At 41.0% G+C, this 72,089-nt stretch overlaps 2 protein-coding genes and 1 pseudogene across 2 annotated transcripts in view; 1 reads left to right on the top strand and 2 right to left on the bottom strand.

Moving 5' to 3' along the window:
- The first annotated feature begins 38,526 nt into the window (after positions 1-38,526).
- Positions 38,527-43,202, top strand: LOC147905564 (uncharacterized). Its single transcript, XM_087380613.1, has 3 exons — positions 38,527-39,489; positions 40,663-40,892; positions 42,910-43,202. Exons 1-2 carry the CDS (start codon positions 39,150-39,152, stop codon positions 40,770-40,772), a joined length of 450 nt encoding a protein of 149 aa, XP_087236739.1. The 5' UTR covers positions 38,527-39,149; the 3' UTR covers positions 40,773-40,892; positions 42,910-43,202.
- A 9,049-nt stretch (positions 43,203-52,251) lies between these two features.
- Positions 52,252-55,248, bottom strand: LOC147905563 (uncharacterized; annotated as a pseudogene).
- Positions 55,249-70,020: 14,772 nt separating this feature from the next.
- LOC147905562 (11-beta-hydroxysteroid dehydrogenase-like) overlaps positions 70,021-72,089 on the bottom strand; it is a 2,070-nt gene continuing 1 nt past the window's right edge. The window contains exons 1-6 of the mRNA XM_087392722.1: positions 71,908-72,089; positions 71,627-71,819; positions 71,433-71,518; positions 71,159-71,290; positions 70,516-70,680; positions 70,021-70,278 (exon numbers count right to left, since the gene is read on the bottom strand). The exon at positions 71,908-72,089 is cut by the window's right edge and continues 1 nt beyond it. Of these exons, the coding sequence (XP_087248848.1) occupies positions 70,021-70,278; positions 70,516-70,680; positions 71,159-71,290; positions 71,433-71,518; positions 71,627-71,819; positions 71,908-72,089 (1,016 nt within the window). The remainder of the gene's footprint in view (positions 70,279-70,515; positions 70,681-71,158; positions 71,291-71,432; positions 71,519-71,626; positions 71,820-71,907) is intronic.

Genomic DNA, 72,089 nt, shown 5'->3' with positions numbered 1-72,089 from the left:
AGCCACGGGGTGGCTTCTTTAGCCTCCTCTCGAGAACATGTTCTATTGTTGGCTCTCCTAGTGTAGATGGGACCTTGGTGGCTAGAGACCTACACAAAGCCCACATCATGCAGTCTCTCTAGCATGTAGTCTCTCTAGCGAGGAGAAGCAGCTGGCAACAGTGAAGGAAGAGCCTGAGGCACCGATGCTAGCTCTATCTCCAAGCATCCACTCAACCAAAATAGTGAAGGCGGAACCTTGCAAAATGATTAAACAAGAGATAATGGAGGTCAACCAAATGCAACAGGCGATAGAGTTCCCTCAACCAGTGGAGGCTCCTCCAGCAAAGACTCAAAAGGAGATAGAGTCGATTCTAGGCCAACTTTGGGAGACAAGAGGCCACCCACAACCGGCAAGGAAGAAACTGAAGACCTCTTGCCATCGGGCATCATAGAACCATGGCATGATACACAACCAGATGAGGATAGAGCATAACACTCTAATGGAGAGAATCTAGTAGATGGAGAAGGTACGTCAGTAAAGGCTTTCTTGGATGACAATTTGCTTCAAGACTCTCTAGTCTCTGGCTAAGGACTCATGCTTTAGTAGGTTTTCTTCCTGGAGTAAGGCTCCCTCTCACTTTGATTGAGTCCTGGAGAGTGTTGGATCAAGATGAATTGGATTAGGAAAGGTATGAATGTATTGAATGCAAGATTTCTCAAGAAAGGCTTTTTTTGTCTTTCTGTTTGAGAAACCAGAAATGGCATCTAGAACCATGAAAATGGTCTTTGTACTATTGGGAATCAACCCTTGTATCTTGAGTGGTGGTCCAAAGAATTTTCCTGTGATTCTTCTAGGTCAACCAACATTCCTGTTTGGGTGGAGCTCCTAGACTTACCTCTATATTTATGTAACAAGCTTTCCTCCTTATGCAATGGGCCAGGAGAAATCCTTGGAGTAGAGCAAGAAAACTTTATCAATCCTAGAGGAAATCCCCAAATTTGCATCAAAATGGACATAGCAGAAGAGATGCTCGGAACCCTTACCATTCTTAATAGAAATGGTAGTGTGTTTAGGGAGCAACCCCTTTCTTATAAAAATCTCCCCCATTCTTGCTTTTTGTGTGGACTGTCCACACATGTGGTCAAGAACTGTCCTCTAAAGAGACCCAAAGCAAAGGAGTTTAAAGCCAATGCTGCCAAACAACACCCTCTCACTGAAAACTGGGTGCCTAAATCTCAAAACCCTTCTTCTAAAAGCCAATCTACTAGTTAGATTTCCAATAAAAGTAATGAAAAAGACAACAGATAGTCAAAAACAGTCAATAAAAATTTCTTTGATCCTCTCAAGGAATAAGAGGAGAGTTTGGAGCAACCAAGATGATAACATGGTCATAGAGGCTGGTTGGTCCAAAGAATTTGAGGAGGATGTTAATAGGGAAGATGCAATGGAAGAGGCAAAAGCTAGTGAGGAAGACTCAAAGGATGATCCAAGAAAGGCCACTCAAAATATTATACCTTCTCATGAAGACACTAGTCAAGGTAAGGCATTCACAGTAGTTCAGCATAAGAGAAGACAATCCAAAGTAGCCATAGTGCTAGTGAACAACCCAAGCTAAAGGGGTAGAAGAAGAATGTTAGATAAATCAATGACTTTCTTGACTCTCAATGTTAGAGGATTGATAGATCCTGGTAGGAGTGAAGAATTAGCTTTTTGGCTAAGAGCTAACTCACTCTCACCTCTCTTCTTAGCATTGCAAGAAGTCAAGGCAAGTAGGTCTACTCTTGAAGATAGACTAAAAGTAATAGATAGAAGAAGGACTTGGTTTTTTGCTACTCATGAGGATGGCAAAGGGGGCATAGCTCTAGGTATCTTGTCTCACTACAAGGATTGTATTTCTCAAGTTATTAGAGATGCTCACAAAAGATAATTAATGCTGCAGTGTTGTGTGAAAGGAATTGATGTCTTTGTCATTTCTATTTATGCCCCTGGTTTAGCTTCAGAAAGGAGGGGTTTATGGGAATCTACAATACCCAGATGGCGATTGTATAATAATGGGTGACTTCAATATGGTAGAGAGAAAAGTAGACAGATGGAAGGGGATGGGCACATGCATCAGAGGATCTGAATTACTTGCTTGGTAAGGCTGGGAGGCAGCGCCATCTATTGTATTAGTTTTATAGTAATCAAATCTTTTGATTCTTCATACTATCTGCTTTTCTCTCTTGCATACGAGATCCTGTTATCTGTTGAGCACAGACGTCGTATTGTTTTCTTACATGGTATCACAGCTTGGGCTCTAGCAAGAAGATTTGGTAGTGTGTTTCTATTTGCGAGTAGATTGTGAGAGATGCCCAACCCGCAAGACTACGAATCCCACCGTTCGGCAAAAGCAAAAAGTTGGACGGCACTAACTATCCACTCTGGAAGTTCAAGATGAAGACCATCCTAAGCGCATACAAGCTTTGGGATACTTCTACTAGGGTGGATGTGAAGTCAGTTGTGAGACCGAATCCAGCCAATGCAAGACAATAGATAGTACCAACTGCGGATCAGATTCTTGCGTGGACAAGAAGAAATGCAGATGTGCTATGTTCTATTGTCTGCAGTGTAAGTGATTATGTCATGGCATTAATTCAACATGTCACCACAGCGGAGGAGGCATGGATAGTCTTGAAAAATTAGTACGAGACCACGAATCAACGCGGATTCAAAATCTAGAGACTCAACTCACGAAAGAGAAACTATCTGAGTCTGAAACGGTAGAGAAGTTCATAACCTGGGTGAAGAATGTGCGCGATCAGATGGCTACTATTCTTTATGTGCCAGATATCAAGAGGAACTTGTTGTCCATTTCTACGATCACGGATCGGGACCTCAAAGTTCACTTTGATAAGAATGGTGAACAAATTTTGGATCTTCAAGGGAAGGTCATTGGTAAAGGTACACGGCGCAACAACATCTATGAACTCTCAGCTTTTAGTGCTCAAGCGGATGTGAGCAACACTAAGCTGTGGCATGAGAGGTTTGGTCATCTAAACCTTAGTTCTTTAAAGGAGATGCATAAAAGTGGAATGATTGCAGACGTACTAGAAATTACAGATCTTCTTGATGTATGTGAAGCTTGCATGATGGGCAAGTAGCATCGGTAGCCCTTTCCTAAAGAGGCCAGCAGGGCAAAGGCTCCCCTAGAGCTCGTTCACATGGACCTCTGTGAAAAGATGGAGATGGAAGCTTTGGGTGGTTCCTACTACTTCATGATGCTGATCGATGAATACAGTAGAAGGATATGGATATACTTCCTGAAGACTAAAGATGAGGCTTTTAGTAAGTTCAAAGAATGGCATGTAATGGTCGAGAAAGAAATGGGGAGGAAGGTGAAGAAGTTGAGATCAGATAGAGGTGGAGAGTTCACATCAAGTGAATTCAAAAGGTACTGCAAAAGTCACGGGATCAAGAGGCAGAAACCCTTGCCACATACATCATAGCAAAATGGAGTAGCAAAGCGCAAGATGCACGTCATCTGTGAAATGGGCAGGAGTATGATGAAAGGAAAAGATTTGTCAAAGACTTTTTGGGCTGAAGCATGTAACACGATAGTTTACATTATGAATTGTAGCTACACAAAGGCTGTGAATGGATGACTCCACTGCAAGCCTTTTCTGGTAAGAAACCTTCAGCTGCACATTTCAGGGTTTTTGGATGTGACTATTTTGTGCATGTCCCTGATGCTGATAGGACCAAATGGGAACCGAAGAGCCAAAAGTGTATTTTCTTGGGCTACAGTGAACAGGCGAAGGGTTACCATCTCTATAATCCTATTACCAAGAAGGTAATAGTAAGTCACGATGTGGTCTTCTAAGAATAGCTGCATCAATTGGAGGAGAATGCTTCCTTCCCAGACAAGTAGGACCAAAATATCCATCTAGTACAACCACCAATAGCAGACCAAACTCCCCCAACGATGCTTGGCAGGATTCAAGATAAAGAAGAGCCTACAGAACCATAATTACAATGGCCATTCTCGAAGTGGGTAAAGTAGCCTTTGAATGGCAGAGAACCTCTAGCCATTGAGGAGGAACCATCCGAACACTGCCGGTCTAAGAGAGTAGAGGAGCAAAGAAGGGCATAGGAACAATTGGTCACCTACGCTTTGATGACAGAGGTGATCCGTGCTGAAGAACCCAAGTATCTTGAAGAGACACAGGGTGATGATAGGTGGATGGAGGCTATACAGTCAGAGTATGGCTCCATAATGAAGAATAACACTTGGGACCTTGTGGAATGACCACCAAAATGCAAGGTAATCGGCACCAAGTGGGTGTACAAAACCAAGTACAAGTCCAATGGCACATTGGATAAGTACAAGGCTTGGCTCATGGCAAAAGGATTCGCACAAGTAAATGGTTTTGATTATCAGGATACTTTTGCTCCCACAGCTCGACTAACCACAATTCGTAGTGTTTTGGCTTTAGTAGCACAGGAAAGTTGGCTCATGTTTCAGATGGATGTAAAATCCACCTTTCTAAATGGAGATATCAAGGAGGAGGTATACGTGGAACAACCACCAGGTTTTGTGATCCCCGGTTCAGAAGGTAAAGTCTGTAAACTAAAGAAGGCACTTTATGGGCTGAAACAGGCCCCACGAGTGTGGTACCAGTGGATTGATGGCTACTTTCTACAAAACGGGTTTAGGAGGAGCCCATTTGATGCAAATTTGTATATCTACAGAGAAGGAGGCAGGTGTATGATCATGGTCCTTTATGTGGACGACCTTGTCATAATAGGGAACCATGAAGAAAAGATCTCGTAGACAAAGCAGTTGCTAGGAAGAGAGTTTGAAATGATAGACCTTGGACTGATGCATTTCTATTTGGGAATTGAAGTTTGGCAAGAGCCAAAATAGATCTTCATCTCACAGCTGAAGTATGCTGGAGAAATAATGAAGGCATTTGGCATGGCTGAGTGCAAGACAGTTGGCACCCCTATGGAGATTGACGTGAAGCTCTCAAATGAGGATTCATCACCACTAGTGGACAAAGTGAAGTATAGAAGGCTTGTGGGCCGTTTGATTTACTTGTGCAACACGCGGCTGGACATCAGCTTTGCGATTAGTGTACTAAGCAGGTTTTCCAATAAGCCCTGGGAGAACCATTTGAGGGTAGGATGCGGGTGCTGAAATACATCAAAGGCACACTTGATTATGGCATCACCTATACCAAGGGCAACATCTTGACCGGATTCTATGACTCGGATTGGGCAGGAGACATGGATAGCAAGAGATCAGTGATAGGTTACTATTTCTCACTTGGGTCTAGAGCTGTGTCATGGGTCAGCAAGAAGCAACCTACAATTGCTCTTTCTTCTACTGAGGTTGAGTACAAATCAGCATGTTTTGCTTGTTGTGAGGCAGTGTGGTTGAGGAGGATTTTAGGGGACATGGGTGCAGTGCAGAACAAGCCTACGTAGTTATCATGTGACAATTAGAGTTGCATGGCAATTGCAAAGAACCCTATGTTCCACGCTCACACAAAACACATTGAGATTCAATATCACTTTGTACGCGAGCTCAACATGGATGGAGAGGTCGACTTGGTGTACTGTCCAACTACAGAGAATGCTGCGGACATCTTCATGAAGGCTCTTGGAAGAGACTTGCTGGAGAGGCATCTTCATCGACTTGGCATTGGGCCGAAAAAGTAAGTTCACTTGCAGGTGGACATTGAGGGGGGGTCTTAGATATCAATGCTCCACTCTCATGTAAGTACGCAGGAACCAGCTAACTCTACTTGTAAGCCCCCCATATGAGGAGAAGGCATTTGAGTAGCTCGGTTATCCGGTAGGTCCTGGTTTGGACACCAGATGGGGGCCATGTGTGGCCTGATGGCTAGACGGCTTCAGATAGAGTTAGCACACTGCCAACTAGGCTACATGCAAGTGCGAGAAGGCATCCCATGACTGACTGCACTGAGGGTAGATGGAGCATTTCTCGGGGCATCCCATTCTCAGGCTACGAGGCCCATTTGGAGCCCCAGATGATCCCAAATGGCTCTAGGCTGAACGAAGATTGTAGGTTAGTTGCTCTATTCTATGCCATGGTTCTAACATGTGGTCGGTGGCCTATTTCGGGACCAACCTCCAGTCGGCCGTTTTGGGTCGACTGGGTCGGTCACCCAATGGGGTCTAACCGACTATGCCTAATGGCTATATAAGAGCAAGCCCGTGAAGCCCATTATCATCACTAGCTACAACAACCTTGATTCCTTAGCATCCAACCTTTGTCCTCTACTGTCTCTAGCATGCCATCGAAGCTTCTCACACAGGAGTGCATGGCTGGGAGGCAGCGCATCTATTGTATCAGTTTTACAGTAATCAAATCTTTTGATTCTCCATACTATCTACTTTTCTCTCTTGCATATGAGATCCTATTATCTGTTGAGCACAGACGTTGTATTGTTTTCTTACAGACACCTCATAAAGATTTGGCACAAGGTAAAAAACTTTGTGCGGGGTGTCCAAACCTATCCTTGAGTGATGACCTCATTAACAGAATGTGAAAAAGTTTTGACCTTATGGATAAATATTTTTGCATAAAGATGTGGCTACAACATCAAACCTTCTCCATAAATATTTGGCAATAAGTTCAAAACTATGTGGGGAGTGTGGGGAGATTATTGTCCCCAAAAGATTTGTCCACAAGGTGTAAACTTTTTGGCACCTATTGTTGCCCCCCAAAAGATTTGGTGACAACATTAAAACTTTTTCACATCTTTTTGCATGACGGAATCCCTCAAGCCTGATAAGTTTGAACATCTCATAAAGATTCGTCCACCGGAAGGTCAAAACTTTGTGAGGGGGTGTCCAAAAACCTATCCTTAAGGATAACCTCATGAATAGGATGTCCAAATTCTTTTACCTTATTCCCAAATTTTTTTATGGCAATGACCATCATGCCCTCATAAATATTTGGCCACAAGGCCAAAACTTTCCCCACTCCCATCAAGGTTTGGTTTCGACACCATATTGCCCTCATAAATATTTGGCCACATAGTCAAATCTTCTCTAGGTTGCTTGGTTGTTTGGATACCCTACTGAAGTTTTTTTTGTCCCTTGTAAATATTTGGACAAAAGGAAAAACTTCCCCACACTTCCATCAAGCTTTGGTTTGGACACCACCTTGCTCTGATAAAGATTTGGCCACATAGTCAATATTTCTCTAGCCTTTGTGATTGATTGGACATCCTCTTGCCATCATGAAAAGGTGTAGAAAGTAGAACTTCAAGGCCAAAGTAGCACTAGCTATCCAAGATAAGAGAATAAAATGATGTATTTCCTAAGTCCAATGAGTGCAAGGAAAATGTACAAGAATTGATAGGGCGACATTTGTGTTGGGTGTAAAGGCCCTTCGCTTCACTTCCCGTGTATATATTTTACTTGTACATGTGACCGCACCTTTGTGGGTGTAAGTGTACCGTACCGTAAAACATAAATACATTCTTTGATTCTTTGTGTGTACCACACTGGTACACACCCAACTAAGGGCTCTACTCTCTCTCTACACTCTCTACTGCTGCTTTTCCCCCCTCTTTTCCCTCCTCGTTTCCCTCCTCTTTTCCCTCCTCTTTTCCTCCTCTTCTCCTCTTTTCCCTCCTCTTCTCCTCTTTTCCCTCCTCTTTTCCTCTTCTTCCTCTTTTTCGCTTCTTCCTCTTTTCTCTCTTCTTCCTCTTCTTTCCCTCTTCTTCTCTCTTCTTTCCCTCTTCTTCTCTCTTTCCCCTCTTCCAATCTCTTTTCCTTTCCCTCTTCTTCCTCTTCTCCTCTTCTTCCTCTTCTTTCCCTCTTCTTTTCCTCTTCTTCTCTCTTCTTTACCTCTTTTCTTTCCCTCTTCTTCTCTCTTTCCCCTCTTCCAATCTATTTTCCTTTCCCTCTTCTTTCTCTTTTCCTCTTCCTCCTCTTTTCCCTCTTCTTCCTCTTCTTTCCCTCTTCTTTTCCCTCTTCTTCCTTTTTTCCTCTTCTTCTCTCTTTCCCCTCTTCCAATCTCTTTTCCTTTCCCTCTTCTTCCTCTTTTCCTCTTCTTCCTCTTTCCTTTCCCTCTTCTTCTCTCTTTCCCCTCTTCCAATCTCTTTTCCTTTCCCTCTTCTTCCTCTTTTCCTTTGCCTATGCCTATGCCTATGCCTATGCTTATGTTTGTTTTTTGTTTTTTGTTTTTGTATTTGTGTCTATGTTAGACATGGGATCACGTCACACGTTAGATGAGTACGGATAGCCTCGCAGGAGGAGACATCACGATCTATATGCTCTAGAGGACTTTGATTCCTCTCAGGTGACACCTGAGGGGACTACCCCTAGTCTGACTCCTCCCGGACCTAGCACTACGACTACCCCTAGTCTGACTCCTCTTGGACATAGCACTGCAACTACCCCTCGGGGAACTCCTTTGCTAGCCGTGCATGGCTTTGTCAGGAGTCCTGACGAGTTTGTAGTGCAGATGACCGATGAGGAGGCAGCGAGACCGAGGGGTCATCATGTGTGCGTGCCTCTTGTAAGGGAAGGAAGAGTAGGAGGGGCCGCTTATGTTGTGCTGACTTGGGAAGTGTAGACGAGTCAGTACACTCACATCCCTACAGGTCTCCACTTGGTCTGAAGACACAATATCAGTCAGGTCCCTTGCCCTCTCCTACTCCCGCTGCTACTTCTTGCTCCAAAAGTACTCACACAGCTTCCACTCCTTCTGACTCTACTACCATCAGTCCTCCTTACTTAGTCGAGGATCTCTCCTATCAAATCATGGCTGCCAGAGAGATAATAGAAGATAGAAAGGGCAAAGCAGTGATGGCCACCATGAGGCAGTTGATGAGCCATCACTTCAAGAGTGGCATTGCTACCGATTAGCGGTATCAAGATGACCAAAAGAAGCAGGCAATCATCGATGAATTAAAACAAAAATACCATAACCCACCAAATTGGGAGTTTAATGAGAATTATATGCCAGAGCGCATGGGTTTGGTCTTGAAGCATCGTAGATCAATCTTGCATACTTCCATCGCAAAGGGGATGGCTAAACCCAGTTGGGCAGACAAAGCTGATTGAAAGTTCTTCAAGAAGCAAAATAGGGACCATCCCAAAATGTTCGAGGGTCAGAGGAGGGCTGCAAAGAGACGGCTGGACATCATAGGTACTTCACACTTTGGTGTAGGCAGATGGTTGGCATTCGAGGCAACCGTGGTAAGTCTACTTCTTCTCATTTAATGTATTGTTCTATTTGTTTTACTACATATTACATGCACTTTATCTAACTCTAACTCTCGTAAATTGGATCCACAACAAGCTACGATGGGTCATCTTCCTACAGATGTAGAGATGCGACGCGCATTTTGCATAGGAACAAAGCCATGGTTTATTGAGCAAGAGGCAATGGGAGCAACAGTCGATTGGGCAGAGGTGGCTGCTTGCACAGTATAAATCTACTCCTACTTGTAATCTCACTTTTTAAATTGTTTTATTCTTTAAGTTCCAATCTAATTTTCAATTTATATGGTTCACTCTTAGGGTTAAAGCTCGAGCATCCCATCACCGGAGGCGAGCGATCACCAGGGCTAGGGATCAGATGCACGTGACGAGGATCAGGGAGAAGGTGCAGCTCATGAGGATAAAGGATCAGGCCAACAAGATGAGGACGAGGATGAGGACGAGGATGAGGACGATGAGGACGATTCGAATGAGTAGTAGTAGTAGTAGTAGCAGTTTGCATATACTTCACCATGTATGTCATTTTGTATATCCGCTCGTTTGAGCAATTTTGTATCACCCTTTTTGAAAGGGTAATTTTGTAACAAACAATGTTGTATATGTTCGACATGTATATGCTTTTGTTGTTCAATCATTTCATTTGAGCGATTTTGTATCACCTTTTTCGCAAGGGAAATTTTGTAATAAAATACTTTTTTTTGTAATTACAAAAAAAAAAGCATTAATGGGGCAAAACATGGCTTTCTATAACCCTGTTTAGCCCCCTAATGCTTTTTTTTAAGTTCTGTTAATCATCGCTATATAGCAACATTTACTAGTGTCGCTATAAAGCGACGATTATCAGTGTCGCTATATAGCAACGTTCATTAGCATTGCTATATAGCGATGCTTTATAGCGATCGTTCTTTTTTGATGCTTTTAATGACTTTAATAATGACATTTGCACCCATTTTTAAAAAAAAATTAATGTAAAAAGCATTGGTATTTTCGTCGAAAAAGGGCCTATGCCTTGTAGTGAAACTTGCAAAAGCAGTTCAAATTGTATCAAGGAATAGAAAGCATAGTGTTTGGAAAGCATCCATAGGCAGTTGAGGAGTCACACGTTGGTTGCAAGCTAGAGTGAGAGAAGGGAGCAGACAGGTCCAACCAGCAACATAAGCTATGGTGTAATTGTATATAGATATGAAATGAATATCTTGCTTATTTTGACCACAATTTGTGCACTCACTCTTGAATATCTTGTTTATTTTGACACAATTTTTGTACTCTCTTCGAGTCCAAGGTCTGTGTGAGGTAACGAGGCTGGAGAAGGCAGGGACACGGTGGAGGAGGGGGAAGAGAAGGAAGGGGCGCAGGGTGGGGCAAGGGGGGGGTGGAGTGGTAGCAAGGGTGGGGGGAGGGGTAGGATGGGGGGTATGGGGGAGGGCAACAGGTGCAAGTAGGGGGAAAGGTAATGGGGGGGGAGGGTGGCGAGGGTGGGGTGAGTTAGGGCAAGGGCAGGGGTGGGGGCCATGATGACACCCTAAATGTAATTAAAAGGGGTGTAAAAGATGATGGGCCTATATAAAACCCTTTAAAAAACCCTAACTCTCATTATTCAATGTCAATGGCATCTGCGCACATGAACCTATCTGGGTCCGATGGCACCTCATCAATCTCTCATGAGACCTCCCCTGACTCTCGTGAGCCCTCCCCCAAGTCCCATGAGCCCACTCCCCAGTCTCATGAGCTTTCTCCTCCCAAGTCCCGTGAGCCCACTCTCCAGTCTCATGAGCCTACTCCCAAGTCCCAAGAGCATGAGACTTTCCCTCATCATTCCCCTTAGCCTTTCCCTCAAACCTTCCCCTCAATCTTCCCCTCAGCCTTTCCCTCAACCTTCCCCTCAGCCTTTCCCTTAGCCTTCCCTTAGCCTTCCCCTCCCCATGAGAGCACTCCCTGAACCAAGCAAAATGTATTTGAGAACCTCCCTTCCCCTCAGCCTTCCCCTTGCCATGAGAGGACTCCCTCGATCGAGAAAAATGTATTTGATAACCTCCCTGATATAGAGAGGCTTCTGGATAGGGGCCAACAGACTGCTAGAAAGAGCACAATCTTCCCTCTCCCAGTGATAGAGCCCATTGTGGAAATGGTACCTGTGCCCATAAAGAGGGTAAAGCAAATGCCGCGAGGAAGCCCCATCCCAAAGAATGACAAAGCTCAAGACATCCGCAAGAGGGGGATTCAAAGGAAAATCAACGTAGAGAAGAGTAGCGCAAGAAATTCAAGGCAGACAAGGGGTCATGGAACCATGTTCGGGTACTTGTATAGCCTCCACCAAGAGTCAAGAAGCCATATAGAGCAAAGCCAGGAGCAGAGGCCATAAGGGAGATGAGAAAAATGTAGAAGACCATCGACAACCTAATCCCGCATGCTCCCTATCAACGTGTGGTACGGGAGATGGCATAGGGGTACAAGGACGATGTGCAATTCAATAAAGGAGCTATGGGGGCACTCCAAGAGGTTGTGGAGCAAGTGACCACCTCTCTGTTTGAGGATGCCAACTTGTGTGCCATCCACGCAAAGCGCATCATAGTCATGGACAAGGACATGGCTCTGGCAAAGCAGCTACGGGTGGACCCAAGCTTGAAGCCTTAGATTCTCTTGGAGCCTACCCTTAGGACTTGGACTACCCCCTGCCCTTAAAGGCACTATCTTGTATCTAAGGCCCAAGGGTCGATCTTTTTTAATAAAATATATCCACATTCTCTACACTATCGCATTGTTGTAAATTTTCCATGTTTATGATTGAATTACTTACTATTCATTTTAATGTAACTTTTGAATTTTGTCAAATACTGGAGGAATTTCATTGTGGCACAGAAGAAAAAAGTGTCTGGGATGTCGCGAGGAGCCTAGAATTCCTGAAACCTGCCTCGATGAAATTTTGGGCATTTTGGACTTGCTAGAATGCCCCACATTACGCCGAGGTGGGTTTCAGGCATTGTAGGCTCCTCGTGACATCTTGAACACTTTTCCCTTCTGTGCCATAGTGAAATTCCTCTAGGATTTGATAGAATTGAACTTTGGATACCCAGAATTGGTGAAAATCATACTAAATTGGCTAGAAATTCATTAATTAACACAATTAAAAGGATGGAGAAAATATATCATCATCGACTTAAAAAAAAACAATGGAATAAATATTATGAATTCATGACGAGCAATGATGACTTAAACAAATAATAAAGACATGTAGTCATTAAAGGCATGTATCCATTAAAATATATGTTTATATTTACAAAAGGCCTCACAAGCTATCTTTCGTCTTGGCTAGTTTGAATACTGTCTTTGAATCCCCCAGTGGACTCCTAGATATAAACCTTGCCGCAATAGCACTAACATCCTCCTCTCCTACTGCCAAAGACATAGCTGTTACGATCAATGCCTTGTCATGAATGTTCGATCCAAAAGCATTGATAGCAGTAGCTAGGTAGTGTACCAAAATCACTTTGTCAGCATTCCGAGTAATTGTGGAGTATCCAAGAATGTGCGATGATGCCTTGCACTTCAGCAGCTCCAAAGGCTCTTGAGGAGAGAATTTGTTGTGGAAGACCACAAGGTGCTCTGTGACTTTGCGTAGGTAATGGGCCAAAGAATGACCTCACCCAAATGCACTGCGAACATTATCCCATCAAGATGAGAATTCATCAAGCTCAAACACCTCCTGCAACAATTCAACAAACATTAGAAGACCGACAAAAATTATACCGAAAGAACATCAAAATAAAAAATGTTATTCAAACTTACCACTACAGCATCATCGGCTTCTATCCCTTCCTCGTTTGCAATGTTGATGGGACCAGGTGCTGTGTGATGTTCCATTTGGGAGGTGGACGCTTTCTTCTGACCTATCTTGGAGGTGGAAGCTTCTACATGAGAGGGCTACGCACCATATATGGATAGGTCTGCATCCCTCATTGAAACTAGCATCGTCAAGAGAAACTCTTCCATTGTCTTCTCTTTGGAACCTAAAACCCCGAGATCTTTGACACTTGTGTCAACATCGAACCCATATAAGACTTCGAGTGCCTCATCCTCTCGTAGTCCCAAAAAAACCTCTATGTCATGGAGAAATACATTGGATGGACAAAAGCAGTAGAGCCTAATCCGCCTTCACAGCCACTCTCATCCACATTTAAAACAACTGAATAGCACAATCATGAGGTAAAAGGCATTCATACAACTTCCTTGTCGCTACACACCTCTACATTCAACACATTGACTCTGGCCACATTTCCTCTAGAAGCCAAACAACTTTAAAAAAAACCCCAAAGTCTACACAGCTCAAGATAAATGGACTTCTTCGCTTAGTAACTCAGAGAGCAATCAGCTTCAAGATGCATCCAACCCACAACCCACATGAAGACTTACTTGGTGGTAGATGACGTGGTTGATGATGACGTGGTAGTCGGTGATGACGTGTCCTGAATCCACAACATGGCCACACTAAGAAATTTTATTATATCTTCCCCCAATTCATCAACAAACACTAGAAATGATGCAGCCTACCATTCTTGCTCATCTCTATCTACAAGCTATAATAACTACCTCATAGCTATTCTCCTGCTCACTCTATACCCACCTTATATAGTAGTGACACCCATGGCCAGAGAGAACTTCCCACACACTAGCCTCAGCTAATGCCAAAACGTCCATCTCGTAAGGGAGATTAAAGTAGCCACACAACATCTCCACTTGTAGAGCACCCATGCCATCGATCAAGACACTCTCAGTCTGCTACCTAGGAATGCCATAGTCAAGTCTCTACAAGACTCTAGCAAGATCACCTCTCCTTCTTGTCGCTCATAGAGCTCACATGCTGTCGGGGCTCACCAACTACATACAGAGTCACCACCCTTCTTCAAAAACTCATCGCCCTTCTCTTTCACACCTACATAGTCCTTCTGCTCTTGTTCTCAAGAACTTGCAGTGTCGCAGCTCCTCTAGGGACCTGGTTCACATGCTTTCCTCATCCAAAACACCCCATGATCAAATTCTAAAGCTCCCACCAACACAGCCGATCTCCCTTGTTCTCAGAGCTCATGAAGCTTCCGTCTCTTTTTGCGCTCCTCCAGCTTGTGTAGTTCGCTTTAAGATCCTCCTAGCCCATATCATTGCATCACCTCTCCAAAAGCTCTCTCCCCCCGTAGTCCTCCTACTTCTATGAGCCTCCACCTGGCCACGTTCACGCTCTCCACCCCCAGAGCTCATAGTAAAGCAACCACCTGCTATTTATCTGACTCCTGGCCTGAGTAGTCATGACCCCCCCATTGTCTCAGATCCTTCTCCCCTCCTTGCGTGACCCTTGACCTCCTTCATAGCTTTCGGTGTAGGCCTTCCCTCCCCAGTTTCTTGAAGAGTCCCCCCTCCTCTCTCTCTGCGCAATCCTCCACTCGGCCACGTTCAAAGCTCTCCACCTTGCTTTGTAGTAGCGACGCCCTCCTGCAAGCTCCCAGCGCCTGCCTCCCTCTTGCTCATCAAGCCTCCCCGAATCTCTGGCCTTCACGATTCTCCCTCTCTCCACTACGAGCCTCCCGATCCTTCTAATAGTCTCCTTTCACGTAGCATGCCGGTTCCACAATGAGAAGTTTCCTTTCTTTTTACGTAGCATGCATGGCCTCCTTCCTTTAAATTAGCCATGTCATGCTTCTTTTTTACAGCTCTTCCACCTCAAATATTGCACCAAGACCCTTGCTCACACAATTGGGGTCACATTTCACCCACACACAACCATCCTTCAACAAGGTATTCTGATGCATGCCCACACATTTATGACACGTTAAAAAAAAACACAAAAACTTTATATTTGGTATTCAACCATTGACCCTATCACACATGGGTACATTGCTCTCGAGTGCATCCACCTGCTTTTCATCATATCTAAAGAGTCCTCATAGAAGTATCTACCATCTCAAAAAATATATACATAAGTGTAGAATCTTTTATGGGAATGTCCATAGCTCATTTCCACCACCACCTAGCTATGTACATAGCTATGCACCTACCCATCAACATCCAACAAGTGAAAATCATTTTTACACTTTTATCCACACAATGTACTCTTCTCCATCAATGATGAGGGGGGACAAGGACCATAAGTCTGCTTCTAGGTCAGGTTGAGTGGTCTCCGATGCAAATTCTTGCTCTACTAGGGGCTCTTGAAGTAGGCTCAATGCTTGAGCTACTTCCATCTCCTCTCTTGCATGGTCAAGACTCTCTTCCATGTACATGTCAGAGTCTAGTCTAGGGACGAGGATATCAACAGTTCTACTAGAGGGGGTGTTGGACGATGAGGCTTCTTCCTCTAAATTTCCTTCTTGGAGAAGAAAGTGAATGTCATCTCCCATGAAAGGAATTTAGTTCCTGCATTTCCCGTGATCCCTGCTTCTAAGATGTCTTTTACTTCTACCGTCCTAAACCGTTCCTCTGTAATATTATCACAAAAGTGGGCCAAGCACTTTACAAACTTGCGTTCCTCTAGAAACAGATACTTGATGTAATCTATGGGAACCCATCTCTTTAAGGAGTGGTCAAGTGTATAAGCAAAATTTGTGAAATTCTCCTACATGTAGAGGATGAGATCTGAGAAGTCATCCTTGGCTCACATATATGTGCTTAGGACATCTAAAGTGCTATCAAACACTTAAAATAGCTCTTCCTCATGACCTACAAATGTAGTTCGCGAGATGAAATCATAGAACACGGTTCTAGCTGGATCCATGGCAAATAGTGACGACTGATGGAGTGAGTAACTTTTGAGGGTGGGAGTGTCTATGGCTCTCTAAACGTGAAAGTGAGAATGTGATGTAAAAAGGGCTCTTACCCCTTTTTATATATAAAAACCCTAAAAATTAAAACTAATAATAAATCCTCAAATTTTTTGAAACACATTTACCATGAACTGAAAGGAGAAAACATCAAAAGAAATAACATTTCAATTTAATTATCCATCATCTTGTGGAGCAATAACTAGGATTTGACAAAAAATAAATGCTACACTAGTTAAACACATTGTTAGCAATATTCAAAGTTGCAGGAGGAATGAAATTGGTGCTATGCATGCACTTCTCCATACAGCGACTGATATTACCACCATTTAAGGTAAAGTAGAAGGACTCTGACATGCTATCCTCCATGACCAATAGGTGTTCTCACACGTCCCTTAGAGTCCATTACGAACTAACGTTCACATTCTTGACATCTCCCTCTTCAACATCAATAGATAAACTTACCCCCATATTATCTTCATCATTAGAGTCTAGGGGAAGACACCAGGCATTTGTTTTCTTTCAGGGCCTGTACTGAAAAGCTAAATACAACATTTGGCTTAACAAATGGTATCTAATAACCACACTGTATTTACATGCATGACATTGAAACACATCACCCTTTTGGTTGCCTGACCTGGTTCTCCAATTCATCCCATGTAAATCTTCAAGAGCATTTTCATCTACACGCTTGCAGAACCACATAGTTTTTGTTCTATGCATATGTATATTCTAAAACAAAGAAGAAAAAATGTGCAAAGGCATAAACCAAGAGAACCTTGCCCATTTGGATTCAAATGTAAACTTCATGGCTATGCCCACATCCTTTTGCAATCATGTTCTTGTATGATTGCAATGTCCTCGAGTCCACATTGCTGCAATCCATGTCTTGAAGTTGTGGTGGTGCAATGGTTTGCAGACAGCCATAGCTTGATGATGTCCTTGGAGTGATGTATGTTGCATTATACCAATACACATTCTTCATTCACAAGGAGGCCAACTTTTCCCCTGCATGCATTTGCTTACCTAAATCCTCATGAATTGCAATGAACTTGCCTATGAATGATTCAACTAGTTCCCACTCCTCGAAGTCCGAAGAAAAAACATGTGCCACCATGAATAAGAGCTCTTAAGACCAAACACAAAGTTTCCAAATGGACTCATTACACTTACAGGTGAAAAAGGTACATAGAAAGGCTCACAGTGTGATGGTATCCTAGATTGATTGCATGATGGAGGAAGCCACATATGTTTTCCCATGTAAACATGTTGCACTTTTGCAAGCCATCCTTTCTTTCCAAACTTGAACTTCAAGATGTGCCCCTTCCATTTATGCAAGATATCACCTCTCTTGCTCTTGGAAAGCTTATGTGGAACTTTGGCCAATCCTTTCATCACTATCTAGTCATTTAAGCTATAGGTGCAAGGGATCCACTCATCCAATGCATTTTTGATGTAGTGGAAGACACAAGAAGTCACAACATTGCATGGTCTTGCAGCCTTGCTCCTCACCATGCTTGCAAAGGTTGCAATAGAAAGAATGGGACTTCTACATAGGGCAATGCAGCTCCAATAGAGGTGCAAAAGAGGGAGAAGGAGAGGGACAGAGCAGTAGTAATAGAGGTACATGAGGGGGAGAAGGAGAGGGACATAGTAGTTCCAATAGAGGCACAAAAGAGGGAGATGGAGAAGGACAGAGCAACACCAATAGAGGCACAAGAGAGAGAGAGAGGGGAGAGGGAGAGGCAGGGCAGGGGGGAGGTACACATCAAATGGAAGAGAGAGAGAGAGAGAGAGAGAGAGAGAGAGAAAGAGAGAGATAGAGAGAGAGAGAGGAGAGAGAGAGAGGATCTGTAGCAAGTAGACTAGAGCAAGAGGGAGTAGAGAAAGAGGGGGAAGAGGGCAAATGCGTGGGAGGCAATTCAAAAATGGAGGGAATCGGCAGGCTGGACCAGAACAATGGGGGGTAGAGGCCCTAGAAAGAGGGAGGGGAGAAGAAAAATTTGCCACACGGGGCCAACCATCTCATTGAAGGCAGATTTGGGCTCATGTGGGGGAGGTGCACCTGGTAGGAGGATCAAACATGGGTTAAGAGGGGGGGGATGGTTGGGTGGTCCCCAGTGTAAGGGGAACAACCAATAAGGGCTCTTTGTAAGCCTGCCCACCCTCCACCTCAACATACCATTGCCCCACATCTTCTAGAACTCTCATTGGTACACTTAAATCACTCTCTAATCCCTTGAAATCGGGAAACACTAATTGGAGGCCCTTTTGAGACCCCATTTCTCCCCTAATAAAAGTCATCAGCAAAGTTAGAATCAACATTAGCATCATCCTCAGCAACATCAGAATCAGAATCACCAAGTCGACTAAGTAGATCAAGATCCTTGGTACATCAATAGCGTTTGTTCAAGGAATGGCCCGTGAGAAGACCGACAAACCCGATCACCCTACCAAAGAGCACCAGCCTTAACCTGCTTAGCATCGAACAAGGCCAGGTGGCCAAGGAAAGATAAAGTGTCCGTACTGCCAGTCCCTGAGATCCCTCAACATCCCTTGACCCGGTCCAAGAAGGCCATAAGGGTAGGTGCTGAGAGCAGAGAGAGATGAGAGGATGTATATCACAATGGAAGAATGGGAGTATGCTAGAGGATGCATGCAAAAGGTCAGTATATAGAATGTTATGCATAAGTTAGGAGCTTTCAACAATTTAGATTACTTATTCAATTGATTTTGTCTTGGTGTAGTGTACTATGTTCAATGCTATATGGTGTGACGGCAAGCAATTTTGGACACAACGGATTGATGATAGGAGAAACACATAAGATTGCGGCATCATTGCTAGCTTTGAGGGAGCCAATGGAGCCATGGATGATTATTGTGGCATAATCCAAGATATTATTAAGCTTGACTTTTGGCACTTCTTTGTGTATGTTTTGGATGTCAAGTGGTTTAAGGACGTGGTCGAAAGAGGCCCTAATGCAACAATAAAATGCCATGCAAGTGGCTTTGTAACTATTGACTCCACAAAGTTTTGGCAAAAGCAAGGACACACTAGTACTACTGCAACAATGTGAACAGGTACTATACACATATATAAAAATACTCACTTTTTAATATTTGATACCTTCGATGCAAGGAAAATAACATGTTTGTATTTGTGTTTAATTTAGGCTATCTATCAAAACCAATGGTGGATAATAATAGGTGGCATGTCATACCTATTATGCCACGTTCCAAAGTGATCTATAGCACATTTACTAATATGGAGTGTATGGAGGATGATCATGGCCATGGAGGTGATGATGATCATGATACAAGAGAGGAGGAGATAGGAGATACATATATTTAGTACATTACCCATGAGGACGAGCCTACCATTGGTGATGTTGATTTCGATGAACACAGTAGCACAAGTAATAGTGGGTTGAATGTATTTCTAGATCTCCACATTGGTTTGGATATTGAAGTAGATAGTTTGGCAAGGGCTGATCTCATTGAGGATGAGATTGAACCGTAGCCCATCATTGATATTGGCAAAACCATTTTATATTGTCTCATTCTCCTCTCCTCACCTCACTTAATTTTTGTATATGTGCGTTTGACAAAAAGCGTATTATCATGTGTGACATGTGCATAGCATTGATATTTTTTTAAAATTATGTGCTTTGGTAATCATGGGCAATGTTTTGAAAGTAGTGATGCACATTTATCAGCCGGCAGTAAAATTTTACTCTCTGCTGTGTATTTATAAATGCATCAAATTATGCATCTAAAAGACATTGTAGATGTGCTATTAGATGCATTGATAACCATGCTTTTATATTTGCTAATAGACACACCCGTATTTTCTCCACTTGATAGTGCAAAGGTGTGATTATGCTCGTGATTGCATGAAATATGCCATTACGACATGTAATCACAAGAAATTTCACATGATTATGTGAGTATGAAATCCCTACTTTTGAGGATTGGCATTTATGAACAAATTATTCCACAAGAGTGCCATCGATCGACATCAAAAGTTGAAAAGGAGGTCGAGAATAGCTCTTTCTTACCAAACATCACAAATTTAAATTAGAGATTCTATTAGCTAAATGCTTGTCTCCTTGTATCACCATCAAAATTTAATAAAATAAAGTAAAAGTAAAATAAAAGAGATTAATTTAATAAAAAGTTACAACTAATAGGAAAAATATTCAAAAGAGTCTAATATTTTTTATAATTGTTCCACAGGAAGATGGCAACAGATTTCATTCCTGTGATGGAGGTGATATTATGTTGCCAAAGAGAAGTAGTTACATTTGCTACAATCCATGATAGTGATCCAAATTCTCTTTGTCACTTTTGAAGACTTGGCAAAGATAAGGTTGCAGTTATTATATCAAAGATTCTTAGTGCACATGTTGAGTGAAAGCATAAGTGTAGAGATATGGAAGTACTTGGAGTTGTATGCCTTTTAATGTTTTTAATAAACCATTTATTGCATGGGATAGAGATGAGACTTATCCAACACATATCATCGAGAATACAAACTGCAATTCTTTGGATTTCAATGTAGGAGATATTTTGCAAAATGATATCATTTGCAAATAAGAACAAAGCGGAAGGTCAAGTTTTGGGGTTTGAACACTGGGATGAGTGGTCCTTTGCAAAGATAAGGATTGTGAAAGTTACTAATGATGGTATGGATGATAACACATCATTGGATGGTCCATATTATTAGGAAGGAAAAGATTTGAGATGGACCATGCAATTTTTAAAGATTAAAAAGGGACATGTGGTTTTCAATGACAAAGATAGAGTATACTACAACTTCAAAGGACTTAAAGAATATGCCTACAAGCCAAGCTTTATCCCTTCAGACATGGATGATTTCAATAAACTCAAGTATAGAAGTGATATCTTATCAAAAGTGGATGAGTTCATTGATATCAAGAAAGATAAAGAATTCAGAAGTAATGTCTGCTCTAGAGTGGATGAATTCTTGCATATTGAGAAAGGCAAAGGAATCAAAAGTGTTGTCTCTTCAAAATTATATGATTTCAATGCAATCCTCTATAGAAGTGACATTTTATCAGGAGTGGATGAGTTCAGTGGTACTATGAAGACAAAAGACTTTAGAAGCGATGTCTTATCTGGAGTCGATGAATTCGCGCACGTCGATAAAGATAAAGATATCATCGGTGGTGAGTTCAATGGTACTGTGAAGGCAAAAGACTTCAAAAGTGATGTCTTATTTGGAGTCAATGAATACACGCACATCGAGAAAGATAAATATATAATTTGTGTTGTCTCCTCAAACTTGGATGATTTCAATGCACTTAACTATAGAAGTGATATCTTGTGGATGAGTTCATTGGTACCAACAATAAAGCAAAAGATTTCAGAAGTGATGTCTCATATGGAGTGGATGAATTCATACACATTGTCAAGGAGCACAAAGTGTTTGAAAGTGTTGGCTTATCAAACATGGATGACACGGATATTGACTCAAATGGTTCGAAGATTACTTCAAAGATAAGAATGAAATCAACAAAGGACTATTCGATATTTGACTTTGATAGTGAGAAGATAAACGATGCAACATCCCATGAAAACACGGTGACATAATTTCCACAGGGAGAAGTGTACAATTCCCAAAAACTTGGATGTACAAAAGAGACCAACAAAGGACTATTCGGTATTTGACTTTGATTGTATAATAAGATGATGTAACATCCCATGAAAATAAAGTGACAAATAAATTTAACGAGGAGAAGTATACAAATGTACAGAAGAAATGGGCATACATATGCTTGAAAAGAAAGCGAGTCCAAGAAGATGTAAAAAAACAACCAAAGAGAATAAGAGTAATGAATGAAGATGTTATGCTCAAAGCAATGTGGTCTACATGTTGCAAGCGAAGTTGTATGCATTCCATTAACTTACTTGACATCAAGGGATGCAGAGAACAAGTGTGGCAAAGAAGAGGGAGAAAAAGAAATGAATACCTACTCACGAGGCTCTCTTGATTTCTGGTAAATGACACGAAAAAGCCAAATTTGAACAACAGATAAAGTCTGGTATAAATGGAAAAATTATTTGCGATAACGCATATTACTACAGGATTATCACATGGCAAATATTGGGATTTGGCAAACAAAGCAAGATATGGAGTAAAGTTTAAGATTCATGGAAACATAGGAAGGCTCAAAACAAGAGCCTCAATGGTCTCGGCAATAGTAATTATAAAAGACTACATTCATGAAAATGTTTTACCTAAACCCCACCTATCTAAAATGCATCTTCTGATAGGTTTGACAAAAAAAGAAGTGTTTAAGTCTATTGGAAAAACACAGAGGCAAAGAGGGCATGCTCTGACATCTTTTTACAATTTGTATACTCTTTAGAAGAAGAGCTTTGTACATGTTAAAATCCCAAAAAGGCAAAAAATGTCAAAGTGCAGTGATTGTGATGATCTAAAGCGAGCACTTGAGAGTGCAATGTCTCTAGAACAAAGAGAATCATACAAAAAAACATGAGAATTTCATCGTGGATTGGTTCAACATTCTAGACTAAAATATGCATTTTGGAAGGAGCAAGCTATTTCTCATCCAAATGAGTACATGTGCATTATTGTAGATGGTATGGATCATAACACAACAACATTATCTCGATTCATAAATACTCCACCTAAGCTACAAGGAAAATACTTTTTGAAGACACATCTATGTGGAGCGTTAGTGCATGGATTTAAGGATTTTACAGACATATGGATTGATTCCTTGCATCTACATGACAAACAATTGTAGACAAGAGAATAAGAATGTACTGTTTTTTGCATTTTACTCAATGCTAATCGCTCATCGAATCTTCAATGAGATTGAAGTTGGGTTTTTGTTGGTTGGACACACACATGATGATATTGATCAAGTTTTTAGCACAGTCTCAAGAGAGCTAAAACACAAGGGCATGGAGACGATGGATGACTTGATAAGAAAATGTGGGAGGCAAGTTGGTGGCCGCAAGGAAGATATAGTATGCTCAATGGTTGAAAGGATGCATGATTAGAAGAGCTTTATTCTACCTTTCATACAAAAAGGTGGTGATGCCCTTAGTGCTCCACACTACTTTCACTTTTTCTTAAAGGATGAAAAACCAATGATGCAGTGGCAACACTATTCTCATGATACAACATGGGAGCTCAAAGAGCCTTACTGTCTCTTTACTTCAATTCCAAGCAAAGAAATGCATCCAATATGGGACCCAACAAAAGAATTTAGCGAGAAATATCAAGGTGAAATAGAAGGCTTAAAATCTTTTATTACATACAAAGAGGAAATGATTTGTAGATATCCCGATTATAAGCCCTCTTGGAAGGAACACACTATTATTGTAATTAAGAAGACTATCAATTGATAAAGGACCTTGAGAAAATGTGAGAGGATGATGCTAAGGCAAAACGGCCTTTATTTTGGCCAAATGTTGGTAACGACTTGCGCCCATCGTTTGATGTCTTTGAAAATGAGTTTGATTCACTACTCCCACATCCATATTGAGGTCCGAGGAAGAGAGAGTTTATGCTAGAAGTAGACATAGACATCCATTGTTTTGTTACAGTTCGACCATCAGACGATGAGCATGAGAATGTTAAGTTCTGGGTTGCAAAAGTGGTGGATGTGAGCATGGATGACAAGGGAAATTTTGCAACATTTACAGCACTATGGTATGAGCCAAGGTATGTAGGAAGGAGAACCATGATAACAATACACTATATATTGTATGTTTAAAAAAGGAATGGGTTCCAAACCATGAAGTAGTTTTAGAGCTTTCTACACAGACAATCATAGTATCATGGAAATCAAGGACAAAGAAAACAAGGGAACACATGGGATATGATGTAGAAGAAAAAATAAGAATACCGCTACCCATTATTTCGCACATTACAGAGTTTTTGAAGATGCTTGTTAAGGAGGAAGTAGAAGGAGATAGTGCAAATGAAGAATGCCCATGACAATACCATTCAGACATCAATAAAGGCTCCAGATGACGGTCTTTAGACGAGATTGGATGAGGATGGCATCCAAGCAACAAGTGACGATGAATCGGACATTCAAACAAACTAGCTGCCTATTTGTACTTAGCACATTCGTAAAGGTAGAATTGAGTTATTGAAAAGGTTGTGTGTCAGAATCCTTTGTACAAAGACTCGTGGAGAGCAATACTTCTTGTAAACATATGACAATCTAAAATTGCAAGCATAGCTATTAGTATTTTTGGAGCACTTTTAAAGAGTCTTCCATGCCTCTTGTCTCTTTTAACCTTTAAATTTTTTGGGACTTCAAGAGTGTTATAGTTTTCTACATCAAATTTTAAGTGCATTCTTTTGGATTAAACTTTTTTAATAAGTCTTTATTTTGAAAGTGATTTTTTATGGATTTAAATTAATAACTCATGATTTTTTTAAAACATGAATAGGATCGTTAAAAAGTAGAAGTACAAAAGTAGGATGTAATCGAAGTTTTTGCATTAGTAGTCAACCATTATAGAGACAAATTGTGAAATTCATTATGTGGAAATGATAGTGCCAAAAAGTGAACTTTTGATTCTTGAATGATATCTTCATAAATTAAACTTTTCATTTGGGAAGGATTTTAGGGATTAGTCCAAGAGTAGACATCTGAGTCTAAAATTAATGAAATAAGTATAGAGAGAGAGAGAGAGAGAGAGAGAGAGAGAGAGAGAGAGAGCTTGTTTTGAAAGTGCATATAATTATCCATGACTAGGTGAGTTCCTTAAATTTTTTTGGAAAATGCTTTATTATTTAGTCTTAAATTTATATTTTAATGGAAAATACAAAATGCTTTTTCATTTAGGTTTTAGCATTTTAATGCGATAGAAACTACACATTATTTTAGGATTGCTAGTTTGCTGATTCGGATGGAATGCACATGTAAGGATTTCCTCTTTTCAATAAACTTTAATTGCAAATGCTAAATGCTTTTCCATTAAGTTGTGCATTTTGATTTAGAATTGCAAGCTACTTTATTCTATAAATTCTAATTACTTTATTACTTTATTAATTCAAAATCGCAACCATACAAACTTGAAAGAACATATAACTAGAAACAAAGTCCATCATACAAATCATATACATTATAAAGAGTTCAAAGTCATGGTCCTGTATCTAGTTGTCCTAATAAGCCCAACACCTGCATGTACAATGCCATTGATGGTGTCCGGCTTGCTCGAACCACGTTACATTCTCTTCATGGAGATATGCCACTTGTTGCTCCAATGGCCCATGTGCACCTCCAATTCTTGGACAATTGTGATTGGGTGATCATCACTTCAGTATGACCATGCGTACACTTGTCCTTATAAGATGAGAAGTCCACCTGCAAACCCTTTATGAAGTGTGCATACAAGAATTTGGCAAAGTACATCGCTACTTCATTATGATGCAGTGCCTTCCCATATACCTCTATTTATATCTGCCTATTGTTTTGCCAAATCCGTCTATCTCCAAAATTTGTGATCTTCCATCTGTTATGCTGGTCCAAATCTTGGGTTGGGGTGCTTCCACCTTCCTCCATTTTTCTTCTATGTCTCCTAGCTTGGCTACTTGAGGCTTCACTTTCATCGGCCTCTAAGGGCCATATTGTCAAAAGCTCTTATTTTGAGACAATCTTGTTGACTTCTTTCCATTCATGCTTGCAAAACCAATGCCCATGGTGTTGGTTGCTAGTTCGTATGTGATAATTATTAAGAAAAGACCTAAGAAATGATACATCTAATATTAGAAGCATGCAAAAACTATAATATTAAACATACAAACATGTAGGCTGAGCATATACATATGTATGTGCAATAGTGTTTGGCACATGGTCGAGCATTGCACTTGCAACCCTACATAGCCGCTCGAACTCCAAGCGTTCATTCTTGGAACATTGAGCCTCCTCTTGCATTAATGGACACTTGCCTACTCTTCTGGAAGCTTCTGGTTCCCTGGGCTGGGGAGGAGTATCCTCTCCTTGTGACATTCTCAAAGGAAAGTATTGCTTGTTGTTGCAAAGAGCAAAGTATGGTTGAAAGCTCGATGTGCGACAATATGCAAGGTCTGCATGCATCAAATACAACATTTTTGAGGCACCAATGTGTGACGTAGGATGCAAGATGCAAATGTCACATGCAATATGCTCAATGCAAGATGAAGATGTTACATCTCCCATACAAGATGCAAACTGTTACATATGCTATGCAAAATAAGTTGTAAGAAGATTACTTTAATTTAACAAATGTACATGTTGCAAATTTTATATACGTCAAATGGTATTTTGAATAAGAATTTCATTACAATAAGTTTGACACATGGGGTTCCAAAATATTACAAGACCAAAAAGGTGGCTTATGTTGCAAGCCCAAGTGTAAGCCTCATCTCTTCCATAGGCCTCATAAAAAAGTCTCCCTCACATTCTAATCTCTTTAAAATGTCACCAGTGTCAATAGGTGGCTTTCTCTAATCAGCAATGTGATGCATCATTTGTTCTTTTGCACGATGCTTAATGGCATTAATGACATGAGAAGGAGGAATTTTATGATCATCCTCAAGGTAACTCCAGGCATCTTCAAAAAATTGAATCCTCAACAATGATCCATCCCAATGCATACATATAAGCAGTGATGCATCCCAATGCTTAGCAAGGTTGGAATCTATCTCCAAGTACTACTTTTTCAAATGCTTGGATGCCTTTTGACTCTCCAAGACATCCATGGACATCCCCAATCTATGATGGCTACTTGGGATCTAGACTTTCCAACAATATCCAACAAGATATTTCTTGGGTGTAGGTCTATGCGCATCCACCTTCCAATGTGTAGCCTTGCTAAACCATCCACAAGTGCATGGATAATATGGATGAGGTTCTCACAAAAGACATTGATTTGGGAAATATCTTCCTTCCCTAATGTAGCTTGGATTGCCTCGGTTGCAATGGCCACCAGATAGAACATGTCTTCTACATTTTTGTGACAAGTCATATGAGAGCCTAGGTCATCTGCCTATGTAGCCCAATTTACATGGTTCCTCTCCTTATGGAGCCCAAATCTAGATAAAGCCACGAAGAAAGACAAAAAGTTAAGGATTGGATTCCCTATTTTCACCAACTTTGGCATATTTCAGTGAGACTCTAGAAAAAGAAATTCTAAGAATGTCCATCCCTTGGCCACACAAAGAGGAGTGGTGTTGTTGCCTAGCAGTATCTAAGATTAGGATTAGGAGAAGTAACCTAAAATGGTGGCAACTACAATGATCCTAATGGGGAGGAGAAGTTCGAGGAAGATGATAAGTGGGAAGAAGAGCTTGCAGATCTATAGAAAGATTCCCCATCATTCTATAGTGCTAGCTCCATAGAGGCAATGACATTTTTCCTCCCAAAGTTCAATTCGAAACAAAGGTGTATATGCTCAAATGATATACACTACTACCATTAGCTCCTTTTACGATGCTTTTTTTAAAATTAATTTTACTTAGTTTTTGGCCAAGTGTTCCGTCAATATTATCAGCCAAATTTTTATTATTTAGTTTTTTGGCCAATGTTCTGTCAATATTATCAGCCAAAAATTCATAACGTCCATATTTTCATTGGTATTAGCATCTATATTAGCATTATCTACTGGATTATTGTCAATATTCCAGCCAAAAAAGCCTTTGGAAAAAACACACGTCGTCGAAAAAAGCATTGATAGTCATCCTTGGTAAACCTTCCAAAATTCAAATCGAATTGAAATGTTTTCACATTGCAACATATATTAGATCAATGTTCTTCTCCATTTCTTAATCAATTGAAGAGTCACTGAAATCTTCATTGTGAGATTGATGCTCATCCTCTCAATCATCCCATGGCCAAGTCTCACACATCTTCAGCATGTAGATCGAGGTCTCCCAAAATAGTATCTGAGAAACACTTTGAGGAGCTCAAACTATCTTCACTTTCCAAAACTCTGGTAGAAGGGGTACTGGAAGTGCTAGCTTCCAACCCATCTATTTCTTGCTCTTCAATTTCATTCTCTACTTCCACACCTTGAAATGCATGTCAGTTTCTAGGTGCAACTTGAATCACAAGCCACCAATAGTTGTCCACTCGATCAAGCTAAAGGACCACCTTTTTAAAAAATCCATGATATGTTCATACAATCTTTGATGAAGTTGAGCAACAATGATATCCATACAAGAAATTCTTACTTGCTCACAGTGCATGGGTAGGACAAATGTGTCAGTAAAGTCATCCCAGATTTTTGTTGATTCAATGGTAAAAAATCCACTTGGATCCTTCCTGGCCGTAGCATGAGTACCTCTACAAACGACTTTGGACCATTTCACATCAAATATAAATACTTGGAATTTCCTAAAGTTCACTCACAAAATATCTTGAATGGTTCCAACATAATCCATTTTGCCTTACGATGAGATTTTTGTCATCTTGCACTAGCTCTACTCTCTTTTGAAAATTTGGCCATGACTCCTCGATCACGTATTGCACCTTACATCAATTTTCTCTACTTGGTAATGATTACCATATGCCCACATTACATTGAACGAACGGTATTGCAAAGGTAATGGATTCTCATTAGCTCATCTTCTATTCTTTGCTCACCTCACAAGCTAGCTAGTCTCTATTTTGGTGGTAGTTCACCGGCCATCTCTATGACGTTAATGGTAGGATGCATCTCATCATGGCTCACAAGAGAACCAAATAGAGCTCGTGATATAGGAAATCTAAAAAGATTGGTCAAGGCACATGATGACCAGCCCCATTTGGTTATGTTTTGTAGTAGTTAAATTATTTAAGTTTAATTTTTAGGCTGGTTCGGGTCATAAACCAGCAGTAACCGGGCTGGATTGGACTTATGTGATTGTCCTAAACTAGCCTGGTGATTGGAACATCATGCAATATATCACTGCCAAACCAAAAGAATGAGGTCACATCAAGCTGACTCTGCATGGGGAAAATTGCAGTGTGACAAGAGGAGAATGTACTTTGCCAGGGAAGCAAGATGAGGATGCAATTCAATATTCAAAACTTTGCAGGGCGGGAGGTGAAAATTTGTGAAAGTGCATGGGGACAGTAAAATTTTTAGCTATTGTGATTTCCCCGCTCTGGCAATACACATCAACAAAATTGAATATCCCTGTTGCCCTCAAGCAAGTACAATGTGGCCCAAATTGCTTCAAAATACAAATAGGCCAAAGGGCATGCTATCGGTTTTGATGCTCTATATTATGAAATACAATAAACTTTGACATTCTTATGAGACATATAGCAAGCAAGTGCATGGAAAAAGAACCAATACCAAATTCTAAATAGTGTTGTATTTATTAAAAGATCTTTGCACATGCACAAATTGTACATTTTCTCCCTCTCCTCCCTTATATCATGAGACCCTTGTGAGATAGAGAGAGAGGCTGGTGGTCTACCTTAGCTTTACTCTCTTTGCTCGTTGAACTCTCAAAAAAGGCTCTCACTTTCAGTAGTGTCTAATTAAACCAGCAACTTTCATACTTTCTTGCTACTCTTGAACATGGTGTCAGTGCCCCTTTTCCCCCCTCTTGAAATGACATCCTACATTCCAAAGATTATACATTTCCCAAACAAAGCATAAAAATGAAAAACGTAAACCTATGCATGAAAATGACAATGCAAAAGAGGAGGGTAGACCAAGGGAGAAGATGAGGTCAAAGAGGAGGCTACCTATTCTCTCTCTCTCCTCCAAAAAACAATGTAAAAACTATTGTCATGAAATTTAATTTTACAAAACATAGGAAAGATATATTGGATGCTTCAAAACATTCTAAAATACAAAGAGGCAATATATGAGACACCTTGAAAGCACCCATGAACCATTCTAACAATTTAATGATCATTCCAAACATATGTAGAGGTAGATAAGGGAAAGTGATGTCAAACGCTAAAATTTGTCAATATCAATGATGTGAAATCTCTATTAAAAAAAAGATTATAGCGTCCTTACAAAAGAGATAGAACTAGCATTGCTAAAAACTATGATTGTCATTGATATCAATACTACCGATATGATTTTCATTCTTATCATTTGAAGGATCACTCTTGACACCTTCTTCTATATCTTCATGAATCCAATTGTACTCCATGGATAATGTATCCTCAAGCCATTCAATCATCAACATTGATTAAAATATCTTTTACACACATTGACTTGGGTAGATTGTGTGTCTCTTGATCTCTCCATAGGGTGTTGAAATCTTTCAAATTAGTTTTTGTGTACTTCCGAGTTTTGTTCTCAAAGTGTATTCAAAGTGGAGTCCAATGTTCTCCTCCCACAACCACACTAAAGTCTATACAAAGCTTGTCTTGCTAGTGTTTCTCTCAAACATAAGATAAGTAGGAACCCATATCCCATGTAATATGGACATTGGCAACATGGGACGGATTAAAGGAATATTGGCAGGGGTTTGGACGTTTCATCAATCTAATGTAAAAAATAGAGGATTTATGAAGAGAAGGGTTGAAAGAAGATAGATCAGAGCAGACAAGAGGAAAATGTATAAGAAACATTCCTTTATAAAAGGAGGGGGATAGGATGGGGATGGAGAGTTGAAACTATTTAAGTGATGAAGGGCTAAGCTTATGAAGGAGAGGGGTTGAGAAAAGGTAGAAAAGAGGAGAGACAAAATAGGCAAAGTTAGAAATAAGGAAATTTAGAGGACAAAGAGAGAGAGAAGAGGAATGGGGGATGGAGGGGTAAATTGGCTAAAGGGCATGGATGGGATGGAGGAATAAATTTATAGAGAAAATTGGGGATGAAGGGGATGGAGGAGGGATGAAGGGATTTGAAGAGAGGGGATAAAAGATCCATTTGCAAAGAGGGATTGAAAGAAGGCAGAAAAGTAGAGAAGTAAATGTAGAAGAGAAATATTCCAAAACAAAAGAAGTGAACTGAGGGATGGAGGACTAAACCGATCAAAGAGGATGGAAGGGATGGAGGGCTAATGTAGTTGAAGGGGATGGAGGGATTTATAAGGAGAGAAAGAAGAGGAAATTTTAGCAACAAGGAAATTTAGAGGAAAGAAAGAACACAAATGGGGGATAGAGGGCTGAACTGGTTTTAGGGGGTAGAGGGATGAATTCATGAAGGGAAGGATAGGTGATGAAGGGGATCGAGGGATCAGTTTATGAAAGCATGGAGGGGTTGAAAGAAGGAAAAAAAGAGAAGCGAAAGAAGAGGCAAATTTAGAGAAAATGAAATTTAGAGGAAAGAAAGAAGAGGCATTTGGGATAGAGGGCTACATTGGCAGAAGGGGATGGAGGGAATTTATGACTGGAAGAATAGGGGATGAAGGGGTTTGTAGGAGAGGGGTTGCAAGAAGGTAGAAAAGAGAGTATAAAGAAGGGAAAATTTTAGAAATAAGGAATTTCTGAGGATAGGGAAGGGGAGGACGATGGGATGAGAAAGAGGATGGCAGAGAGCAATGAGGGGGATAGGAAAGGAGTGAAAAAAAAATATTATAAACACTAAACTAAAAATAACCAAAACTGTGAGAGAGGTGACATGAATACTTACTTGGATTAGGGTTTGTGGGTGGACACACACATATGCCCAAACCACAGTATGCATATTTTTCATGAATGATGTGTATTTAAAAACAAGAAAATATGCATTCCCAACCATGCAAATGAGACCCAATGGGTATGATATTTTGCACAATAATTAAAGCTACTGAATTTAGGACCTTTGCAAAGTATCATACCCATCATAGCCACACATAGCCAAACGCACACCGATCCATATTTTTCAATGCTCTTTGATGAATGTGCTTAAAGACAAGGAAATATGCATTCCCAACCATGAAAATGAGACTCGACAGGTGTCATAATCTGAAACATACTCTAAAATACTTAATTTAATGCTTTTTTAATTTATTATAACTATTGTAGCCACATTGATTTGCCAAAACCACAACAATGCATATTTTTGCACACTCATGCACTATGTGTGGTTTAAAACAAGGAAATATGCATTCCCAACCATGAAAATGAGACTGGATAGGTGTGATACTTTAGAAAATCCTTAAACCTACTTACTCAAACACTTTTGAAAAGTATCATAACCATCGAAGCCACACACATATGCTAGAAGCGCACTGATGCATATTTTTCAATGCTCATGCATGATGCATGGTTGAAAACAAGGAAATATGCATTCTCAACCATGAAAATGAGACCAATGGGTGTGATGCTCCCTATTATCCCTTTTAAAAACCTAAATACCAACTAAACACCCACTAAATACATGTTTTAGCCAAACTTAACATGGTCAAATTGACCAAGTACTGACAAAAAGTGGGAATGGACCTCATTACGGAAACCAAGCGGGTTCACCCGTAAGAACCCTTGTAGGGCCAAAATATTAAAATTACTTATTTTAAGGCTTGTTCAAAGTATCATATCCAATCAAAGCCACACACATACACCAAAACCACACTGATGCATATATTTTAGTACTGCGTGGTTGAGAATAAGAAAATATGCATTCCCAACCATGAAAATGGGACCGGATGGGTGTGATACTTTGGAAAGTTCTTAACCCTAATTATTTTAAGGCTTTTGAAAAGTATCCTACCCATCAGAAGCCACACACATATGCCAAAAGCACATTGATACATATTTCTCAACACTCGTGCATGATGTGTGGTTGGAAACAAAGAAATTTTGCATTCCCAACCATTGAGAATTTGACACAAGCCGCAAACCTACTTATTTTAAGGTCTATGAAAAATATTATACCCACCATATCCATGCACATATGTTAGAAGCACACCAATGCATATTTTTCAACACTCATGCATGGTGCATGGTTGAAAACAAGGAAATATGCATTCCCAGCCATGAAAATGAGACCTGATGGGTATGATACTTTGTGAAGGCCTTAACCTTCTAAGTTTAAGTCCTGTGATAAGTATCATACCCATCATAGCCACACACATATGCTAAATCACATCGTTACATACTTTGTAACACTCATGCATGATACATGGTTGAAAATAAGGAGATATGCATTTCCATCCATGCGCAAATGATACCCGATAGGTATGAAAATTTTCAGAGGCCTTAAACCTACTTAGTTTAAGCCCTTTTCAAAGTATCATACCCATTGGATCCACCCACATATGCCAAAACCACACTGCATGATGCATAGTTGAAAACAAGGAATATACATTCCCAACCATGCAAACGAGACCCGATGGGTATGATACTTTGCACACGACTTAAACCTATTTAGTTCAAGTCTTATTAAAAGTATGATACTTTTCAAAAGTCTTAAACCTAATTAGCTCAAGGCTTATTCAAAGTATCGTATCATTGAAGCCATGCACATATGCTAGAATCAGACCGATGCATATTTTTCAACACTCTTGCATGATGCGTGGTTTAAAACTATGTGCATGGCACTGAGATGGAATCAATGGGTATGATTCTTTGTTGAAAATTTTACATCTTGCATGATGCGTGGTTTAAAACTATGTGCATGGCACTGAGATGGAATCAATGGGTATGATTCTTTGTTGAAAATGTTGTAACCTAATTATATTTAAGGATTGAGAAAATTATAATACCAATTGGACTATTAGAAATGAACCAAACTGAGGGTATCCCATAGTGGAGGATTGATAGGTCTCCGAGAATTCATGCAGAATCCTAAACTTCTTTACTTGTGTGTACGCAACAAACATACCATGTGTGCAAGCTAGTAAATGGACAATGTTACAAGAGAGAAATGGAACCAACAAACGATATATTTCCATTCACAACAAGGCACAATACAAACGAGTCTAGAGTCCCACCAAACTGTCATCCTAGGTTCTTGGCAAAACTTGTCCTACTATCTCCTAAGCACTTCTAGATTCCTAAGCTCACATGCTCCTCATCTAGCTTTTATAGACTTAGTCATCATGCCTTGATCCCTACACCTTGCTTCTTTGGATGTCAGCCTAGGTATGCAACCCCTTCTTAGATTTATATACAGCTCTTTAGCCTCCTGTAGACCTAGATGTAGGCCTTCCTATTGCTGCTCAATCTATTGGACATTTGTTGCTCTAGTGCATGTGGAATGATCCCTAGAGGTTCCCCTTTTATAGGGCTAGAAGCCCCTCAAGTAAACTAACCTAGTAGGAGACATTTGGCCAAATATCCTATTTCAGTTGAAGAAGAAGGTAGACCCTATTGGCTGACCTGGTTGGCTTACTTTTGGATGCCTTTGTAGGTTCTACCTAGCCATGTGGTAGGCAGCCACCAGTGGCCTAGGAAGTCGTGCCCTTAAATTGATCTAATCCAGGCCTTTAGATTCGGGTCTGTTCCAAGCCCTAGAGTAGGTCATACACATGTTGTACTCCATCTTGATCATGCCACATGGCATTGTGACAATTTTTCATCGAGGCCTATGTGCTGCATCGTTGTTTGTAGACATCTACTTATAGCCAAGTACTCCTCTGAACTTGCTACCCACATGGAAGTCCATGTGCTACCCGTGTGGTAGCCCCATGCTTTCTTGTTTTCTTGTTATGAGCTAGCTACCCACATGGCATTCAAAGTGCTACCCATCTAGCAGCCACATCACTCCTTGGTTCTCGCCCGCCTTGCTCTCCACATATGCAGGCTTATAGATGCGGAGTTGGCCACACAATTTCCAACACCTCCTCTCACCAACACATCTTGCCATCAATGAAGATGCTCCAACAGCTCTTATGTCATGGCCCTTTGGAACATTTTGGTATCGATGTCACTTCTTGGCTTTTCATCGAGTGGCTCCTACTCCATGAGGTCTAGTCCCATACAAGCAATCAACCATGGTACACAGGCCCCATCTTTGGTAGCACCAGATGGCACCACCTCCTTCAATCATGTATCTGCCTTCAAACTTGGGCAATTCAGGTACCAGCATCCTTCAACTATCCCCCTCATGATGGGTGAATATCCTAAAGTCCTCTAGGTGCCATGCTATTCACGGCCTATTTCAACCCATCATCCATTTGGATGTTTGTTTTTGACACCCCCACTCCATATGTCTTTGAAGACATATCAAAGGGAAAAGAAACCCATCGTTGAACCCACCAAAGAGCCAATATTAACAAGAGATTCAAGATCTCAGGCTATTATTTGATCGTAGTAGTGAAATCATGACTCCAAGATTGGGAAGCCTGAGAAGCACTCATTGATAGATGACGTAATATAAACATACAAGACCTCTCCCCATACCCTCAATTGGTTTCTACAATGAAGGATATGATTACTATAGAACTATAATGAACTATATGATTAATATGATTAATGTAGGTGTACATTCCATAAAGATAGTGGTTACCATAGATGGATATGACAGTCAACAAAAAGGTTAAGGAACATGACGCTAGGCATGAAAATGTGTTTAATATTAGACCAAGGGGCTACCTAAGGGCTAGTACAAGCAAGAAGACTCAATTTCTAAGACCATGGCATAGATTATATTAAGGCAGAGTAGACCCAGGTATTAAATGGCTAGAATGGATGAAGTATACTCTGTAAAGCACATCCATCAATTTGGGACCCATGCTCTACTTACCTTAGCATAATGGCTACAAGACTTAACATTGTTTTTTGGTTGAATAAAGTAAAAGGGACAAAAAGTAAGGAGCTCATTTAGGCACAACTGAGTCAAAAGACAAGTGAGTCAAATAAGGTCTGAGAAGCAAGACAAGTTGGCAAATGGGCAGGTATATTGGGAGGGTGTGGCTCACAACAAGGAATTCAAATCTAAACCTAAAGACTCTTGGTCTAACACTGATGTAAGCCCCTTTGTTATAGAGTGGTGATCATACTAGATTAGATCATAGTGTAGAACTGTAATAAGCTGAGTTGAGTTTGACTCACTCCCTTGGATATGCTTTATGCAATCCCACCTAGTGCTCTAATGTAACAACGTTATTTTCGATCACATGGATCCTTTGGTATTTGGCTCTCTCTCTCTCTCTCTCTCTCTCTCTCTCTCTCTCTCTCTCTCTCAAACAATACTAAAATGCAAAAAATTGAATTCAAAGTGTAACTAAATTATCTACTTGGCATTGTCATGCCTAATCTTTGGGAGCTCTCCCATCTTTATCAACTGTGGGGTATGGCTATAGCTTGCTCTCTAAATCCTTCTCTTATTGGATAACGGCCAATTTCTTACTTTCTTCATGTGTTTCCTACAAAACATTTAAATCAAATTAGTGAAGTAATAATCAATGTAATATTTTAAATCCAAACGAAACATTCCAAAAAAGTATACTTAATGTGGATGTCAACAAATTCTTTTTTAAAGGTGAATGTTAAAAAAATAGGCACTCATTTGTGTGTGGGACAAAAAGCAAGGCAACCATGGTATTCTTTTTTTTGGGGGGGGGAATCTCAAACTTTCACAAGTTATATCTTTTAATTAATAAATCCAAATTGGGTGATCTAGCATATCAATTCAAATGGAAAGACATGATTAGATAATTATCATGTTGTTTTGCACCATTTACTAAAGTTGCATGCATCAAAACAAGCATTTAATGAAGTTATGGGGCTGATTTTCTCCACTAATTTTAGAACATTGTCACCCATTTTAGGCTCTCACTTCTCAAGGGTGAGGATAGTCCACTTAGGTGCTCCTTTTTCAAGGATGTTCTCTAAGAAAAAAGACACTAGATGTCAAGCATGTAGACATCAACTGTCACATCCATCAATGAATAAGGCATTATTAATAATAAGTCCTCCAATTACGATATCAATCACACCACGTGACTCCGCCTTTGCCCTACCATGGAGATAGGATCTAAGGAAGGATGCAAGGAGGAAGGAGTCCTATGTTGTTGGTAGGTTGGACAGGTGGATGTAGTGTAACCACATGACACATTGTAATCCTTAACATTGACCTAGTAGAGTCCAACTGTGATGAGGAACCACTGGCCATGCACTATGGAGTCTCCATGACATCTCACATTCAAGATCTATTGGGAAGACCATCCACGGACTTCTTGTTGTTTCTAGAGATAGATTTCTCCATGGGCTATTGAGACTCATTTGGTTCCCCGGTTCTTGCAAGGACCTCTAGAGGTCTTGGTGGAAAATTGGTCTAAGAAGAACGCAGTTCACCAATGTTGTTCAACGAGGTAGTCTCTGCTAGAAAAAGAAGCTAAAGTATTCCAAGTTTAGCTAGAGGCAATCCTATGTGGATTAATAAAGTTCTCTTTAGCATTAGAAAACATCAGAGCTCATTTAGGGGCCTTTTAGCCCAGAAGGAAAATAGCCCTCCACCAATCAAAGGAGGGCCAACGTAATGTATTGGAAAAAATCACAAAAAGAAAAGAAAAAGAAATATTGCCGAGTTTGCATTCAATGAGGATACTTGAGTGACTTTATTATACCTAATGTATGGTGCAAAATTTGGTATTTTTGACATAGTCGACGCGTCTAGAGTGGACCAAAGTCCCCAGAATGACTTTTGAAACCCTGAAAACAGACCCCCGGAGGCCCTGAAAAGGCCAAAAAGGCTCGAAAAGCGTGCTATACAAATGAAAGCGATTTGACAGGGTGGCCTCCTTCGCCACCCTGTAAATTCACTTTTATTTGTACAGCACGCTTTCCGGGCCTTTTTGGCCTTTTCCCTGGCCACCTTGTCAAATCGCTTTCATTTGTAGTACAACTCGCTTTCCAGGACTTTTTATCCTTTTACAAGCCTCCGAGGGTCTGTTTTTAGCGTTTCAAAAGTCATTCTGAGGACTTTGGCCTGTTTTGAATGCGCCGGTTATGTCAGAAATACCAAAATTTGCACCGTACGTCATACGTCAAGGGCAAGCGGGAGGCAAGATGGGAGACTCAAATTTCTGAGTGGCACATTGGCATTCTGTGCATATTCACGCTTGGATGTTGAGCTGCGGCTCATCTTCCAACGAGATTCCAGATTTGCCCTTCATTGTGACGTGCGAGTGCATCCAATTGATCTTTTGCTGTATAATAGCCTGCAATCGGATGGTGGAAGTGATCTTCCAACTGACCGCGGCCCTTGACGAGAGAAGAAAGAGTTATACAAATCAAAAGAGCCCTGTAAAGCAAATTCCTTGGGTGCTATTCTATATGGATTCAGAGAGTTATTCTCACTCGTATTACAATCATGGGATCCATTGGCAATGCACCATGTAAACCCAAAGCAAGAGCCAACGTGTATCCTCATTGTGTGTGTATTTGAATTTGAGAGAGAATGGAGGTGGCAATGCAGCATTGGAGGTGGGAATGTTTGGAAGACTCTTTGCCATCAAATGATTGTGGAAAAAATCTTGGGATGGGCATGATGTCTCTCAAATCCCCAAACACGCGTCCGCTGATGCGTGAGACCCCCAAATCGTTTGTCCGCCTTACCCTACGTTGGACACATAAAATTAAGTAATGAATGTAGAGCCGAAATTACAGCAAATGTGCGTAGGTGGTGGTAAAAGTTGTTGAGCGCGGCGCGAGTTTGATTCTTGGCAGAGCCTGATGATTGGGTGATGAAGAAACGGTGCGCGGGCGGGCGAGCGGCCGGGCGCGGGCCTACGATGGGTATGATGGAGAAAGGGGGGAACCACCATGGAAGGATCCCAAGGCTACACTTGTGGTGGTAACGGGCGAGAGAGGTCCGAAGGAGGTGAAACGAACGGTTGGAAGATTCCAAGAGACGACAGTCGGCAAGCAAAGCCAAAGTGTGGAGATTCAATTCCATTGATATTTTGCTTTGAGCCTGTGGAGCTCAAGAACCTGCTCAATGTATAGCTTCGTGAGTTTGCTAATTTGCAACCCGTAGCGAGCTGGGAGCAGGGAGGGAGACGGAGACGGAGACGGAGAGAAAGAGAGAGAGAGAGATAACAGCAGGACTCCACAGATCTTTCTGTCTGCTTCAGCTTGGTTAGTTCTTTTGTATTTGAGTTTGTGTGGGTATTGCAGCAGACAGACAGCGAGACAACAGAAATCAAGAGAGCCAGGAAGAGCGCGACGGTCGCAGGACAACAGGCAGGGAGCTCCTTATTAGCACCTTGCTTCGCAGCGCTCGCCTTGCACAATTGCCACCATGCTTGCCATTCCATGCCAATCGCTTCTTCCCTTCCACGCTCCGCACATTAAACTTGCCTTTCCTCCCCTTCCTCGGACCATCGTCTTTCCCACTACCTGGAGAATGGTTCTCTCAAATCCCTCTTGGGATAGCACTCCCATTTGCCGACGGTCGGATGCGAGATCGAAATCCAGCACTTCGCTTTGGTCATCCCTTAGAGTGCCCTATCTCCGAAATTATCGGCCGACAGAGCTTTACTTGCTAAAGCCCGGCCCAAGTCGACCAGCGGTAGCGATGGCAACTGACGGAGACGGAGACAGCAGCGAGCATGAAAGCAGTGGGCGTGAGTCCGCAGTAGGTCAGTGATTCGATCGTTTCCTTGTCTTAGGGACCTGTTTTAACTTGTTTTACGGACCACCGCAATGCTGGAACGGGCAGGCGACTTGGTGATTTCATTACTCCAATTCAGAATACTCAGTTGCTTAAGTCTTTTAGCCTCTAGAAGTATTCAGTTTTTGGGGGGCAAATATAGAGCTAATTTGGGTTGGATTTCAGAATTCTCACAAAATTTCCTTGATGTCAGTTGGCGTTCATTCTGCCAATCACCTAGCCTATAGCGGTCAGTTAAGCGATTTAGGTGAAGTAATTCGAGCACCATAAATTTTTGTTTAGGACAAAAATGCAAGAGATGCTCCTCTCTTAAATGAAATTTATTGAAAAGGTGAAGGTTTACGAGTTTATCTACAGGCTACATGTCATAGGACTGTGACAACATGATGTGCACCTGATCAACCAATCTCTCACGTAGTTACTATATTTCAAAGTTTGAGGTCCCATTAATGCATGCGTGCACGAGGATCTCCATTTTTATTAGCACTACCTTCCGGGCAGCGCTATAGTTACACTTTTGTAAAAAAGTGTCCCACACAGTTTCTTGCCAAGTTGCCCCCTTCCATTTTGGTTCTCTCTCTCTCTCTCTCTCTCTCACACACACACACACACAAATCATTCGGACTTTCCTATGCACGGGCTTCCATCACATGTGTTGCAAATTAATCATCCAATCATCTTGACAATTGTTTTCCTTTGACAGAACCAATTTGAAGGCAGTGCTCATGAGTACTTGTACTCACTTGTTTGTTTTTGTGCACGCGCATGTGTGGGTGTGTTGTCTTAGTTATTCTTAGTTTACTAACGAGATAGGAGATAGGAATCAGACATTTTTTATTTTATCTATTTCTTGCATGTATCATGAAGGCGAGTTTCTCTTGGTGAGTTAAAAATCTGTCCCAATCGTTACAAATTGAAAATTATTTATACAAAGCTAGGAGAAGAAAATTACGCGTACACGTGTGCATAGAGAGTGCGTGTTTTCACAACTATTAAGGCAACACTTATTGTGATCAAATGAATGTATTTCATGGGCTCCTGACATATGGATTATTAAATTCAAATCAGCACAGTATCAAGTCTTGAGTCATCATTGAGTCATGAAGTTCTCAATGGATTGGAGTGCAAATTTTTTTTGTAGGTGTGGTCAAGCGTGCACAAACAGCGGTTCGAATATTTGTTGCTGCTTTGCTCTACGTTGTCTATTTCTTTGGAGCAAGTGCTTGGGATGGCAAGGGAAAAAGACGGTAACAGCATGATGAGAGGGAGAATGAAATCCATGAAAATCACATAACTGTGCAATTCAACGTTGGATTTGTTGGTGCATATTTGGATGAGTTTGTGACACCAGAACACAATCATTTAGTGAAGGTGATTTTCATATACTTTGTCTCATGGCATGGGTCTGGTATTTTTACTCTAGGGAAATTCAAAAAATCATGTGAGCGATCTGCAGTATTTCTGCTTTCCAATGTTGAGTGACCTGCAGTGTTTTGTGGAAATAGATCTTTCTGTGTCCATTTCTGTAGTTTTTAACTCATTTGAAACTATTCCATGGCTCACATAGCAGACTTGAAGCGGTCACTGGTGTTTGTTGCTGCCCCATATGGTAGCAGTGAGAAAACACTCAGATGGCAATTTTGTCATTCAGTACGTAATGCTTAGATTCCCAACAGGAATCACTTGTCTGCCTCCAAGCGAGACACTCAATTTCCGTGCACCATCTTAGTAGCTTGCATGGATTAAATAGCTCATTCCCAGAAGTCTCGGGAGTCTCCATTTGTATTTCGAACATAACTTGATAACCTACCCCCATATTTCCTCCTGTAAATAGGTGGAAAACGTGCATTCGAGTCCTCAGTTAACCATTGGCAAGGGGAAATTTTCAAGGAGAAGAAAAATTATGTGCCCCTCCTTGAGCTGATATGCAGTAGCATGAAACCAAATGAAAGAGAGAGGCATCTCTGTATGCTGACTGGAATTGTCTCCAGTAATGATTTGGAGATTTGCCTGAAGCCTCCAGTTAGAATCCCGAACATGGGGTGCAACAATGTAGCTAGCATCTGAAGATGAGAGCAAAGCCCCAATCAATGTCAAAACGTACCAACATGCCTTGTTGAATCAAAAACTTGTAATGGCTCCTCAAGTTCACTGTTGAAGTGTGAGTTTTTCATAATTGGATTTCTGTTCCAAAGTTGATTTTTTTCCTGATTGATGAATAATGAAAGTTGGAAATGTCAATAGGATCAAGAATACAAAAGTCCGCTTTCAAAGCTTCTGATGCAATGCACTTATTGTTTATCATGGCATCTCTTGCAGCAATCTTAAAGATTACTGATTTCGCACTGAATGGTTCAGAATGAGCTAGATTGGTATGATGACAATCCTTTCAGCTGGAGTCTCAGAGAATTCTGACGTCTCAGGGATGGGCCAAAAATCTTTCTGGTCTTTACTGTGTATATTCCCTGCAGGTCAGTCCAAAGTGATGCATTAGTCTCTCAAGGAAGGCTAAACCTAAGGGAGAGTGTATAAATGCATTATTTCTATTGGATATTAAATTCCTTTTAGAAGTTGGACTTTGAGCTACCTGAGTACAGAGTCAAGTAGTAAGGTATGTGAGCTATATACTGGTTGCAGAACAACTAAAAGTGTAATTGTACCTTTTAGCACATGCTCACTCATGTTTGCGAGCTTCCATGAGACACATGCATAAATACAACTCAGAGTAAAACACATGTGCACATGAGAAGTATCTGAAAGAGCATAACTGTGCCAAAAATGATGGGATAAGAGTTAAACTTTTAGAGAAATGTTATACTTCATCTATTAACAGCAAAGTACTGTGTCAACCCATGCCTTTTATCTAGAGATCTCAGTCCACACTCTTAAACTTTGATGAGAGCTCTGTTTCTCCAAGCTTCTATTCTCAATTGTTACTTTTTCCCAGAAATACTTGGCTCAAAGAGGCTCCTTCTGTTTGCACCATTGATTGTTCTGTTTTGAAGATCTTTGTTTCTTCATAGTTCAATAGCCTGCATTATGTTTTTCTCCATCATCTGTGTGCAACCTTCTAAGATTATGCAGTTTATGAGAAGTATTTTGCAGCTTCTACCGGCTTCTCATGACTGTTTTCTTCTCATGCATTTCCTATCCTACTACACCAACGTAGTGCTCCTTGTTATGGTACATCGTCATTCCTTGCAGTGCTACAGGTGAAGCTTTGTGGGGAGAAATCAGATTAAGCCGTGTCTTTTTTTTTCAACTGTCTTTTGTTGCTTTTTGCTGTCTTGATTGATTAAGCAGTTAGCTCTATTCGATTGTGTTAAGGTTTCTTGTGAAGATTGGTAGAGAAGGTAATGCTTGACATTTTCAGCAAATTTGCATGCAGATATCTACATGCATATATAGACAAGGTGATACACCAGATGCGCTTGGGGATGATCCACTGATATAATCAAAGAAGAAGGTTCTTGGGTTGGGATTCCTTCATCAAGATAGTTAATTCTGATTTGTAATGATCAGGTCATAGATGTAGTTCAGCTTTCACTGGGAACTGTGTTTTTGAGATAATGTGAGTTCTTTTGGTATTTGGAGGATGATTGTCTTATCCTCTCTACATTGTGCCAGGACCGTTGTCTTTAAGCTGTTCTGCTTTTGTAAGATATATCTCATGTCACACTATGCATCACTTTCTTTTCTATCTAGTATGTGGATATGCCTGTGTAAACGTTGGCAGAGCTTTGTGAAGATAATGTAGGCCCTGATGAATGTTTATTCCCCTTTTAATGTGTTTAATTGATTTTTAGTCGTACATCCAATATGAAAATTTAATAGCATGTCTGATTGGAATCATATCATTTGGTTTATGGTTTATGGCTTGCATTTCTAGGACACCAAACTCTATCCTCTGCCCACGTGAGTTGAAGTCTCTGATCCTCTTAACCAATGTTGGACTACTAAATCAAGTTTCACCTTGTGAAGTTTTCATCCAAGTTGCGGCCTGCAGGTATTGCGATAATTCTTTCTATCTTAAATGGTGCGTTGCCCTATCAGCTAGATTTGGATGCTCATTTGGGAGAGACTAAAATGAAATCGTTTAGACTTCACAAGCAGTTGTAGCTTGAATGAAGAGATTTGGACTACTTTTTGATTAGCCTTCTCCTTTAGTGCTAGCCTTGGTCATGGCTGAGTTTGTCCTTCACCTCCGAAGTGCCGACAGAAACTCAGTACAAAGACTTTGTATAAATGGATGCTCAAGTATGTGTGGGTGTGTGGATTTGTATGTGTGAGAGCATATTTTTATACTATGGTCTACACCCACTGTTGGGCGCTGATGATGTCAGTGGGGATCTCATAGTAGCTAGTCCCTGCTATGCGTGATGGAGTTTATGGTTTTCAATCTTATGAGTGACTATCGTGAGATTGAAACTACACTATGTTGTGTTTTTAGAGGATGAGTTTGGGAATGTTCCTGGATTCATCTAGGTATATGCTTTTGCCGTATTAGTGGACATGCAAATTTCACCTTCTGAAGTTTTTGTCCAAGTTGCGGCCTGCTGGTATTGTGATAATTCTTTCTATCTTAAATGGTGTGTTGCCCTATCAACTAGATTTAGATGCTCGTTTGGGAGAGACTAAAATGAAACCATTTAGACTTCACAAGGAGTTGTAGCTTGAATGAAGAGATTTGGACTACTTTTTGGTTAGCCTTCTCCTTTAGTGCTAGCCTTCGTCATGGCTGAGTTTGCCCTTCACCTACGGAGTGCCGATAGAAACTCAGTGCGAAGACTTTGTATAAATGGATGCTAAAGTATGTGTGGGTGTGTGGATTTGTATGTGTGAGAGCATATGTTTATACTATGCATAGTCTACACCCACTGTTGGACGCTAATGACGTCAGCGGGGATGTCATAGTAGCTAGTCCCTGCTATGCATGATGGAGTTTATGGTTTTCAATCTTATGAGTGAGTATCGTGAGATTGAAACTACACTATGTTGTGTTTTTAGAGGATGAGTTTGGGAATGTTCCTGGATTCATCTAGGTATATACTAAATCAAGTTTTGGTACTCGAATTTAGTCGAGTTCTTGGTTTCTAGAAGGTTTGAGTATAATATTTGAATACCAGCAGATTTGCCTCTTCTTTGTAGTCAATGAGTCATCATGCCAGTAAAGGGGAAGTTTTCGGACACAATATACAGTATATGTATGCGTCTTTGTGCTATTATATGGTCTCAAAAAGCCTCTCAAAAAGGAAGATTGCATCGCTATATCATTAACTCACACAACAAAACAATAGGAGCAAGCATGGTTGGAACCTGAGTCACAAGCATCAAGCCACCTTTCAGCTTACCAGAAGACCCAAGGACATGTGCATATAGCTTGAGAGCAGTCATGATGTGTAAAGAGACTCATCCAGGTTCCGCTTCACAGAGATGATGCATCCAAGGGCCATAGACAATCAAATGGCAGCCAGCAGGGGAGCATGGGCAGCAACATGGGCCACCAGTGAAGGAGCAGAATCAGCCATCGATTGGGCAGCATGGCCAACCAGGCATGCAGTTAACTTTTAAAGCTCATCCTCATGCATCTCTATTTTTGCACAAGGATTACCATTGTACGTTTCCCTTTGAAAATGGGATTGGTTTCTCTCATGCCGACACCCTCTTAATGTGGAATGATAAGCAGTGGGCTGGAACGTATGATGCAGGCCCTAGTTAACCAAGAGATGGACCAAGGAAGTTGTGGAGCAAAGGCATGGCAAGGTGGCTGAGGGGTCCAAACAAGCATATTGTTATGGGCACTCTGAAATTCCTCCCCAGCCAAACCACTCAATAAGGGCTTTAAACTGATCAAGACAAAGTGGGCATAATAGGACATCAAAATGGACAGTTCTAAAGTACGTAGACCATATTAAAAGTAAAGTGAAAATCAGAATGGACAGTTCTAAAGAACGTAGACCATATCAAAGGTAAAGTGAAGATCAAATGTGTAGTTATAATCAGAAAATGATTCTTAGGTGAGAAAATATGCCCCTTCAATGGTAAGCAAAATTTTGAAAACACATCGTTGAGCTAATGCATTTCTGTTATTGTGGGTTTAAACATACTAGGCAAAGAACTTATCGCCAAATCATACAATGTGAATTGCAGAGAGTATCTCACAGTAGAGCATGCTACTTGTTGTTTGCTTTGCAGGCTTAGTCTGTCAGACAATGTAAGAACATGCATCCACTACCAGAAAGGTCCAGATACCACCTCAAAACAAGAGAGCTTGCTTGCTACGGACAAGTGCCACAGTCCCCAAGGTACCTGGCTGCAGATCTGCACTGTCCTGGAAGGGCTTTTGCTGCCTGCATTCTGAACTGGCAAATGGTCCCCCAAAAGGCGTTTTTACAGGGGCTGAACTACCCTAGGTCTTCCTGACCTTGCCAGTCAATAAACTGACGAGACCAGGGTCCACTAGCCCCCAGGTTTGACCCAACCAGTCTGTTGCCGACCAGGTCTGCAGGCCTACTGGTCAACTGCACAGGCCGACCAGCCTGCCTTTTAGGCCTATATAAAATCCTCTCTCCTAGCCCCTCTTGCGAGGGACCATATAGGCTCATAGCTGGTCATATAACAGCCCACTGTCACCTAAACGACGGCTTACTGTCCACATGGAAGCCCCTCCTCTTCATCCCTCTCCATGCTACTTGTAATTTTCCCAGTGAAGTTAAGAGGGCCTAAAAGCTTCATAACCGCCCAGCCATATATTCCTATGAGAACCTGCTGTCCTGCATGTTGTCCCCTTTCGTATTCTACGTGAGAAGCTTTCCAAGGCTAGCTCTCTCCAAAATCACCCCTTAACCCAGTGCACGCCATGTGGACCGTTAGGATGCCATGTGTCTTTCCAAAGGACCTTAGTCTTTAACGCTTCTAGGCATACCTCTCTATGCTAGGCCTAGTTATTCCTAGGCTCTAACCCTTTTAATTACTGTTAATTTTATTCAATGATTCCGTTACTCTTACATCCACTGTTACGCTGTCAAGCCCTCTTGGTTTCCTGTCTCTGACCATAACCAAGCCAGAGGGTTCTCGGCAATTATGGCTAATGTAACATTCCTTTCTCCTTAAGAATGGTTTACGGCCTCGAAAACAAAGTTGTGAAACCTCATGCGGAGATTGCTATACCTTTCCCATGTCGAACTCTCTTTAGGTCTATCTTTCCACACAGTCAAATATTCTTGATATGTTGTATGTCTTGTTCTTTTTTCTCGTGTATCCAAAAAGAATTTTGGCTCATGTTGTAAAGTTGTAAGCCTAATGAGTTCAACTAGGGTTTCATTTCCCATGAGATTGTCATCATCTCTCAACTTCCCTACTTATATGGAAAACTTGATGTAATCTACATCCCTCTGGTAAGGCTAATTTGTAAGCGAGTTCTCCAATTTTCACAAGTACTAGGAATGGTCCATAACACCTAGGAGATAACTTTGGACATGTACCCATCTTCACGGTTTCTGAAGATTCTCACACGCTAAGATAGACTTTCTCACTTTTCTTCAAGCTCCAATTTCCTACAATGTAGGTTTCCATTACTTCTTACTCTATCTCAAGCCCTTTCTAATACTACCTTAACTAATTCAAGGCTCTGATTCATATCTTCAAGAAAGTCTTGGACTACTTGAATCATCTCTTTTTGGAGTCCCACTACAATAGGTGCTCTAGGTTGAAATCCATACATCATCATGAACAGACTGAATTTTGTAATTAAATGTTTGGCACTATTGTATGCAAATTCTATATGTGTGAATATTGTTATCAAATAGTTTGTCTTTTATATATGCTCGAGGCATATTCTCATGACCTGATTGGCTATTTCAGTTTGACCACCACTCTGTATCCATAATGCTCATATTCAAAGTAGTTTCCAACCTCACAAATATAGCTCTTGAGAAATGGCTGTTAAAATTGATATCCGGATCACTAACAATACCGGCTAATAGCCCATACAATCTATGAATATGCTCCAGAACATGCTTCACAAATAGCTTTGCTTATACCGGAGTTTTAACCTCTTCATTGGTTGGAATAAATTGAGCCATCTTGGTCAATTGATCCACAATTGCGACACAGAGTCATGCCCCCTCTATGTAATGCAACAATAAATCCATGGAGATACTTTCTCATTTTCCAGACGGGAAATGATGTAGGAGACGGCCTACCTTAGGTAGCCATCTTCAATACTAAATTGTTTCCGCTTGAGTCCTTTATCACCTACTTGTGGTGTGCACCATTTCCATGTGAATCCTCAATGAAAGCTCCTCGAAGTGTTGTTTCCCTCCTCATAATTGCTTCTCATATTTCTAAAAAGTGAGAATCAAACTCTCATTTTCCTTTTAAGGAGTCTAGGAAGTCATTTTGGAATTGAATGAAACGCAATTCATCAACCATTGGCATTCGGCTTAGGAAATCCGCTACCACGTTGAATTTCTCCTTTTGATTTGTCGATTGGACATCAAAATCTTGCATTATTTCAGCCCACCTAGCTTTTCTTCTTTAAGCTCTAGCTGATTACAAATCCATTTGATACTTTTGTGATAAAAGACGATCTCCAACTTAGCACCATACAAGCAATGTCTCCATTTCTGTAGGGCATAAACTACAACATGTGGTTCCTTCTCATATACCGAGTAATTCCATTGAGCGTGGTCTAACTTTTTGCTACTGATCAACCCTTTTATAAAAGTACTACCCCAACAGTAAAACTTTTGGCATCTACTTCGACCATAAATAGTTCATGGAGATCCACTGCCTTTAAGACGGGAGCTACAGCTAAAGCTATCTTAACCTTTTCAAAACTTTTCCTTTGAGGTGCATTCCATTTAAAGGTACTTCCCTTCCCCTTAAGCTGATCCGTTATCGAAACAACAATTTTAGCATGGAGTTGTATGAATCTCCTATGAAATCCAAATAAACCTAAGAACATATGTAATTCCTCTTACACTCGACACACATCACATGCCAAGCAACTGTACGAGGCCCACAAGTCCATCCTACAAATAGAGTAGAGGACACTAGAGACTCATTTCTAGTATGCTCCAGAGACATCACGGCTCACCATGGTAGCCCAATCTTGCACACATAGAGCTCTTATCACTGATGACGATCCTTGGATAGATGGCTGAGGACATAGGGTTCTAGAGATCCATCTCAGTTACTATTCTTCCGCGGTATATTCCATCTGCATTTGCATTCATAAGGGTGTGATATGCACTCGGAGTTCCCCTACATAGGGTTTTTTCCTCTCATATGTTTCAGACTTGGTCTCATAGACCTTTTTGGCCTTGCAAATGTCATCATCTGTAGAGACGATACGCTAGTACTGCTATTTGGTTCGCCGGAAGCATCAGGCTTTCATCACCTAAACGAGGAGTTAGTAAACGTTTTGTTTTAATAACAACTCTATAAAGACTTCCGCCGGAGGTTTCTTGAGCAGGGAGCCCCATCCTCTCTCACGGCCACGCACTCCTATTGTACACCCTCTCTCTCTTATACATTTAGCATTTGTGATATGCGAATCAAGCTTCTTTGCCAATTGACAATCTAAAAGGGACGAAGATACGGATAGCCAAAGAACTTATACAAGCTCAACTGAACCAATTAGCCAAGGTCAAGGCTGCTAGGAAGAATGGAAAATGGACCATAGATCATGAGCGCATGGCCTCATCAAGGAGTTTAAATCCAAACCAAAAGACCCTCAGTCTTAAGTTGATGTATGGCGTTTATTGTCTTGAATGCTACAATGTAGGTATCTTATAATAATTCGGGGTCATTTTATGCACACTTTGGGAGCTGCCTTGTGCCCTCCCTGAATGGATGTATTAGCTGAGTTTTCTCTCCCATAGACCTGTCTGTCTCCCACTCCCGTAGAGGTGGAGGACAAGACAAAAGGATGATATGGGACCAGGAGGCCTGCAAGATGAGGAATAGAAGAAGAATCATGAGGTGAGAGGCTCTGGTTTGATAAAGAGGCACTGAGAATTGACAAGTGGGGGGTGAACACATGGGCTGTGAGTAGAATACAAAATGATGGAGAATGAGAGGAGCGGTCAGCTAAGAGCAAACTAATTAGCATTGGACCCTAACAAGGCTCTAGGAAAATGAGGGCTTGTTTTTGAAAGGCCTGGCATGTAAAGATATTCTACGTTCACACAAATCAAGGAATCCATTGATTGTGTAGCCCACTGCAGTGGCTGTTGGCACCTTCTCCAGGGTTACATGACCTTTGGCATTGAGTTGGAGCACGTGCCAAAAAGCCATGGTCCCACCTGTTAGATCAGCATCTCGTGGGTTATAATACAGAAGTATCCTTTTCAGAGATTTTTCAAAATAACAGTGCTGGACCTTCTGAAAAAGGAAAGAGCTGTAATCTCCAAGCTAAATAGATTTTGAAGAGGGTGTGCTAATGAGACTGGTTGCAGGATATGTAGACAAGTTGGAAACAGAAAGAGACTGAAAATATCTGAGTTAAAAAAATAAAGGTTCAAAATTAAAACGATGGACTACCAAAATTGAGAAAGAGGAGCTGCAGAGTGAGAGGAGATGCCTTTAAATCAAGGCAAACAGAGAACCAACATTTAAGTCGAAGGGCGGCTGCAAAATGCTGAAAGGAGGCTCTTACAAATGTTGAGGGTTGTGAGCTGAAACAGAGGGGAAATTAGCAGCAGCAAGAGCTAATAGGCTTGAGAAAGGCAACTAATGTTCTCTTCAGTGTCAGAGAGGTATAATAGGTAAACATTAGAAAGGAAGGCTAGACACGTGTCATTTTTTAAAGGCATAAGCTAACTCAGTGACTTTAACCTATCCGGTAATCTCAAACGTAGGCAGTCCTTGAATAGTTGTACTTAGGGTTTGAATCTTTTAACAAGGGTCTGCTGTGTTTTAGTGGGCATACTCTTTTTTTTGCCAAAATGCCACCTCTCTGACTTTCTCCATGTGTGTACAGTTCTTATGAGACTCAAATTCTGGAAGGTAGAGTAATGTGACTCTTGACCAGAATCAATATAGATTGTGGTGTCTAAATGGACTGCAGAGCAAGGGCTGCACATTAAGCAGCCCCAATCAATAGTTACTGTTTATGAAGGGTTCAAGGTTCAAAACAACTGTGATGATCACGAGTTAGAGTTCATTGGCTCGAAAACGTGTTTTGAAGTTGGACATTCTTACAGTGCCTACAATGTAACAAGCCCTATGCTCACACTAGTTTACTCGGTCTTCCCCATATTACTTACTCAATGAAGTCATTCCTTTGTTTTGATTAACATTATTGCCTACCACAGTTTGCAGCCAGTTTGCAGCCAATTCTAGTGAAACTACATAGATTGCTGATTGACTTTAGCTCCTGCTTGGCAAGACTCAACAATAATTATGAAGGCAAAGTCTTTTGATTGGACATTCTGGCAGACTCTCCATATATATGATGTCATCAGGGATCCTCACTCCCTTTTCAGGAAACCCATGATGAGGCTATTCCAAACTAGGGACAATCGGTGAAGGATCTGACGTAATCATGCCCGCAAAGATATTTGTGGTCCCACCTCTATGCATGGCCAAGTCCTCATAATTTAACTTCTCCAAAAACTATCATGCATTGCCGACCAAAAGACAATCTGAGACTGCCCCCTAGATTATAAATCTTCAGGTTCCTGCTGTAAATCTCGGCCCTAATGGGAAAAGTGGACTGCTCCCACATGCCATGCTTTCTGGGGGGTCTCTAAGAAAGACACAGAAAACATATACTTTTGCAACATAAGGATGTCCCCAATCAGAGCCCTCTATAATTATTGATGAAGTAGCAAGTGTTGCGGCTGCTGCATCGCATAGTCATGGAAGCCATGCACATTCCAACTCATTATGGACCATCTTAAATTGGGGAAGATTGGTGGGGGGTTTGCAAAACAAGGCCTTCCAATGCTTGGAAGCTTGCATGACATCCCCTCAACAAGTGTACTTTGGAAGGAGAGTGACTGAGGTTAGTGTGATACCGCACCAGGGGTATCACTGGCTCCAAACCCACCTTGAGGGCCCAATACATCAAAACCGCAACTCACATCCAAAATCTATTGGAACACAGGATTTAGGCTCAACGCCCACTAGACGCTAGGTTTCAAATTGGATATAGGTGAGCCTTGTACTTAAGGGTGACCATATCTGCAAGGCCACAAATTATGTAAGACCAAAAGGACAAAGAACCTAGATTCCACTTGTCCCTCCTCCTACGACTTCTCATTCACAGCCTTTGCTCCAGTGATTGATCCCATTAGTGATTCTTGTTAGACCTTCTAGCCTGACCTCTATGCTTCTCTCTCATGGTTGACACGTACGATCACGTTCGATGCGGGCCGTTCGACATTAGTGTGGTACTAAACGAACTAAAAATTCTTAGGTGTACGTCCGATGGTACGTTCGATACAAAAAAAAAGAGGGATATTTTAGAGTTTGAGTAAGTTGAAACACAAACATGTCCATGACTTGGTTCTTGAAAGTTGAAACACAAGCATTCTAGAATCTACATGTTGCATAGGTGCAATTTGCAAAACTTAAAAGAATCAAAGATATATCATGATTGGTGATATTAAGTAGTGAGTACAAAAAGGGGGACCAAGGTCTAATATAGATGGAAAAAGGTTTACAAAAAGCTGTACTACTACAGGCAAGAACCTAGGGCCTAGGCCCTAGGTCCTAACCTCTAGGTACTCCCATCACTGTCAAATCCAAGACTATGATCACTCTCACTAGAGGATGATGAGGATCCATGAGACCCCTCACCATAGTCACCCTCACTAAGAACATTGCCCTCCTCATCATACTCCGGCTCTCTAGCCACAGGGGTGTCCTCAGAAACGGATGTGGTTGATATGCTCATGGAGCCACACCTCACATAGGTTCGGGGAGTCGATGGCACGAATGTCCTGATACGAGCTGTGGATGCTCTGCTACCACGAGTGCCACCTACTGGAGTGGTGACCCTTCTCCCAATGCGAGTGCGTGACACTCGTCGATCTATCTCCTTCAGCTCAAAGTAGAGGTCCCTGAAAATCTGGTCCTGCTCTAGATCGCGCTCTCTGGTAACACTTTCAAGCTTATCTGCCAATAGCTTGCACTCATCCACATTTACCTAAAAATTTGACGTGTGGACTGTAGTTAGAACTTCCTAGTATGGAAAGCAAATATGAGTTTACAATATAGGAAGTTGAAAAGTCTACCTGCACAACATACGTAAGTTAGAGCGGCAATAAATAAGCCGCTCCAATTGTTTTGTGCTAAGCTTGTTGCATATCTTTGTGTGAATGAGAGAGTAGGCAGACCAATTCCTCTCACACGCACCAGAGGAGCAATCCTAATGTACATCAAGATTCAAACATCAATGTCGAGTAAACAATATCAAGATTGAAGAGCCTAGAGGTATGAATTTAAATATTAGAGTGTAACGTGTGCTAGCTTTAGATTTCTAATTACCTGTGCAAGAACCCTCATAGCTACTTTTTGTAGATGGGGCAATTGGTACCCAAAAGACTCCCACCAAAAAAGAGGTTTGACCAAGGAGTCCCTCTTCCAACACACGGTGGAAGCAAATGCGGTTCCCCTTTGGTCATTGTAGTTAATAAGTTCTTGAAGAAATGCACCATGCTTGTCCTCATGCAAGGCACGAAGAGATGCATTTCTATTAGAGGCTAACTCCGAGTCCGTAAAGAGAGAGGGGGCCTTGAAAGCGGGATACATGAGGGCAGCAAAACCATGGATTGGTCGTTTCATCCACCTCCACCTCTTGTTGACATGAAAGAGGATATCATCCCGCTTTGGTGTGGTATCCAAGATATCACTAATATCCAAAGTATAATGATAAGTTAGAGTCTAGACTCAAGAGATTATTAATTAACATTCAAAATCAAAGAAACAAGATTCGATATTAGGATTGTAGGTTTATAAGCTACCATAACGGACTAATATCTTATCTAGAACGGTGGAGGCGCTAATCTCTGCGCTAATCTTTGCAATGGCTTCTTTCATGAAGTGATGGAGAAGCCCCAAAGTAGCCCCCTCCATGTCCGACATGCATATTACCTTGTACAAGGGTGTAATGGCAATGACAATGGCCTTCACCCCTTGCCAAAAAGACTCTCTCAAGCAAAGCCGTTGAATGTCTTTGGCATCTTGTTGAGTTGCATTCGACTCTCCTTCAAGCCATTCTTTATATTCATCGGACACGACTGTCTTTTGGAGCTTGTTTTGAACATCATAGAGCCGCTCAAGAAGTAGCCACATAGCAGCAAATCGTGTCTTTGATGGCTTCTTGAGCTCCAAGTTGTAGTAGATACGAAAGATGGCAAGAAGCTTGTTTTTGGAGTTGATGAAGCTCACAATGGAGCAAGCATCACCCACAATAGTCTTTACCCATGGCAATTTACCAATGTCCTCCATGAGAAGGTCAAGGCAATGACTAGCACTTGGAGTCCACACTATTGAGGGAAAGTCCCCTTCAAGAATGCGACCCATGGACCTACAATTGGAGGCATTGTCCATTACGACTTGCACCACATTTGGGGGACCGACCTACATGACAAGTTTCAGCTTGTAAGATTCAAGAAGAAGAAGTAGATTTGCTTATGGAGATCAAAAAATATAAAGAAGCTAGTTGCTACATGACTCTCGAGTCTCAACTTACCTCAAGTATAGCATCCCGACTTGCACCACATTTGGGGGACCGACCTACATGACAAGTTTCAGCTTGTAAGATTCAAGAAGAAGAAGTAGATTTGCTTATGGAGATCAAAAAATATAAAGAAGCTAGCTGCTACATGACTCTCGAGTCTCAACTTACCTCAAGTATAGCATCCCGAATGTGACGATAGATAAAGGAGGCGGTGGTTTTTCTTCCCTTCTCTCCCGCATCCATAGCCCGCAAGAAGTATGTGCCAAGAGGGCAAGAGACAAGAATGTTGATGATGCCTCTCTTCTTTCTATCACACCATCTGTCGGAGAGAATAGAGCATCCATACTTAGCCCACCCGGCATGCATGGGCTCGAGAGACTTGTTGATTCTCTCCCTCTCTTCATCTAGCTTCTTGGTACGCATGTCGTAGCTAACTCCATCCCACCCTTCACATGGACCAACCGAGGCTATGGCTTTCACCATTCTTTGCCACCGGTCACATCGAAGCACATGGAAAGAGAGATTGTACTCAATAACAGTGTGGGCAATCTCTATTTCATCTTGTCCGCTCCTTCAAGAATGAGAATGGACCGGAGAGGCCACCCGTGGCTTGGGTAAGAGTGGCTTGCCTCCTCCTTGGTGCATCACTTGTCTTCATTCTCTTTGCTGCCGTACCGGAGGACATAGTAGCCCCAACAGAGGCAATGGAGACGGATTGAGAGGCCTCATCCTGTGCTTCGAATGAGGAATTATCCGGACACACCATCTCCTCTCGTGCCATAGAGGTCTTCTTCCTTCGCTTCAAGGGTAAGTACTTTTGACAATAATCTTGAAAAATGTCATTGGGATTCCCCATGCATGGTCCACCCAACTTACACAAATGGATAAGAAGGCGGGTCACAAGGTCACACTAGTAGTTTGGGCCTTGGGGTAATAGTTGTGGCAACTCCACTTGCAAACATTGGACTTCTCTTTCACTCTCTCAAAGTAAGCACAATGCAAGGAAAAGGCCTCATGAGTAGTTGGTGGCATGCAGGGAGAAAGAGAGAGAGAGAGAAAGAGATGAGGAGGGAGAAGGACGAAGAGGCTTGAATCTTGATGCTTAGAGAAAGGGAGAGAGATGGAGAGAAAGAGGGAGAGAGATGGAGAGAAAGAGGGAGAGAGATGGAGATGGAGAAGAGCTTGATGGAGAGGGAGGAAGAGGGAGATGGAGAGGAAGCTGGCCCAAGGGAGATGGAAAGGAGCTTGATGGAGAGGGAGAGAGAGAGAGATGGAGAGGGAGCTTGATGGTGAGGCCCAAGGGAGATGGAGAGGAGCTTGATGGAGAGGGAGAGAGAGAGAAAGATGGAGAGGGAGCTTGATGCAGAGGCCCAAGGGAGATGGAGAGAAGCTTGATGGAGAAGGAGAGGGAGATGGAGATGGAGGGGGAGCTTGATGGAGAGGGAGAGGGGGATGGAGATGGAGGGGGAGCTTGATGGAGAGGGAGATGGAGATGGAGATGGAGACGGAGATGGAGATGGACGGAGAGCTTGATGGAGAGGCCCGAGGGAGATGGAGAGAGAGCTTGATGGAGAGAGAGAGCTTGAAGAAGAGGGAGCTTGATGGAGAGGGAGGGGGAGAGGGAGAGAAAGAGGGAGATGGAGATGGAGATGGAGATGGAGATGGAGATGGAGATGGAGAGGGAGAGGGAGAGGGAGGGAGAGGGAGATGGACAGGTTGGCAGTAGGCTACTTGATGGCTAGGGAGATGGAGAGGTTAGAGTGTTTGGTGGAGAGGGGGAGGGGTAAGAGGGGTATATATGTAGGTTTGGAGGAGAGGCTGGCCCCAACGGTAGAAAATGGTCAAAAAACAAAAGTCCTAATCAGTTGAAATCCTAAAAAATAAGCAACCATACGAGACCGTATGGAACAGTACGGAACGTTCCATACGTCGAACGTAGGCAACCCTATTCTCACTTGAGCTTATAGATTTTAGATTTACCCTCTCCAATTTGAGATCCGACATCATCTCCATCTCTATCTCCATCTCCATCTCCATCTCCAAGATCCACCAACCCCCTCTTTGTGGTATTGGGTTGCAAGCCCAGCCAAGATAAACACTTCCTGTAGAGTTTTCATACCTAGTCCCTTCGAATTCTGGAGAAGCACATGAAAGGGCCACCTTTGGGCTGCAGGGAGCTCCACCCAATGCTTTGGCACTTTAACTTTGCTGCCTCAAGCGAGAAGCCATGGACCCTACTTCTCTTCACCTTCTTATAAACGACCCTGCTTGACGATTGGTTGGGTCAGTAGGAATTGTGAGCTATAGATTGCACGTGGTGACAAGGTTACCTTTCAATCTGCCTTCCCCAAGGGTAGACCCAAAATCAGGTGTTTGGTGGCATTGATTCACTTAAATGCGGCTAAGAAACACTGATAAGTGCCTTGTCTATAGTTCTCATTTTGCTTGTTGAATTTGTTGGTTGTCCTCAAGTGAGAGGGCTATCCTAATGGCATTGGATGTTGAGCCAAACCAAGTGGTCACCCTCTAAAGACCCTCTAATAAATTCAAGCAAAAACCTTCCAACACCTACTAGCAGTGAGAGAGAAAATTGAAAGAGAAAGGGCAAAGGTGAGAGAAAGAAGAGACTGCTTGACGCATGCTAAAAAAGAAGGAAAAGGTGAATGAGCACTACATCAAAGGGTGAACGAGCACCACAGGGATGGAGCATCACAAGGGGAACACGAAGGGGGAAGGAGCACTGCAAGGAAGCACGTGGGGGATTCAGGTGAACCACAAAAATTCCAAGATACCGCTCTATGGGTGCTACAAGGTAGCACAATGGGCTCAAGACAAAGTTCAATCTAGCCGATAAGCCAAGCAGAGATGCAAAAAGTTTGCCCTAGCAAAATGCAAGTTGCTTACATAGGGCATGTGTGACAAAAAAAGATGGGCCCAAGGGGTGCCCTAAGGAAACCAAAGAGATTGCCCAGTCGGCTAGAGAGCCAACGAAGCAAAAGAAAGGAGAGTGAAATTAGAAAGGAAGGGGGGGGGGGGGAAGCAAATGGCCTAGATGATGGGCTGCTTACTGGGATAGACAGAGGTGCATAGCAATAGTAGAGGACACTACGAACATGATGAAGATGTGAGTGGGATAGAAGAGGTGCATCATGGCAAGGAGTGAGAACACATGAGATATATAAAGGAGTGTTCTATTGATTGTGAGGGAGGTGACTCTCTCTTATAGAAATGGGGAGAGGGTGGCCTAGATCATAGGCACCTCCCCTACATCAGTGGCAATCAATCCCTACATCATAGGAACTGGCTAAATCAAAGGAACCTCCCATGTGGGGGCCTTTGTACTTACATCATCACTTAGGTCATAGTCTAGACACCTCATAGCACTAGGTGTGCTTCTACTACACACACACACACACATGTGACTCCCCTAGATGCACACATGCACCTTAGAGCAAGCCCTTGATCATATTTATCCCAACATACCTCCCCTCAAGGGTTTGCCTCTTGCTATGTCAAGGATTCATCTAGTCACATGCCATCTCATGGTGGTCAAGGATAAATCTATGGCTAGGATCTCGTGCTAGCAAAGGTGCCCAAGGTTCAAGGTTTACAAAAATGGGATAGACCAAAAACATATCACATGGCCTACATCATATGGTGACTAGAGGTAATTTACAAAAGACAAAGCACATAACATTCTTTTTGGAGTACTACTCATTCCTCAATCAGATTTACATTGGCATTCTTTGTAAATGCTTGATCATCTTCAAGCTTTCTAGTGTCCAAAAGTGATGTCTCTTGTTGAAGAGACTCACAAGCAATATGAGTATCATCCTTCATCTTGAAAACTTTGAGGAAGCCTTCAATGTTGATTTTGACATCCATATACATCTTGTCATTTGCCAATGAAGTTGGCATGAAATTAAAATGTGAAGAGAGTAGATCTCCCTTTTTCAATGGTAGTATCAGGAATATCTCATCAGCAAGAATATTGTTCTTGAGAGTACAAAACATTTCCAAAAGGAAACATACTTTGAAACATAGTCATCGAAATTTGCATCCATTTGTTCACCACTATGAATGATCATAAACTTCATGATTGTAGAGGAGGATTCCATAAAGTTTGTCTCACCATATGCATACCATACTTTCTCATCTCCATATATGTTGGCATGTATGCTTCAATGCTTTTAGAACTGAAGTCTCCTATCAATGCATCAACCTCAACACACATTTGTACTTATTTCAAGTATGAAACCTCTCAAAACTGTTTTCTTCTTCTTGAAGTAGTTAGAGTTTTGTTCAATAACAACAGAATTGGGCATATTCCCTTCAACTATCACTTCAAACTAGTCAAAAACTTGTAGATGAATAAAAGTCTTGAGCTTCCAACACTTGCTCAAAGTCAATGCAATGGATTCTTCAACAAAAACTATCAAAATACTTCAAACACTAAACATGGAAGTTGGAGACCAAAATTTGCACAACTCGTAGCTCTATCCAAGGGAACTTTTATGCAGAATTGAAGGCCATATACCAGAGATTATCCTCAACCAAGAAAGAGTGCAATGTTGCACCAGGTCACCAGAACCAAATTTTACTTAGGGGTTTATCGAGATGGACTTTCAAACCCAAGTCTTGGAGGACTTGGAGTACTTTATATTAAATAAAGTAAGATCACTATGCTATTTGTGTAGAGTATCAACAAAGGTAGCACCTTATCAATAATGAGAAAGGTGATAGAGAATAACCTTGACTGATGAGTTGAAATAACCTTGGTTTGGTACCAACTCTCCTTTATCCATCTCTATCTATTCTATTGTATTGATTGACCTTGACACTTATAGTGTGCCACCATAACCCATACGCTTTTCCCCAAGTATCTCTAGCATTATCTTTAATTAGAACTAGTGCTATACACTAAGTCAAATGCCTTCCACAAATCCAAAAGCAATGTTATGCCCTTTATTAATGCCCAATAACCTACTCAATGATAGCATTGCAAGAGAAATCGTGGTCCAATGTGGAGTACTTGCACCTGATTGTCCTAACACACAGTATCGCATTGCAAAATAGGCAATCGCATGTCCAACCATGTTGTGTAGTTGGATCCATAAGGTCCCATGCTTCAAACAAAAAGGTTGAATGGAGAAAGATTGATGACTAATTTTGCGACAATCATAAAGCAAAAAGTATAATAAACCAAAGTGCCTTTGGAGTAGCTACCCTTTTGTCCCCTCAACTGCCCCCCCTCTAAGTACTAGGGTATATTATGTTCCATTCCTTTGAGAGAGAGAGAGAGAGTGAGTGAGAGAGAGAGAGAGAGAGAGAGAGAGAGAGAGAGAGAGAGAGAGAGAGAGAGAGAGAGAGAGAGAGATTAAATGGAATGAGATAAATGCTGAATTGCCAAAAGTAAAAACTGTGATGACCAAAAGGGGCTCTAGAAAAATTGCCTAGTGGGTACATCAATCTATTCCCCAAGTAATTTACTGAAAACTTTGTTTAGACATCCATAAAATAAGAAACCTTTCTTTAGACGTAATAATGTAAATTCTAAGCCTTTTGACTAGGTATCCTTAAAATTTGTGATAGTTTTCATACTGGAGTGATGACATTATTCATGATTCTTGTTTTTCAACTTGGTGACATTGTACGTTTTACAAATATTGATGTTTATCTTGTAGTTGCAATGCTTTCCTTATTAGCTATCATTTTAGTAAAATAAGCCATCTTTTAAAAAGATGATCTTCAATTGTAATTTTACTAATTCCATTCATTTACTTCCCTATGTGTCTCTTTAAATCCCCCCTTCCCTCTCCTCCTTTTGATTTTTGGGCTACCCCCAATGGGGTAGGGCTTAGTAATCATTTGTGTTTGAAAGAGGAAAATCAATATTTACTTATTTTTTATTTCACTTTTTTTAAATCACCGTGTTGGTCCACTTGTTGATGGTGCCTAGTATTTTAGAGAACCTAGCGATGTTTATGGGAATTACTTGAGTTTCATGGTTGTCTTCTTTGGCACACCAACTTCATCCCCTCCACCCCTACTCCTTCATAGTCGCCCTCCATCTTGCTCCTCCCTGTCCTTCCGCTCCTCTTTAACTTCACAAGACGGTAGAGGCATTTCTCCTACTTGCTTGCGACACAAGCCCCTTCTAATCTTCAAACACAGTTTTTGATCCTCACAAACGAGTCGCCAGAATTCTTGAGCACTTCAAGACTTCATTGTTTTCTTCCTTCTTTCTTTGAATTCTCTTTGGGTTTGTGCTTGCAACACAGATGGAAATATGAATACATAGGTTTTCAACCTAGCAGGCCCATTGAATATATTCATCTTGTTTTTGGCGTGCCGTGTGAGGTTAGGCTTTAGTAAAGTGATCGTTTTCCTTGCAAAGGGAAAATTCCATAATTTTTAGGTTTATTTTTTGTCTTTTTATGATTGATCCATGTTTCACTTGCTATTTTCATCCCTTGAAATCCTCCATCTTTTTCTCTCCTCTCTCTCTCTTTCTCTCCCCCCCCCCTCTGCTCCTCCCCCCCCCCCTTCTCTCTCTCTCTCTCTCTCTCTCTCTCTCTCTCTCTCTCTCTTAGTGAGCTTTTCACCCTCTTTTCCATGCTACGCATCCAATTCATGTTCTTTTCCCCTATTTTAATCATTCATCTTGTTTTAACTCTCTCTCTCTCTCTCTCTCTCTCTCTCTCCCTCTCTCCCCCTTCCTTTGCTTAAATTTTCATCGTAGAAATCATAAGATTAGGCTTATAAATCTCTATTGCACATACATACCCACAGTCTTAGTGGCCCTTCTTGGGTAGTCTTCTTGATTGTATCGATATATTACATTTATGGCAGAAGGTATCCTTTGTTTTCCTCATTACGTGAGCACCACGCTCCAACCCGATTTGCTTATGGGATAGATTATGAGTCATGTTGTGTAACTGCGGCAATGAAAGTGTGCTATCTTGAGTGTGAGTGTGTGTGTGTTTGTGTGTGTGTGTGTGTGTGTGTGTGTGTGTGTGTGAGAGAGAGAGAGAGAGAGAGAGAGAGAGAGAGAGAGACCATCCAGCAAGGTCGACTACCCACATATACACCACGAAACGGTAAACCAACTGGTATGACCGATCACCGGCGAAGTGCACAGGTACGATGTCCCTGTTTAATGCAGAGACTAAAACAAGACTTATTTACAAAAGAGAGCGCCCATTAGCCTCAAAGGCTTTACAAGGATCAATATATATACATAAATTAAAAAATGATAGCCTAGTAAGGCTTTACAATGATGAGATGAAAAAAAATAAATCTATGATGTGTCCACTGAAACTCTGCCCATTGAAACTCTGACTCTGCTCATTAATCTGTCAACTAAAACTTTGCTCATAGGGTTAAGTTATGAGTCGAAATCGCATGTGAATCTAGGACTAACGCCGATTAGGAACTAGTTGGGAATTTTTGAGCATGGCTTTGATTGGTTATTTTGGAGTTCTCTCCTCTACAGATAAACTAATCAATGCTAAACTAAGCTGTACTAATCATCGAATCAAAGAAAAAGCAAGAAATAATTTCTTTTTCATATTCATTTTAATAGGTTACTCGTAAGAGACAAGAGAAATCTTATAAACAAAATTTATTCATTTCATATATATTTAAAGTAGATTTAAATTATAAAAATATTTAAAGTAAATTAAATATATTCTTCTTAATTAGATATACTTTAAATATACATTTATACTAAAATGAATTAAAAATTAAGAATATAACTATATTATTTAAAATATTTAAGTTTAAATGCAACAATACAAAATAATTATATATTCAATTCATTAATTTTGATTTAAATAAAGAAATATATACAAGTAATAAAATAAAGTTTATTTAAAAACATAACTTATAAACTAAGATAAAATAATTAAATTATAAACATAAATTAATTAATATTTAAAATTAATTACTTTACAAATTATAATGAATTAATATTATGTCTCTCCCCTACCTCCTTCCCTTATCCCTCAACCCCTCCCTCTCCCTCTTTCCCTTAACCCTTGATGTCCGCAGCCGCCAGGGGGTAAGGAGAGGGGATTTCTGCCCACTCCCCTTACCCCATAGCAGCCACAACCACCAAGGGGGGATTCGGGGAGGAGGTAATCAGGTAAAGAGAGGATAGGGTTAAGAAGTGGGTTCTACAACATCACTAATCTATAGAGGGAGTTAGGGAGTTACAAAAGAGAAACTAGAAGAGAGTTGGAAGCTTACCAAAAGAGAATCGAAATGAGAGAGAAGTGAAAGAAAGTGAGAATCGAAATGAGAGGGATTCTAATTTATAAAGAGATTAGGATAAAATTTTCCTGAGAGATTCAAATTTGAAGTTACAAAATAGAAGTGTGGGACGATTTAAATTTGAAGTGCAAACAAAAGTGCGAGACGATTTAAATTTAAAGTACACACAAAAAGAGTCGACATTCTCTTAAACATTCTGTCACGTTAAGACATTCTTCCATCCAATTTTGCTTCATCCCTTCCTCACTGAACGACACACATGACATTTGCTTTCCCAAGATCTCTCTTTCTGATAATAGTACACAGGTAAGTTTTATTCCTTATGACACACGTTCTTGTATTTTGTAGCACTCCATTGTCCCCTTCTACACTCTTGCCTCCTCCTACCTTGCTCATAAGCACCCACCTCCATCCCACTTCTGTCCCACCACCCCTTACCTCGCTCCCCAACACCGCCCGTCACCCATCAACTCGCCCACCTCTGTCCCACCGCCCCCTACCTCGCTCCCCAATGCCACCCATCCCTCGTCGGCCCACTGTTCATCCACCATCACCTTGCCTCCCATAGCCCATCAGCTTGACCGTTGCTGGCCACTCGTCCCTTGCCCCCATCACTCGTCATCTGTTTGTCGTCTCACCCCTCGTAGCCCATTGGCTGGCCTGTTGCCTATCCTCCATCGCTTGCCACCCGTCGCTTATCACCCATTGCTCATCCACATCTGTTGCTACCCATTTTCCATCTACCGTTGCCTGCTCGGCAATCCATCGCCTGTCCATGTCCGTCCCTACCCATTGTTCATCTGTCGTCACCCGTCTCCCACCGCCCATCGCCCGCTCACCATAAGGGAAGGGGTATTCCCTAGTGGCCGTGGTCGCTAGGGAATAAGGGAAGGGGGATTTACGTCGCCCTCCTCCCTTCCTTCGTCCATTCCATTGGCCCTCTCTCTTCCATTGCTACTTCCACCATTCCATTTCCCCTCCTCTCTTCCATCTCCTTTCCTCCATTTCATCGCCCCTCCTCTCTTCCATCGCCGCTTCCTCCCTTCGCTCCCATTGGCCATCCCCTTCCTCCCTTCCATCACCCCTTCTCCCTTCCTCTCATCGCTACTTCTCCCATCGTTCCCATCGACCATGATTGCCCTCTCCTTCCCTTTTCTTTTCTCTCCTCCTCTCTCTTCTCTCTCAATTTCTCTTTCTTAAATATTTAAGAAAAGTAAACATGAATATAAATTCATCATACCTGGCTAAGGTTTGGTAGAAAGGTTTTGTAGATAGGATGTAGACTCTCCTTAATCCGTCCTCTTCTTGCTCCTTCTTGCTTTTTTCTCCAATTGATGAGCAATTGATTGAGATAAGAATTAATGAAGGGAAGAAGACCTTTTTATACTTTTTTAGGGCAAATTAAGCTTTTTCTTTTGTACCCTTCTTTTTCCTTTCACGAGTCTTTTTCCTTTTCTTTTCCTTTCACCCTTCTCTTATCTTTTGATTAATAAATATGCTACTAAGGGAAATTCTTTTCATAATAATTATACTCAATTTTTTTAATAATAAACATGCTTTTTTTGAAATTACTAACCTCATAAATAGTTTTCTAATGTCACCCTTCTCATTCCTTTTGATTAATAAATATCCTACTAAGCACAATTGTTTTCATAATAATTAGACTCAACTTTTTTCATAATAGACACGCTTTTTTTGAAACTACTAGCTCACAAATAGTTTTCTAATGTCAATTATTACTCAAAATTGGCTATTTATTGAATCACACCTTTTTTGAAACTACTAACCTCACAACCGCTTGTCCATTGAATCACTCCTTTCACTCCTTTTTAAAAGCCGTTGCAAAATGACTTTTCTTTCAAGATGAAAGGTTACCTAAAAACCGCCAAAAGCATGTAAAAAATACATCTTGCACCCTTAAATCATTTTCAAAAATTTCAAATCTTTGGATTGGTGACAAGTGTCCTCTCCTCTAGTCGTCATTTTAAATTATACAAAGCATTAGATGGGTGATAAGTGTCACTCTATTCCCCCACTTCTCACTGTGCTCAGTCGTTGTGTTGTGCTCAGACATCATCGTGTGGTCATCTCCGAATTGTGCCCCTTTTAACCAAATCATGCATTTTTAAAGCAGTTATCAATGGAACATGTTTTATTGATAATTAGATAAAGAGTTGCTATAAAATCGTCATGAGTATGTAAAAAAGTACAATACTTATAACCTTAGATACATTTTTAAAATTTAGGGATCTTTTGATGTCCCGGGAGTCTCTCATCTTGGTAGACCTAAATTATTTATACTATCATGGATAATTCTAAAACGTATAATCATAAATTTAAATTAGAGATTCTATTAGCTAAATGCCAAACATGAATCCATTATTGAAAACCCATAAATTTGTATCATGATCAAAATTAAATAAAATAAAGTAAAAGTAAAATAAAGAGAGTAATTTCAAAAAAAGTTACAACTAATAGGAAAAATATTCAAAAGAGACTAATATTTTTTATAATTGTTCCACAGCAAGATGGCGACATATTTCATTCCTGGGATGGAGGTGATATTATGTTTCCAAAGATAAGCAGTTGCATTTTCTACAATCCATGATAGTGATCCAAATTCTCTTTATCAGTTTAAAAGATTTGGTGAAGATAAGGTTGTAGTTATTGTATCAAAGATTCTTAGTGCACATGTTGAGCTTAAGCAAGTGTGGAGATATGGAATTACTTGGAGATGTTGTGCCTTATAGTGTTTTCAATAAATCATTTATTGCATAGGATAGAGATGAGACTTATCCAACACATATCATCGGGAATACAAAGTGCATTTCTTTGGATTTCAGTGTGGGAGATATTTTTCAAATGATATCATTTGCAAATAAGAACATAGCAGAAGGTCAAGTTTTGGGAGTTGACCACTGAGATCAGTGGGTCATTTGCACAGATGAGGATTGTAAAATTTACTAATGATGGTATGGATGATAACACAACGTCATTGGATGGTCCCTATTATGAGGAAGGAAAAGATTTGAGATGGAGCATGCAATTTTTGAAGATTAAAAAGGGACATGTGGTTTTCAATGATAAAGATAAGCTATACTATAATTTCAAAGGACTAAAAGAATATGCCAACAAGCCAAGCTTTATCCCTTTAGATGTGGATGATTTCAATGGACTCAAGTATAGAAGTGACATCTTATCAAGAGTGTATGAGTCCACATCTAAAGTGAGAAAGGCAAAGACATCAAAATTACTATCTCTTCAGAATTAAATGATTTCAATGCAATCATCTATAGAAGTGACATCTTATCAAGAGTGGATGAGTTTAGTGGTACTGTGAAGGAAAAAGATTTCAGAAGCAATATCTTATTTAGGGTCGATGAATTCACGCATGTTGAGAAGGATAAAGATAAAGATATCATCGGTGTTGTCTCCTCAAACTTGGATGATTTTAATGCACTTAACTATAAAAGTGATACTTGTCGGGAGTGGATGAGTTCATTGGTATCGATAAGGCAAAAGGTTTCAAAAGTGTTGTATTACCTAGAGTGGATGAATTCATACACATTGTCAAGGAGCGTAAAGAGTTCGAAAGTGTTAGCTTATCAAACATTGAGGACATGGATATTGACTCAAATGGTCTGAAGATTACTTCAAAGACAAGAATGAAATCAACAAAGGACTATTCGGTATTTGACTTTGACTATGATAAGATCAACGATGCAACATCCCATGAAAACACGGTGATAAATAGTTTCAATGGGAGAAGTCTACAAATTCAAATAAGGATGTACAAAAGAAACCAACAAAGGATTATTCGGTGTTTGACTTTGATTGTAATAAGATGAAGGATGCAACATCCCATGAAAATAAAGTGACAAATAAATTTGACAAGGAGAAGTGTGCAAATGTACAGAAGAAACGGACATACATATGCATGAAAAGAAAGCCAGTTCAAGCAGATGTAGAAAAGCAACCAAATAGAATAAGAGTAATAAATGAAGATGGTATGCTAAAATCAATACGATATAGACGTTACAAATGCATGCATTCCATTTACTTGACATCAAGGGATGTAGAGCACACTTTGGTGGGTATTCTTCTCCAGCAAGGGGAGGATCGGTTCATGTATCCCGTTCGATTTCCTTCTCGACAATTGCTTGAAAATGAACGATGCTACTCTAAGGCTGACAAGCATGCTTTGTCTTTGGTGTTCTTCATTAAGAAATTTAAGCATTATGTTGCTAGAAAGTCCTTCATTATAATCTATAGCAGTGGTCTTGCAAAGCAGGTTCTTCAATCACCAAATCCCATGGGCCAATTGGCCAAATGGTTGGCAGTTTTACAAGAATATGATTTTTCTTTCAAAATTGTAAAAGGGGGTTATTCCAACTTGAAGAATGCTTTGATTGATTTAGAGGAGTGTCTCGATGTAACCCTTGTAGCAGCCATAAAAGTTGGGGATCCATGGTATGGTGGAATCTATAGGTTTCTGACCGCTTTCTCCTTTCCTCCAGAAAGTACTAGCTATGAGAGAAAGAAAATCCGTAGAGATAGTAGGTGCTACACTCTCTTTGATGGGGTGTTATACCGTCAAGGCCTGGATGGGGTACTAAGACGGTCCATTGATGCAAATGAAGTACCTAAGGTATTGAAGCATTATCATGATGGATTTTGTGGAGGCCACTATGCCGGTTACTATACAACTAAGAAGATTTTACATGCTGGGTACTATTAGCGGACCTTGTTCAAGGATGTCAGTATGTATTGCAAAACTTGTGAACCATGCCAATTATTTGGTAGGAAGGATTTGCATCTTGGGCAACATCACCCAGTGATGTCCATCCATCTGTTTCAGAAGTGGGAAATAGATTTTGTTGGGCCCCTACCCATGACTGCCCATAAAAAGAAGTATCTTTTGGTAGCCACTCAATATGTCGCTAAGTGGACTGAAGCTATCACCCTCCCTACTATTTGACCATGGGAGTCCATTCTTAAATGAAGCAGTGGAGTTGCTCATGGATCGCATGGGTATTGATCACCACACTTCGAACATCTATCATCCATCATCCATGGGACAAACGGAGCGGACCAATGGCCTCCTTTGTAAATCCATGGGAAAAATGGCCACTGGGAACAGGAGCCTGTGGGATCAGAAGGTCGCTGAAGCTATGTGGGCTTACAACATCACTCATAAAACGTCTACAGGTCACACTCCTTTTGAGTTGGTGTATGGTACTGAAGCAATTTTACCACTAGAGATAGAGATTCCGGCCTTGAGATTGGCACAAGAACAGAGGATGACAGAAGATAAACATGTAGAGGCCAGGTTGGTACAACTTGAGAAGTTAGATGAAACCCGACGCCTTGCACTACATCAAACAGAGATCCAAAAGAATCGATAAAAGGCCCGGTTGGATGCTAAAATTCGCAAGGGATGGGAAAGACACTTTGCTGAGGGAGATGTCCTATGCTTTGATAATAGATTAGACCACCAAATGGATAAGAAGTTCCTACCACTGTGGACTGGTCCATACAAAGTCATCAAGGAACATAGCAATGGGTATCTACAAGTTCAGGAGCTGCATGAGCCATATGGCAAGAAGGTGGTCAACAAGTGTTGTCTCAAGCCCTTCTTTGTGCATGATGATCCCAGGCATAGAAATGCTATGCATTCCTTGCCTGGGGGGGGGGGACTGTTATGAATAAATTTGACCAAAGTAAAAGGCATAAATATGTGTGTGTGCTTGTATGTGTGGCAATAGTATAATAAAATATGGTGTGCATAAGGCCCAGGGTTGAGGTGGCAAGGCATGACCATGTGCCACCTTGTCGTTCGAGATGGGAGGTAGGCATGTTTGATTTAATCTCGTACCTAGTCTAGCTCCATGAGACAATCACATAATCTACTTGAATTTTTGTTTTTGAATTCTTTTGTTTTTGCACGCATGTTGTATATTTTGATTAGTTGTCAATTTGAATACTCATTTCCATACCTTAACTAGTAAATTTCAATAGTCATTGCCATGACTTGATTTGAGTCAAAATTGAGCAAGAAAGGGAAACTGCAAAGGTTAAGTAGCTGCAAACGTAGGGAGGGAGATTGCAATGAAAATAATGTAAAGTAGGAAGATAGTTACATTGGGAAGGTGAGAAACATGTTGGGTAGGGGTAGAGGTGTTGGAATGCAATCAAAAAATCAAATAAACAAAGAGTGTAGAGTGAGACTAAGGAACTCATCCCAAAATTGAAGGATTTTCTCAATAGAATTACTAAGGCAATCTTCTTATCTAAAAATACCACATGGGATGCTAAAATTTCCACATCGCCATAATATAGTACAATGAACCACGCTCCCAATTTCACATGTTAAACTAAGCAAGTTCTTACTGTTGGAGTAAGCTCTTAGAGTGCTCGCTATTTTCTTTCCTTTTTTTCCAATGCATTTGCTTTGTGGAGAGCTCTCTTAGAGTGGGATATTTTCTTTCCTATTTTGCAAATGCATTTGCTTTGTGAAATCCCTTAATGCTATGGAGGAAGAAAGGCTAATGGAATGTGAAAGAGACTACAAAATTAATGAGAGTATGAGGATTCAATACGATTGAGACATTTAAGAGTTCAATAAATTGAATTAATGAGTATGAGGATTCATGATTGAGAAATTTTAGAATACAATTCAGCTCATGAACATTGTCATAATCTCTTGGTTTTACTTGTATCAGTTTCTTGGTTTTACTCTAATGCATTTCTTGAACTCCACAATAGAATTAAGAGTGGGCTATTTTCTTTCCTATGCTGCAAGTGTATTCGCTTTGTAAAAACACTTAATGCTAAGAAGAAAGAAAGGCTTATGGATTGTGAAAGAGACTACTTATTGATGAGAGTATGAGGATTTGGGAACATTGTCATAATATCTTGGTTTTACTCTAAGAGTTTCTTGAACTCCACACTAGAACATTATGCAACTACAAGTTTTTCCTCCCCTAAACATGATACAAAAGGTTATCGCATTCTAGTTTGAAGCTATATATATAGCTCAAATGGAGTTTCATGCCCAACTTTAATTGTGTAACTTTAAGTGCTACTGGACCTTAGTAACACTTTATAATATTGTGTGCAAATGTACACGTGTCTATGTGCATGTGTAGAGATGCATGCACAAATGTACACGTGTCTATGTGCATGTGTAGAGATGCATGCAAAGAGAGAGAGAGAGAGAGAGAGACTTTTAGGGAGTTAGTTTTAGGGGTGAAATAATAAGACCTTAAAGACAATCACAAGCTACCATTTGAACCCAAACATGTTCTTTACTATGTGTGCTCCTCAAGCCATCCAAGCATCACATGGAGACACTAGGCATCAAGCTAGAGCACAAAAAAACCATTGTAAGTGCAAGATCAAATAAGCCCTACTATGATTGAAATGAAATTGCATGGGTGACATCTGGTACTAGAATCCATGTTTTTGGGACCTCTAAATGAATGGGTAGAGTTTTTGTTTGCACCAAAGTGTTGCTTTTCACCTTAGGGCCTACTGGGGATACAAAGGCTTCTTAGTTCCTGTTGCATCCACAATTGCCTTGCTATATGATTTCATCGGGATGGGGGATTTCTCGAAATAGATGAGACTAAGAATCAAATCCACTAGTTCTGGTGCAAACACTCGATACAAGAGTGTTATTGAGTACGAAGCTGGCACTTGCACATAACGTCGTCCCGTGAGCGCTCCATGGACAATAGCTTTAGCACACTTCTTTGCATATGCCAGAGGCCATGGCCCAACCTGAATCTGAAATTGGAGTATAGATCATCAAAAACCTTATGCATGCATATATTAAAAGAAGACTTCATCGTGTCATGTGAATTGGTATGTAAAAAAGAATGGAAGAGAGAGAGAGAGAGAGAGAGAGAGAGAGAGAGAGAGAGGCCTCGATGGATTCCAAATCAAACATCAAACCTCGTAACATAAGAAGAAAATAAGGTAACGCATAGATTCTCAAATAATGAAGGTGGCAAAGGTCCTTACATCGTGATGTTCGTCATCCAATATGAGCCTTCCGTCACGTGTCATGAACTTCCCCTTCGTCATCTCGCTCTTAATAATTCCAGGTGTGACGATGGTGATGCCAACCGCCGGGCCAAGCTCAACCCTAAGGGTCTCGTAGAAGTTGAACACTCCAGCTTTAGCGGCCTTTAGCGTTGAAAGGCAACATCAGACCCATATAAAAAGACACATGAAAACTGACATGTTTTCTTGACAATCATAGATTATATCATATAGCAAAGAGATTTGCAAAGACGAAGTCTGCTAGCTATAAGAAATAGTGTACTCAAAGGGATGTAAAACGAAATAGTGTTAAATCCTTTTGGGAAGAAAACCACTAGAAGCTCGGTTAGTGAATAAAGAAATCAGTATACTGAGGATCTCAGGGTCTCAATACTAGGGGGTTTGGTGAAACCATTCATAATAAGGGACAGTATTTCAAGGTCAAATTGCAAAGTCCTAACAAATCGCCGTTCAACCGAATCTAGAGATATAACATGCAATCCGAAATACTGTAGTGCAACTTCAGAAGAGTAAGCTCAAACAGCAAGTTTCCAAAGTTCTCTTTGCAGTTCGCTACGGCCACAGCACGATAAAACTGCCAAGGGACCGCAGGGGAACTTACGTTGTACATGCTCATTCTTGGGACTGGTAGCCAAGCAACCGTGGAAGAGGTTTCCACAATTCTGCCCCTGGTGCGTCTTAGATGTGGCAACGCGTAAAATGTAGGATAGACGTTGCCCCAGAAATTTATATCCTGGGAAAAGGAGCTCCACACTGAGTAAAATTGCTGAGCGCCTAAATGAGTCCGTATATACACTCCCGTGCGGTTAAAATGGAGAATCATAATCGATAGCACCCTCAACAGAGAGAATTAGCGACTTCAGAATGTTGCTGACCATTATGGGATATAAGGCCGACGTGTCCGGTGCCTCTTCGAAGAGAAAGTTGTGCGATATACCAGTGTTACTAACGAGATGATCCACTGCATTCACATTTTATGCATGCAAGAGTCAAAGGTGTAAATTCTGAACATGAAGCCACTATCAATCTACTAATCGTAATCCAGGCAATGGTTTGGACTCAAACCCACAGTGCCTAAATCGCCGAACCGTCTCGTCTACAAATCGCTTGCAGTCTTCTTCCTTTGCAACGTCTGCTGCTATGAAGTGTGTACCCATGGCCCCTAGTTTCCTGGCTCTCTCTGCGACGACCCTGAGCTTATCCTCCCTTCGAGCCACGAGCACCACGATGGCCCCTCTCTTTGCGTATTGATACGCTACATGCTTCACAGCGCGCCAACAGAGAAAACGAAAAGCTCAGGTAACAATTTTGATCTTTGTGGAATATGGTATCAAATAATCAAACGTGTACCTCGCCGATACCGGAGGATGCGCCTGTGATGAGGATGACCTTCCCGCGAACATTCTCTATCAAAATAAAACGCAGAAATCTGTTAGCGAAGCGCATGAAAGTGAGGGTGGGGAGCAATATGAGCAGGATGACAAGGCCAGTAGGGGGAGCAACGAGGTCGAGCAGGCCATGGAAGAGGTCCA

Source organism: Dipteris shenzhenensis, chromosome 1, assembly GCF_047967505.1.
Source record: "Dipteris shenzhenensis isolate YYH24624 ecotype China chromosome 1, Dip_SZ_1.0, whole genome shotgun sequence".
Classification (NCBI taxonomy): Eukaryota; Viridiplantae; Streptophyta; class Polypodiopsida; order Gleicheniales; family Dipteridaceae; genus Dipteris; species Dipteris shenzhenensis.
The sequence above is the reverse complement of the archived record's forward strand: the minus strand, read 5'-3'. Positions and strand labels throughout refer to the sequence as shown.

Excerpts from the sequence above, each read along its gene's own strand:
- LOC147905564 (XM_087380613.1), top strand. The coding sequence starts at position 39,150 with ATGCTTGCCATTCCATGCCAATCGCTTCTTCCCTTCCACGCTCCGCAC. Across the intron at positions 39,490-40,662 it reads TGGGCGTGAGTCCGCAGTAG|GTGTGGTCAAGCGTGCACAA; the intron begins GTCAGTGATTCG and ends TTTTTTTTGTAG.